Here is a 72,089-nt window from a genome sequence, read left to right on the forward strand (position 1 = left end):
AGAAGATATTGGAGATCTCCTAATAATCTCCTAGAATAAAGCAACTACCAACAATTGAAAATAATCTTCTCCTCAAATAATGATGATACTTATAATAAAAGATATTATATCTTCTAAATACAAGACAATATATCATAATGCATGATTATATCCCAATACGGGTACTCGAATAAATTGAGTCGAGACACGGACCGTACAAATAGGTATCAAATTTTGTCGAGTATTAGCCTTTTTAGGTACCCAAAATGCCGAGTACCCACTATTCAACACCGTTAGTTTTAATTCCTTCTAAGAAAGAGCCTTTTAGAGATATGCATTGGTCGAGAAGGATCCTACAAATTCACCGCCTTCAATTCATTTTTACAATTTTTTCACAAAATGTACTATTTTACCCTTTCACTTTTATTGATTTTTACCTCTCTTTGTACTTGTGTCTATTTCGTTATGAGTTACGACACATAGAATGCTTTAGCCTATAAGGTTATAGCCTTGTTATCGGTACTTGAAGTCTTATATAGTTAATCCACACTATTTTAGTATACAATAGCCTAATAATAACAAATATTTATTAATAATTATACTTAATTGTACTTATCAAATAAAAATACTTACTATATTATTGTAATTTTATACTTCTTCATTTTTCTCCATAAAGTCAATAATTTATACCGGTAATTCACTAATTGTATATACGCTATAATTGAAATTGCTACATTTCTTCTTAAAATCTCTTGCATAATAATATGAAATATAACAATCTCAATAAAGTAAGCTGTCATTTGTGGTGTGCCTAAGCGGGGAGCACGTGATGATGGTATAATAGGATATTGTTTTTTTTTTTTTCTGGATTATTAAGATTATGATTGAAGAACAAACTCACTGTGCAACAAATTCAAGAATTCCTATAATGATTTAAGAAAAAACATAATCACAAAAAAAAAATGCAAGAGGCTAAAAGAACATTCTGGACAAATTCGCCTTCTCTACAAAGAACTACTGGGTTTTCATGCTACCATTTTCCTGGTTGACAGGAGTACTTGAGCCACTCCTTCGGCTGGCAGAATGTCCTGTAATCGTCCTTCCCATGAATCTTCCAGCTTTGCTTAGCCCACTACTCACGGCTCCAAGACCTGAACCCACAAGTCCAACACCAGCAACCGCACCGCTTCCCACCATTCCGACCCCGGATCCAACCAGTGATGCGGCTCCATCAAGTGCATCCACGGTGCTTCCTATCAGACCCGCTTCCTTCATCTTCTTTTTCTCTTCAGCACACCTTTTTTCCTCTTCCATAGCAACTAACTGCTCTTCTTTGTTGAATGCATGATACATCACCTTGCAATCAATCCAACCAATTTTCTCACTAGTTTATAACAATTCCATAATTCATTTACACTACATATGAAGTAGAAAGAAATGATGAATTACTCAACAAAAATAAAACAAAAGATGCTCCTATGTGTGAGGGCGTTACTCTAAAACCATCTCTAACTAAAAATTGTTGATAAAACCACCCTTAGGACTTCACTAACAACCACCCGAGTTGTGCTAAGATTTCTGTAAGGTAGTTAGCAAGTTCATCATCCACACATGCAAGTGGCTTAAAATAATACTCCCTCTATCCCTCTCATTTTCTACCTACAGCAAAATGGGTGGAACTTAGTGCAAGGGAAATTGGGTTGGAAAATAAGACAAAACACGTGGAGAATCGAAATGGCTGGTTAAGATGGAGATATAATATACTGTTGTGGATGAGATTAAACGAATGAGAGTGAGGCCATTGCCAAAAGAGAAAAAAAAAATTAAAATGAAAAGCGGTGCAAAATGAGAGGGACAGATGAAATATAAATTACTAGCTATAGTATAGGAAAGGAAGCATGTGGTTGAACACATAGGAAAAGAAACTTGAATAACATGACACCAGCTATAATATAGAATTCGTCGAGGGGATGGCTCCCTAGGATTCAAATAAGACTGAAAGTGACATGACCACGTACCTATTTTAACCTAGCATAACATAACACTAAACAACTTGTGAACTAGTAACAAGGTCAAGGTTGCATACTTCTAAGCCCTCCTACCCCCCAAAAAAATGCCTAGGGGAAAATTACTTAATAATATTGGGTAATGAAATGTTGTTGTTAATGTATCACCAACATAAAACAACAATGTCATAGTCTACAATAAACTCAAATATATCAAGTCAAACAAGAACAAGACAGAGAAAAGCTTCATCCTATAGAGTTTCACATATCTACAAAGAAACATGAAACACCAAAAGCACATATGAAAAAATTAAATTATTATTAGCTCTCTAAAACAAATAAAGAGAAATTTTAGTGTAAGTTATAGCACCTTGAGTGTTATAGTTCCCCTGTCTTTCTTATCCTTAACCTTAGTCATATCAAGTGACGGTGTCAATCTGAGCTCAACTTCTTTAGGAGTATCAGGTACCAGATCAAGTAGAGGCAGTTTTGTCATGCCAAGTTTCTTGTCCTGCCCAATATCCTTGTCAAAGACCTACAAAAGGGAGAAAAATTCTCTTTCTTATTAAAGCATTAGAGTATTATGTATCCTGAAGCGTTATTCCTTGGATTAAGGAACCTTGTAAGATCTTCTCTAAATGGTCGGAAAAGTACAACTTTTTTCTTAAGATTGATTACAAACAAACATCTATTCCAGCTATTAGACGATAATAATCAATAATCAAAGGTACATAGGTTTACCATTTTACAGAAAACAAGAAATAGAGATCATACATCAGTGGTTCAATTAAGGATTGATTTAAAAAGTTTTGTAACGGCAAAATAAGAAGAATGAATCAAAAGTGGCACAGAAAGCAAGTGGAGATGGAGGAGTAAATCCAAACCTCAATGATAAGCGACTGTGTCTCTTTGTCCTCAGCAATCAATTCAAAAGTTTCATTCCAAACTGGATTAAGATTGTCTTCAACAACTTTTGTCTTCACCTTGAAAAGCGGACGGACATGAATGACTGCATAAGGATCTGACTTTCCAATCAACTCCTTGTTTTTCAAGTCACTTGCTTTCACAACTGTCACTGTCAATTTGCCTTGGGGTTTCAGCTCCAACTCGCTGCAGAATAACCACAAAGAGTAAGATTGCTATAGTAACACAACAGCTGAGGAGAAGATAACAAAATATGTGAAACGAAAATCTTATATAGGCCAGGGGCCTCAAATAACAAATATGCAATAGATAAAGCTTAGACCTGATTATGTATAATCATTGTCGGTCACCAGTAATAAAATGAAGACACATTCAGGCAGTAAAATAGTCTAGTATAACAAACAGAAAAACAAGCCTCTATACTAAAGAGAATACTCCACAAACAAATAATTGTATTTAATGAAATTCTAAATCAAGTAGTACAAGCAGGCAGCAGCTACTACTTAAAAAAAATTTACATTTTAGGATAGATATCACCACATCAAGAAGAATTTTCAGGATTTAAATTATAATCCATCCCAGACGAATGAAAATTTTTGTATACAGTAAGATCCTATATGTGCTCAAAATAATCTTAAAATCATAATGGCACATACAAAAAATATCTCAATATAATTATATAAGGCGACAACTGTTTGATCATTAATAGAGCTCTATAGAATTTTGTGATATTCCCCCAAATACCTTGGTTATATAATCAACAATTATCAAATTGTTCTGACCAGATTCAATAATAGAGAAATCAGGCATCAGGCATGTCTATCAAGAAGCCAGCAGAGCAGCAAATCTTAATAAATTGATTAGTTAAATACTCCCCTATTTGAGAAACAAAAAATGCATTCGCTAAACTACCAGTATCGCCACAAAATACTCACCTAAGGTAGAAAATAGCTTTCTATAAACTATTGCACCACCACAACCCTTCCTCCACCCCCCAATACTACCCTCTATCCCATCCACAATCTCCCTCCACATATCCAGTCAAGAAAGGCTATTACACTTATGACAAGAGTCTTAGAACAAGCTAATGTGTAATGCTTTATAAAGATTAAAAAGTTAACAGGGTATTTTCATTCTTTCATTTATAAGCTGGTCATTCCTTTAATACATCGTATCTATATATAGCCATCAAGCCTAATAGCCTGATGCTAGATTTGTTACAATGATTCCCTTCTAGAATGACCTATTCTGCAACAAACTCTTTTAACAACAAGCAAAACTGAAGAAGTATGACCTTACATTATAAATTGTAAGAAACTCCAATTCAGTGAAATGCATTCATAGCAAAGTCCAATACAAGGACAACTCCAGATGCTAATGGTGAAATGAACTCTAGTGGTTACAATATTGGAGGAAGTTCCAACTGGCTGCAGGAAGCTGGACTTAACCGTCTTCAATTATGAATACCCAAATAGTTGGATAATGAAAGCTGAGAAATACTTTGCATTCTACCAATTGAATGAAGAAGAAAAGGTGGAGGTTGTTGCTGTAAGTAACTAAATATGGATGAAGAGGTTATGTTATAGTATCAATAGGAGAATGGGCATAATCCCATTTAATTATGCCAAAAAAGAGGATACATAGAGTATCTCGCAATTCTTCGTAGATTAGCACCCATATATAGCAGTTATGACTGAATATATTGGAGAGTAAATTACAACAACGAACAAAAAAAAATTATACTTACGTTAGGTCCACTGGAATACCACCAATTGGAACAACAATCCTATGAGGCCATTCAAGTGTATCCTTCACAATTGTGTCCACAGTATCCTGTGAAATGCCAGAAAAAACAGCAAACAACGTTTCAATTTACTAACGAGTTCTTAAAATACTTTGATCAATTATAGATGTAAAATGCTGGAACTTGCTTACATCAATCATGTCAGAAATACCAGGTAGAGCTGTGAGGCTTCCACCTACCGCTTTCAATGTATAATCAATTCGAGGCTTGGGCTGGTCGCAGTGAAGATATACCATTATTCAGTTTGACAACCACAAAAACAGTGTGTTCCATGGAAAATTCAAGGAAAAGGCTGACTTACATTTGAAAGTAGTGCAACAACAACAGCAGAAATGCATGGGATTTCTTCTGCCAATTGGAATATGACACGGACAACTGTGAAGACTTGTAGATCTTTGAACTAAAAAAGCAAACAAATGGCACACAAATCAGACAAAAGTTGGTTTGCAGATGTGCAAAGAACTAAATAGCGACTATGAACCAGAGCATATATCTAAAAGCTATATCAACCACTAAGGAAAGAATAGGGCACTAGAGGAATGGGGAGATACTTATTTGAAAAAGCCATCAAATGACCTGAATGGGAATTGATGCAACCATAGCAGCTTCAACACCAATGATGATATTTGGGTCACCTCCCCATCGGAGATCAATATCCATAATTATTTGACTTTTCTGGAGGCTTTGGACACGAATACCTGCAGTTGTTGAGCAGACATGTATGTATAAGTATTCAAGATACTATACACCAAGAGGATGAATTTCAGCAGAAACTTGGCAAACACAGACAGAATCACAAGGGCTTAATATAATGCCCAAAAGCTTGACAGTGGGTGTTGGGTAATTTACGTCAGCACATGAAAGAATCACTTCATACAGAAATATTGTCTACATCCATCAAAAGTCGCTAAAAAGTACGAAAGTGACAACACCTAAAAGTGCTTCCAGGCACCTTCCTCTTAAATCTTATTCTATACAGATACTACTGGCGCAATTGACAGCTAACATGTATTCCTACAGAAATGAAAAAACCATTGTTTATCCAACAGCATTTAGAGAACAAAAAGTCCCTCACTATGGCTACAAGGTGCATTAGTTTAAAAGTTAGAAGACTGCATCATATCTAGTTCAAGCATTCAGAAATTTTATCATGGTGACTCCAACTATAAGATGTAGAAAATTAATATAATGTCATATGTCAAAGTTCTGCAAACTTTAGAACATCTTATAAATAAACTATTTAGGTTCTAATTTCAATCAAAAATTACATGTGACATGCATAAGTTAAAGCGAACTATAAAAGTTCAAATTTTGATCTCATGTCTCATCAAATCCACAGAAAGTCAGAGATCAGATGAAGGAATAATGTATATATGTAACAAAGTACAACAAACCTTCTATTTTAGGGGCAACTGTGCCAAGAGTGAGTTTAGTGAATTTCATCGAAGTAATTCCAGGAGGCCGATATTCTTCTAAAAGAGGTTCAACAGACTCCCTTATTATCAGCTCTGCTGCCTGAGAAAAATTCAGAAACACGTTTATTGTGAAAAAAATAAAAAGATTTTGTCAAATTAGTGCTCAAAAGAAACAAACATTGTGTAAAAAGCACCGTAAAGCTACTTTACCTGTAGTGATCACTAGTCATCACTAGTGAAGAATAGCTCAATATCTTAGAGTCTAAGTACCATAAATGCAATATAGTGGTTCATCAGACTCCCTTATGGTCTCACTGTGTGATCTAAATTTGGCCAAATTGTCCAACTAAATTAAATAAAACATTCACTTTCATGCTCAAAACACTCACTTTTAGTTGTTTCATGTTTAAAATGCCATTTTAGATGGTAAAATGGACACTTTGGATATCAAAACACTCATTTATTTGAATTTAAGCTCTTCGTATAGACTTGCCTCACCATGAGATAGTCTCAAACTAGATATGCTCAAGATTCATATTTATCGTCCATAGAATCACCAAAAAACAATTTAAAGGAAAATGGCTTCAAGGTTCACAAGAAAGAAGAATAGTAACTCATTCAAATCAACTGACTAAAGCCTTTGGTGAAAGAAGAAGATAGTTTTGTTTCAAGTGCACCAAAATCATGCTAATGGGTAAGAGAAGAGCTTTCTGTTTTATGGTTTTCTTACTTCTGTCTACATAATAGGTTGCACCTAAGAGGCAATACGGAAATAAGAAATGGTGAAAAATGGTTTTCAAAATTCACGAGAAGAAGAATATTAACTCTAATAGATAAAACAACCAAAACCTGTGATCAAAGAAGAAGATGGTCTTGTTTTTAATGCACCAAAATTATGCTAATAGGTGAGAGAACAACATTCTATTTTCTGGTTTTCTTACTTTTGTCTACATAATAGGTTGCACCTAAGAGGCAATATAGAAACAAGATATGATGGAAAATGGTTTTCAAAGTTCACAAGAAAAGGGAATACTAACTCATTCAAATCAACCAACCATAGTCTATGATCTATGAAGAAGATGGTCTTTAATAAATTGAGGAAGAGTTATATTCATGGGCGTAGCCCCATGGGCGGAGCCACATATAGCATAATGAGGTCAATTGACCCCACTTGACTTTTTCAAATCCTAAGAACTTGAGTATTTTTTCAATGTATGATAAGGTAAAAAAAAACGACTATTGCATTGAACCTACTTGCCATATGACTAACTGAGAAAAACCTCTAAAACTGAAAGTACTTTACTATCATAGTGACACCTGTCAACCAATTTGAATAAGTTAATAGCTATGAATTTTTTGTGTCAGATAAATAGTGGGCTAACATAAATTACTACTTTTTAGAAGTAAAAAAATTAAACTAAATTTGAATTTCTTAGTCAAACTACAAATGACAATTAAGCTTTATATACACCCTATTTAGTTAGGAAAAATGCACAATGTAAGTCTATCGTGAAAAAGAAATCTATTGACCTAATTGTAATTGAATTGACAATTCAGCCTTATACATTACCAATTGAAAAGAATTTCAGCTCTACTATATTGACTTTGTTATTAATTTTGACATTGACTTTGACTTTTTTGAACCAACATAATATAAGGTTTGGATCCACAACTAGCATTACAACACTAACATGCTAAAAAACATATTAAAAGGTATTAAAGTTACACTCATCAACTATAAAGCTACAAAAACCACTGGGCCTGCACAGGGTAGCCTCCTACAATTGCAGTCAAAGTGATCAAATATATGCAACATACAATCACCCTGCAATTTCTTAGAAAAGTCCCCCTTAAGAAAAATAGATAAATGCTACTTTTACAATAAGCAAACGACAACTCAGTCAATGCCTTTGATTAGGCTGTTATTAAAATAAAAACTTAGTTAGCGAATTGTAAAAAAAAAACATAGCATACTGATTAAATTGAGCTGGATTCTTTTGCGGAATCTTGTTTTTTAAGAGCAATCAAATAAGATCCTCCATTACATAGAAGCAAAGATGTCGAGAACTTACATCAGCTATATAAGGCCACAACTTGTTCAACTCTTTATTCAACCATTTTACCTAACAAGGATTAGAAAACATCAAGTTAGTGGTTGAAAAACATTAGAATCTGATTTCAACCAAAATAATGTATTTTCAAGCATTTATTCATTAAAGGTTATCGCTTTTTGGCTCGTGAAGCAGGCCCCATATTGCTGGAATTAAGGCTTTAACATTGTTTTTGCTTCCTCCAGTCATCAGTTTTGCGTTTTACAATTTTCTAACTTACATAAATATGACGCAGAGAATGAAAGGAAGAATGTAAACAGAAGCATTGTAAAAATGTGATAAATCGCATCCATATTTCATAATTCAGCTTACAAGGCAAGAAAGGATTATTAATATAGAACCTGCTCAAATACAGGAAAGGATATCCACTCTGGGAAACTGTCACCACAAATTTTCTTCAGCTCATCTCTGCCAAGAGAAGCAAGAACCTTTATATCAGCAGCCTGGATGACAAAGGAAGCAGATATAGAATCACTCATCACTCAAAACGTAAAAAATCAGTAATTATATTTTGTGTATCATTTAAGTTATTTCTAGTTTCTACAATCTACGTCACTTGTCATTGCTTATTAGGGGCTTCAACAAGGCTACTTAAGGAAAAAAAATTATCAAGCAACCAGAGCATCTACTACAGCAATGACGATGATCATTGTACACAGGGGGGACCCACTTTAATTATTTCGTGAGTTTATGATTTTACAACAATTGATTAAATTACAGAAGCATGCACAATAGAAATAAGATGAAGGTTTAGATTAAAATAGAGACTTTAACGTTTTTGGCTTTACCACTTGAGCACAAAAAGATGAAAGTTTAGTTCTTAACTTGCATTTGTTTGATCATGCATTTATTTTACATTAATAGCAAAGCTCATATCATTACAAATGCTTGCAGTCATACATGAACTAAAATGAATACCAGGAAATTTCCATTCAAGCAAGACTTAGGGTGGTCCACAAGTCCAACGTATTTGCCTCTAATGCCAATGACTATTCTATTTCAACAAGTCATTACTCATTAATAATATGAAATAAATCAGGGGTATGGATATGGATCACTCCTTTCACTAAAGAAAGTCTCCCTAATCATCACTTCCTTCTTAATTGCCCCATGAACCTACAGTGTCTTGATAAGGCCATTCACTGCTTATCGACTCCTCTACAGCACTGTTACTTGGCGATCAGCACTTTTTCATCGTAACACAAACTACCCTCTCTAAAAATACCCAATAAGATTAAAGCTTTGTATGTTATTAGAAGCTACACTCTCTACTCTAGTCCCTCAAACAAAAATTGCAAACCTGTATAAATGCATGTTAAGCCATTTTGAGTGGATCAAAAATTCATTCAACAAATCAAAAAGTCAGCCATCAAAATTCAAAAGCAATTGCTAATCCCAAAACGCCTAGAGTTTCCAAAAAGTAGGCATCGTCGGTTCCTCACATTAAAGATTCTTACAATTTCATAACATCAATAAATTATAGAAAAAAAAATAAAATTAGAAATAAAAAAGCCCACTAAATGCAGAGAAACCTGAAATGAGAAACCAACATAAAAGTATAACATTACCCCAAAAAAATTCAATTTCAGTTAAATTCAAGAACCCAAAAATTTATAACTTAATCAAGTAGATGAAACAATAACCTTTGAGGTACGTTTATGTGTTCGATGTTGCATCATACGATGCCAACCAGCCATCAACGCTATCCCAACTATCATACCCAACATCATTCCAGAAATTAACCCCATCTTTTTCCTGTAAATTAATTAATCCTGCAAAAAAAGTAAAAGCCCAGAAGAATTAATAAAGAAAACAACATATATGAAACAATTTGACAAAAAAAGACAATCAAATTGAACAATACCCAGATGATAAAATTGAAAAAGAAGAGGGTGGAATTACAAATCACAAGAGGGGTTTTAAGATTTCAATAACGGATCAAAAAAGGTAACTGAAATGGTGCATTAAATGTGAGGTTTATGAGGGTAATTTGATGGGTAGAAAATTGATTAGATTTTTTGGGTTCTTTCGTTTTCGAGTGGACCTGGGTTTGTCTGATTAAATTATGATTAAGGAGGGATTAACTTGAAAAAAAATCTACTCTACGCTTGGTAATAAGAATTATTTAAGATGATGAAATTTGTGAGTAATTCAAAAATGTCCTTCGTCTTGGAGAAATGTTTTTGACCGGGTTGGCTAACTTGTTCTTTTGACATTGGTATAAATTATCTTTTTCGCATTGGTATAATGATATACATGACATGATTATATATTTATATGTCAACAAGGGGTATCATGTTTTTCAAAATGGGTTAGAATTGGTTTAAGGTTAACATAAATTTTCATTTATCACCAACTTATAGTAAGATAAGACTAAAATGAGTTAAATAATTCAATTAAATTTACATTTTGGATAGTAAAGGTTTAAAATACTCATTTTATGAATTTATGTTCTTTATATGAATATATCATACCGTTAGACAATCTTATATAAGAGTTGCTTTAGTTTAAAGCTAGACTTGGCATAGATTTTGTTCATTCAAGACTAATTTTTTAGAGTTGGTTCAAGATTAATTCAAAGTTGATTTTTTTAGACTCTGTGTTTTCTGCGATTTTTATATTAAAAATATACTTTCAAGGGAATGTTGATGCACATGTCAATTTATAGGTTCATTCAATCACATATGGGGTCATTAGGGTCAAGGTAAATCTAGGGTCATAGGTAATTTTGAGTTTTGAAAACTTAACCTAAGGTGATCTTCTTTATTGGTCGAATAATAGTCGGATTTAGAGTTGAGTTAGACCCACATAGGCGTTGATTATACTCCTTCATATTCACTGTTGTCTCATTACTTTTTGAAAACTTTTCATCAATTACTTTTAATTTGTGTTTTATTATTAATTTATAGGTTAAAAATTTAAATATAGTCAAGTGAGATCTTTTTTTATTCGTCTTAATATATATTTTATTAGTATAATTTATTATAATTTTTACTCAAGCAAAACTAAAAAACTAAAGATATTTATAGTTGAATTAGTGTATAGGCAAATACGTCAAAACTAAATAGAAACAATAATAGTAAATAAGAAGAGTATAAAATATTTTAGATGTATAGTAAAAAAAATAAATATGAGCGTTAATGGGTTTATGTGATAATTATTCATAAGGTATAAGTTGATTTATTGTTTTTTGAGTGATTAGTGTACATATTTGCACATGGATCGGGTCCCTTTATATATAGACAAACATTGTCTTGCAAGTTGAGTGTACATAAATAAATAATTGCACAAATGATGATCTAAGTTGCAATAGAGCACCCCCAACAATTATTATGTTTTTCCAAATCCTTTTTAAGAATAAATATTAAAAGGTACTTGGGTAGATTGAAGAAGGATGAAGCTAATGTAGATTACTTGAAAAATAAATAGATTGAAGAAGAATGATGCTAAGCATCAATAATGGTAATTTTTTTTAAAGTCATATGACCAAATTATGGCAAAAATGATTATAATGGTGACCTAATATTGGGTGGGTTGGGGAAAAGGTTGGACAAATTGGTCAATAAGTGACCCGTTCATGTGAATGGTCACCCCTTTTTTTTTTTTTTTTAAATGCCACGTGTCGCTGTGTGATTGGGAGGGGAAAACAGCCAGCCTGCTGCCTGACACGCTTCCCTTTGCTGACGCCACTTGTCGGCTTTTGATTGGGCAGCGAAAAAATACCTGTTTTTGGCCTTTAACGGCTATTTTCGTATTTAAATAATTATTTTTTTAAAAAAAATTATACCAACGGTCATATTTTTTCGAGATCTATAAAATGAGACCCATATTGATATTTTTTTACATAATTTTATTTGTACATATTTTGTTCTTATTTTCCTACTTTTTTTGTTAAAAAAATATCAAATTAATCATTTCAATTATAAAATAGTAGATCTATTTTAATCAAATAAAAAATTATATTAACTTTGTACATGAAAATATTATTATAAAAAAATAAAGATAAATATTAGATAAATTAAGGGAGAGAAATTATGGTGGGTAGAAAAAAAGTAAGAAAAAGAAGATGATGACCTTTTATAAAAGGTCATTGTTAATAAAATTAGGTTGAAAGATGAAATTTTAGGAGAGAAAAAAAATTGTGAAATAGTAAGATGACCTTTTTTTTGGGTCATGAGTAAGGATGCCGAAATAGTAAGATGACCTTTTTTTTGGGTCATGAGTAAGAATGGGCATCCTTACTCATGACCCAAAAAAAAGTCATCCTACTATTTCACAATTTTTCTCTCTCCTAAAATTTCATCTTTCAACCTAATTTTATTAACAATGACCTCTTTTATCATCATCCTCTCTTTCTTACTTTTTTTCTACCCCACCATAATTTCTCTCCCTTAATTTATCTAACATTTATCTTTATTTTTTTATAATAATATTTTCATGTACAAAGTTAATATAACTTTTTATTTGATTAAAATAGATCTACTATTTTATAATTAAAAAAAATTATTCTTTTAATAATTTGGTATTTTTTTTAACCAAATAAAGTAGGAAAATAAGAACAAAATATGTAAAAATAAAATTATGTCAAAAAATATCAATATGGGTCTCATTTTATAGATCTCGAAAAAATATGACCGTTGGTATAATTTTTTTAAAAAAAAACTAATTAAATACGAAAATAGCCGTTAATTAAAAAAACGGCTATTTTTTGGAACCAATCAGAAAGCAGCAAGTGGCATGCAGGCAGGTGGCGTGTCAGGAAGCACCAGGCTGCCATTTTCCAACAGCCAATCAAAGAGCGACACGTGGCGAAATTTTTTTAAAAAAAAGAGGTGACTGTTCACATGAACGGGTCACATATTGACCCATTTGGCCAACCTCTTTCCTAACCCACCCAATATTAGGTCACCATTATTTGGGTTTTTATCTTAGTTTGGTCATGTGATCTCTTAATAGATCACCAAAATAGATGCTCGTGAGTAACTTCTCGTGTAACTCTCATCCTATTATTGCCTATTAAAAAACCGACAAATAACTTCCTAAATTTCATAAATTAACTCCTAATTACTAGCATAAAAACCGAAAATAACTACTCTATTTTTTTGATTGCTTACATGAGAATAACTACCTAGCTACTTGAACTAAAAGGACTTCAAAGATGATGACCTTCTACATGCCTAGATTGGCTCAAATTTTGCTGAAATTAACTTCTGTACTTTGACTTGATATCCGTCTTTGATTTCTTCTTGGGTTGTACTTCCACAGTTGTTTATTCCATACTTGCTTACAACTTTGAAATACTTAAAATACATGACCTATTTTTTTGTTTTGTTTTATTTTAATTAAAACACTAAAACATAAATGGATCGATCCTAATAAACATAAAATAAAACACAAACTAGAAACTAAACATTAAAACTCAGATTTGAAAGAAACAATGCTTGACTACGAATGATCTTTGAAAGATGGATTAAATGAGTGCTTGTTACATGAGGGTGTGGCGCCAACAATTACAAATAAGATTGAGTGATGGCTTGATATAATCCACACGAAAGCTATCCTTGTACGATGTCTTTGGATAAAACAAGCCATGAATAAAATTTCCTTCCAATTTTAAAATATCGGTAGACTTTGATTTGCAACACACACTCTTGTTCTTTCCTTGAAGAACATTATGAAAATTCCCTAGTTAACAAAAGATAGATATCCCAATGCTCCTAATAAAAAATGCACTTCAACAGAGTGTTTAGATGTAAAACAGAGAAGAAAACTTGTAGGATTAAATATGTTTTTTGTTTTTCAGAAGCTTTTCTACACTCTTCTTCTTCAAAGTTAAGGACTCCATATGTATGAGATTAAACGCCAAAAAGAATCGAGTATAGAGCTTCTCTTCTTAACCTTGATTTAAAATTCATGTCCAAAAATGTATAGGAAGTTGGTAAACATTAAAATTCATGTCCTTGAACATAGGTGATTTAGCCAAGTTACATTTTAAAGTGTTTCAATTTGTTAGATTAAATTTTAAATAATTAAAATGACAAATAAAATTGTATAATAATAAAAATAAGAATTAATACTCCCTTCGTTTTTTTTTGTTTTTCCCATTTACTTTTCATACGGTATTCAAAGCAATTTAAAGTCTTAATATATCTAATTACGCATCATAAAAATTATAAAAAGTATGATAATAAAATATACATTAAGACGAATCTTACGAGATCTCACATAGATATATTATAAAAATTCAATTAAGTTAAAATTTAGTTACAACCCAAAAAAATGTTCGAAAACTACGGTAATTTAACTTTAGAAACGTTCATTTAGTTGTCTTGGTCTTTGGAGGAAAGGAAGAGGGAATAGTAGGTTCATCAGCAACTAGAACTTCCTCAACAACTTCATCGATAACTACTCTTTTTATTTCCTTGCATAAAATCACTGACCATATCCCTTACTATATAAATCTTTTCTTCCAAAGTTAACATAGTGGATTTCAAGTCATAATGTATAGATTCAACAATGTCAAGACGACTATAGAGGGACAGTTCTCTGGTGGGGCCAGATAGTTTGGAAATGAGAGATCTATGAATGTGTTCAAGGTAGGAATGGTCATGGGACGGGTCTGGAGTTCATCCAGTCAGTTTCAGACCCATTTATTTTTAATAGATTTAGATTCGAATTCGAATTCTAAAGGTCTAAAATTTTTAGACTCTCCGAATTTGATAGGTCTAGAATCCTTAATGGATTTAAAAACGAGATTTTTATTTTTTATTTTATTTTTTTTTTAAGAAAAAAGAACAAAGGAAGAATTCTTAAAGCTGGGATTTGAGTTATTACATTATAAAAGTATGCTTCAATGAAAATACATTGCATAAAAAAAAGTATGCTTCAATGAAAATACATTGCATAAAAAATTTCATACTCCTCTAGAGTTGGGTCCGGGTTTATGGCACTACAAAAGAAAAATGAGATGGACATATTTTGTCGCCAAGCTTGGCTACGGGATGGAGACGAGAGTGACCCGTCGCCAAAGTTGACTACGGGCTTTTTCCGTCTCCATCCCCTAGCCATCCAGTCCATAACGTTGGCTACGGAAATTTTCTGTCTCCATCCCGTCGCCATTATCTCCCAAAAGTGGCTAGGGACATTTTCCGTCTCCCTCCCATCGCCATTAAAATTCAAATTCAAAATTAAAAAATGAACGTTGGTCTATGAATTGCGATGCATCCATTTGGTTTTGTATTCGAAGCACATTGTTTGTTCATCGGTTTAGTTTTGGTTCACACATATTTCTATTTCCACAAAAAAAAACTGTTCTTTTTGTTGATTTAAAGAATAATACTTGGACAAATTCCAGGTATATTTTTTTACTACTTAATTACTTTAATTTTTCATGTTTATTATTATTTAAATTTAATTTGTTTTCCTACTTAGATAAATAATATTTATTGATTATCATAGGTTATTTGTTATAATGGCGGATGATGGTGAATATTTTTTATACAATAGAAGTTGGATATATAAAAGACAATTTGATGATGGGGCATATAATATAAAATTCTTGCGAGGGGTTGAAGCTTTTTTGCATTTCGCTATCAATAAAAGTCAAAGTGTTGAAATGAGATGTCCTTGTGTTAAATGTAAAAACTTTAATTTTAAAAAATCGAATGAAGTGAGAGATCATCTTTTGCGAAAGGGATTCGTTGGAGATTATTACGACTGGAGGTACCATTATGATATACTCGCTGGAGAGGGTTGTAGTAATGCGTTTGTTTGTGAGGAAGAGAAAAATACTTCCCTTGTGAGAAACCTTGAGGAAAATCCGTACGCGCTTATGGTGCACAATGCTGCTGTAAGTGCATTCGCAGAAACATACCACAACTTTTTCCCTCAATATGATATCCCTCAAAATGATTTTCCACTTAAGAAACATTCACCTGTAGATTTATTCGAAGAACAGAACCCTCAGGCAAAACAATTTTTCGAAATGTTAAGGGCTGCAATAATCCACTTTATCCCGAATGTGAAACCTATTCTCAAATGTCAATGATTGGGTGAATGTTGAACTTGAATACTGATCATCATTGTCCTGAAAGATTGTACGATGAATTTTGTACTATTCTGCGGGAGGCTTTACTGCAACCAAACTTGATGGCAACCGAGTTTTACGACACAAAGAAGCAGATAGCTGCACTTGGATTACCGGCGGAAAGGATTGGTTGTTGTATTAAAGGTTGCATTATCTATTGGGGTCGTATTGTGAATTAAAAGCGATGTAGGGTATGTGGGACAATAAGGTTTGTTAAGGATGATGAAGGGAATCGACGTATCCTTAGGAAACAATTTTTTTACCTTCCCATAGGTCCAAGGTTATAAAGATTGTACACCTCACAGGTTACTGCTAGTGAAATGAGATGTCACGATGAGCACTACAGAAAAGAGGGGAAGATGTGCCACCCATCAGACTCAGAGGTGTAGATCACTTTTAACGCCAAACATCTAGAATTCGCCGCTAAGACAAGATATGTGAGGGTTGGTCTATGTACAGACGACTTTAACCCATTCATGAACTCGGGACGACAATACGCTTTATGGCCCGTGATTACGACAACTAACAACCTCCCTTCGTGAATGTGCATGAAAACACCTTATATGTTCCTAACAATGATTGCTCCTGGCCCTGAAAATCCAAAGCAAAACATCGACATTTACTTGCAACCCTTGATCGAAGAGCTTAAAATGCTTTAGAGGGATGGAATTGTTACTTATGATGTATCCACAAGGAGTAACTTTTGTCTTAGAGCTTCTTTGATGTGGACAATCAACGACTTTCCTGCATATTCGATGTTATGAGGTTGGAGTACACACGGAAAAAATCGATGTCCTTATCGTGGTATGATTCTAAGTCATTTTATCTGAAAAACAGTAGAAAGATATTTCGGTTCTATTGTCATCAAATTTTTTTGCCTGACCGTCATCCATTTAGGAGAGATAGAGTTAATTTCATACCTGTTGTTCAGGAGGAAAGACATGCCCCACGTACTCGCATCGGTGTTGTGTTACTTGAGGACCTAAATATGTATGGTATGAAGAGGGTGTACGAGAATGGTGCACACAAATACAACAAACAATATGGTCCTTACACGGGCGGGTGGAAAAGTAAAGCATATTCTAGGATTTGCTATACTAGAAAACCAACATGATTAGACATTATCTTGATGTCAAGCATATTGAAAAAAAATCTTTTTTGATAACATTTTCAACACGGTGATGCGTGTGGAAAAGGGAACAAAGAATCATTTTGCAGCTCGTTGTGACTTACGCGACCTTAATATGAGGAGAAGCCTCTACCCTAGAGGAAATGCGATTATGATCGCTACGTACACCCTGGATGATAGACGGGTTTATGCTTTACTTGACTAGATCAAGAGTTTGAGATTTTCATATGGTTATGTTTTCAACTTAGCTAGGATTATTGATATGGGCGAACACTCAATCTTCGGGATAAAGAGCCACAATGGCCATGTTTTCATGCAACGCCTCATTCCTATTTCTTTTCGAGAATTGCTACCTTTGCCGATTTGGGAGGCTCTAACTAAGTTAAGTTTATTCTTCAAGATATAGACTTCCGCGAAACTAAAAAGGCAAAGATGAGTAGATTAGCGGAGGAAATACCAGTAATACTATGCAAAATGGAGAAGATTCCCCCCCCTCCTTCTTCAATTGTATGGAGCACTTGCTTATCCACTTACCTTACGAGGCAAGAATAGCTGGACTAGTCCAATACAGGTTGCCTACCTGATGTGCTCGTTTTTAGAGCACATTTATCTCCTCATTGTAGTGTCGAGTCTCGCGTTTCAGAATAGTTTTTACACACTTTACGCATGATTTTACCTTGTTCTTGTCTCCATTGTGTTTTGAGGTAATTTCAGGTATGTTCGGAGAGTTCAAGGTATTTTTACGTTGCGTACGAGGCTTAGACACTTCGATCGAAGATTAGAGGCGCGTATCGTAGTCGCGACAAGCATTCCATGTCTTCCTCAAGGTCCCCGCAAAGTCCGTTTGTTTGTGCATTTAGTTTAAATGTGATTATAAAATATTGTTTGTATAACTTGGTTCTTAGTATTAACGACGTGCTAGGAACCGGTTATCACTACCCACTTGCGTAAATTATAAGTTAGTTTTTCATTCGTTATTATCGCTAGATATTAATTCATTTGAATATGATAATGTGCAGGTATCTACGACATTTGAAGCTCAATGTGAAGAACAAGGCGCACGTTGAAGCATCAATCTGCAATGCATATCTCACTGAAGAGGCTTCACAATTTGTGTCTCATTACTTCGAGCCTGAGGTACGCTGCAAATCTAGGGACCTACCTATGCATGATGATGGAGGTTATAATAATGACATATCATGTGTTCTTTCAATCTTTACGCACCCGATCAAATTCCATGGAAAGGGAAAAAAGAAACTGTAAACTGTGGGTGATCTTAAAATTGCACATCAGTATGTTTTAATGAATTCTCCCAAGGTTGACCCCTATCTAAGACAATTCACTACAGGGCTACATTCGAAATATCCAACATTTTCAGAGGAAAAAATCAATGCTATCGTCGAAAAGGATTTTCCAAAATATTTTCAATTTTTGGTAATTTAACTTATTTATTAAGAATATATGTGCGCTGTATTTATTAATAATTAACTTAATTATACATTTATTAATCCTCTATGTTTTACAGGGCAGCAAAGGTCGTCTTCAAAACTATCCAAATGGTTATATATTGAAGGATATGGTAGAAGGACCTTTGAGATATGCTCAAAGTTATAACATTTGTCACATGAACGACTATAAATTCCACACTAACAAGCATTCCACGAGAAAAGCAGCGGAAAACAGCGGAGTGAGTGTGAAGGCCGAGGAGGACAATCTAAATGGAGATGATTTCTATGGTCACCTTGACGAGATAATAGAGCTTGAATATCCAGTTATGCCAATCAAGAGAGTGACCATGTTCAAATGCCAATGGTTTGATCCAGCACGTTCAAGACGTGGAGCTGGTACACGTGTTCATGAACGCTACCAAATAGTTGACGTCCACATTGGTCACTTTTGGGGAAAGTATGACCCATTTGTCCTCACTAGTCAAGCTTCTCAAGTGTATTACATGTCGTATCCTAGTTTGAGACAAGACTTACAAGATTGGCGAACTGTCTGCAAAGTTAAACCAAAGAAATATCAAGTCAGTATCGCCCCTAGAAATGACATTGATGATAGTTCGTTTCAAGATGAAGAACACACACAGTTTCATTTGTCTGTTGATGATGTCAACTTGACACCTGAGTCACTTTGTAATCGTTCAGGACAATTTATTGAGTGCCATATTGATGAAATAGAACTAGATCCAACAACTAACCAAGAAGAAGAACCTCTTGATGTAGATCTCGTATTGTCGAGTGATGAGGAAAATGTCGATATTGATTATTATAGTGATTCCGATGAAGCAAATTAAATTTGTAGTTACTTTTGTATTTGTATAATTTGAATCGAAGTATTGTATTTAGATTTAAATTTAATACAAGTGTTGAATTAATTTCCTCAATTCGTATTTTGTAAGTTTAGTATTTTATAATATTATGATATAAGTATTGAATTTCATATTTTATAACTAAAATTTTAATTTTAAAAATAAAAGGCCATAATTAAAAACCGAAACATAAAATAAAAAACCAAGTAAATTTTTCAAAATCAATTCAATTCAATTATAACAAGTAAATTTTTCAAAATTTTAAAATACGCGGTTTAAATGATGGCGACAAGATGGAGACCAACTTACCCCGTAGCCAAAATGGGATGGAGACGGATGTTTCCCATAGCCAAAAGGGGATGGCGACGGGATGAAGACGGGCTATTTTCATAGCCAACGATTCGTGACGGGATGGTGACGGATGTTTCCCGTACCCACCTTCTAGTCCAGTTTCCAAAAATTTAATGTGATCACTTGCCTTTTCAGTTTTTTACATTACTTGAAAATTATTACAATTTTTACTTTTCACTTTCTTCCTCAGTTTTTCACTTTTACTTTCATCCTTATTTTTTCACTGTCATCCTGATTTTGGGTTATCTTCAATATTTGAACTAATCTTCAACTTTCAACTTCTTCAACCGTGAATCTTCAACCATCAACCTTCAAGCTTCAACCTTCAACATTAATAGTTCATATTGGTGTTATTTTCGGTATGTTTTCTTTTATTTTTTAGTTTTTTTATAGTTCATATATTGGTGTTATTTAATAATAGTTCACATGTAGATTTTTTTTAGTTTGTATATTGTTGTTGGTTCATTTCATGTTTTATGTTATTTTTCGTTTTTTTACAGTAATTTGTTAATTTCGAATTTTTTTGATTTTTTAAAATTTTATATTTTTAGTATGTTGTATGTTGTATGTTGTATGTTGTTGTGTTCTTATTTTGATTTTTTTAAATTTTAGATTTTTTGTTTCTTTATGTTGGTCTAGGATTAATTTCTGAATTTTTTTGTTTGTTTGTTAGTAATTAGCTGTTAGTTTTTTATTTATTTGTAAAATAAGTGATGCTATTAAAGAATTTTATTGGAACGAATTCAAGGTATGTATCTATATTTTTAATTATTATTTGAATCGTTTAATGTGTTTTTGAGTTGAGTTTGCTATTTTTGTAGGAATTCTACAAATGGGACTCTCGCATCGATGCCGATGTCAAACGTGCTTGGAACTCGTGTTGCGCCCAAAGATATCGCGATAAAGTGAACAAGTTGTGCTCTAAATATAAAAAATTTAAAGAGCAGCAAAAGAAACAGAGGCAAGAAAGAGAGGAGCAGGAGGAAGACCAGGATGAGCAAGGGGAACCACATGCGGTGGATTTCACTCCCAACATGCCCTCAAATGTCTGGGATACATGGAAAAATGCTTTTGAATCCCAAGACTTTAAAACGTTAAGCAATCAAGCAAAGGTTAACAGACGTCGGGGTAAGCCCGATGCCAGACCACTACCCACTTATCGTGGTGGTGGATTGTTCGCCGCTCGATTGCGCAACCTGATGGTAATAAATTTTTTTTCCTTGTGAATTAATAAGTAATATTTTTATTAATATTTTTTTATTGTTAGGCCAAGGAGTCTGGAGATGTGGATTTAACTCCACATAGCATGTTGGTTCGCACTAAGGGTGTGCGAGGGGATGGTGGTGAGCGGTTACTTACCACGGATTTAAAATTTCAACATAATATTATTGATAGTTAATATAATACTATTTAACATTTCTCTTTTTTGTTTTGGCAGAAAATGTATAACGACCTTAATAATGAGGATCTCAGAAAGGGTAAGATGCCGGATCTCAATAAAAATTACCTAAAGGCGGTTGACTTAGTTGCCAAAACGAAAAAGACATCGTCTAATGTGTATGGTCTAGGGTCTGCCAATGAGGTTTTCTATCTTGAACGCTCCATTTTCCACTCTCCTCGATCTGACCTGAGGAGAGAACTTGATGAGCTCCATTCGGTCACTAATAAGTTTAGAACATACATAAATGTTCAAATGACTTGGGAGTTCATGGTAGAAGTCTTGGTGCATCTGGTGGTTCCCATGGATCTCGTAACACACGTGCTTCAGGCGGCTCGGGCAGATCTCGTATGCGGCGTGGTGGTGGAAATAATAGCGGTAGTAGATGATTTAGGTTGTTGAATATTTTTGTCAAAAACAAGTTCTAAGTAAATTTAGTCATTTTATAACTTTTGTAATATATTTGTTACTATTTACTATATTTATATAATTAGTTTATTGTTATATTTTTATGTCGTATATATATATTTTTTGTTTTAGTTTTAAGTGTTTTTATATATTTATTGTCATTTTAATTAAAATAAAACCTAAAATCTAAATTATAAACTCTTAATTCTTATTAATTAATATTAAAGTACTAATAATAAATTAATTAATAATATTAAAATATCAATAATAAATAATAATATTTGAATGTAAAAGCAAGGTAAGGATATGGCGATGGAAATTAAATCTGACGCAAAACATGGCTACGGGATGGCTACGGAATTTGTGTTTGGCTACGCAAGATATGGTTACGGGTCCATTCCGTAGCCATCCTGTCGCCATATCGGAGATGGCTACGAAATGGACCCGTAGCCATCTAGTGTATTTTTTGTAGTGTGGGGCGGGTCTAGGGTCCGGGTTTGCGTTTGAGGGTCTGGACCCGAACTCGAATCCGTTAATAACTTTTTGGATTTAGATCCGACCCAAATCCAATGGGTCTTAAAAAATAAGACCCAAACCCTTAAAAAGGGGCGGGTCCAACAGGATCTTGGACCGATGACCATTTCTAGTTGAAGGGCTTTTCTTTCAAGAGCATAAACATCTCTAAGGAACTACCACTTTTTTGCGGATTTCGAAAATACAAAAAGAGGGTAGACAAGAGGTTGAAATGTTTAGTTTTCCGAAAAATCTAGTGACATGATAATTATAGAATACTAAATTAGAAATCCGTGCAATGCACGAAGTTTAACATAGAAACATATTCTAAGAATTAATTTCTTAAAGATTCTTATTTTGGTATACAAAGAATTAATGTAATAGATCTTTTAATATTAATCTTATTTAATTTTAAATTTATTTAGGAAAAATAAATTTCCACGAGATTGCAGTCTTACTAAAAAAATTTACCTAATTAACTTTAAATTTATTTAGGAATTATTGTCACACAATCAATTATAATCCTATTAAATTAATACATTTTGCAAAACTCTAAGAAATCACCTTGTGTTATTTCCAGTTCTTTTATTAACATTTATGATTTATGATACTTATCTTATTAGTATTTATTATATGATGATTTCTTTAACTTAAAAAATTCTTTAATCATGAATCATGTCATTTATCAAGTCAAAAATTATATTTTGTTATTTACATGAATAAAATTGAGTTTAAAAAAAGATACTCTGTAATAAATTTTTTAAAATAAATGACTGTTTAGAAGTAATTTTAAATAAGAATCCACCCCAAAATCTGACATCCAATAATTTTGATTCATTTAACAAATGGCTATGAAACTGCCATCTATCATTTTACAACAAAATTATTAAATTGTATGATGCTAAATTGCCCTATTATTTTGATTAGGTTTTAATTATCTTGGAGATTTTAAATGATACTAATTATAAAAGTTCATTTGTTGAGAATCATTCTTCTTATAGGTGGTGAAAAATCCAATAAATTTTATCTTTTGTTCAAACTTTACACATAACTTTTAATAAAAAGTTAATCACATATATTTTTAGCTCTTACATCCTTTACAACTTTAACTTTACTAGGTATTTACCTGTGTTATGCATGGTATCCAAAAATTTTGTTAGAGCATATATAGAATATATTTTTAACCAATCTTGTTAAATTACAAACAAAAGGGTTTTATTAGTTATGAACAGGATTAAAGAATAATGACACTAGTATGTATATTACTATAAAAGTAACAGTACATATTTAAAATATTATATTGTAAAATTTTATTATTCCACCAAAAGTCATATTTATCATTTAATCATTATACTAATAATTTTACAAAGATAATAAAAGTAAATAAACACCATGGTTGTATGTATATATTAACTTAATGTAAAAATAAATGATAACAAAATTCACCTGCACGAAAGATGAAAAAAATTTGTCTCATTTGATTTTTTGAAATTATTTACTAATCACTTTTTTTATATTTTAGTCTTAATCTAGATGTTAAAATATAATTAAGTGACATATTGTTTGATTTGTCTCAATGTAAAATTTATTAATAATTTTTATAATTTTTAGTTATGTGCAATTAAAAATATTTAGAATTAAATTAGTATATTGAAAAGAGTGTAATCTTTACACAAAAAGGCAGACGGGACCTCTATGAATGACGTATAAGTAGTCAATAGCAACATACTATATTATATTACAATCTCATTCAAGCAAGTTTTGAATATTCTCTAAAAAATACTCCTAATACGATCATATTAATAATATAAAATGAAAAGACTGATGTTCAATATTACCTTATAAGTACAAACTATATGTATGAACATATTTTTCTCCAAAAGATAACTTCTTTACAAGACATCCTAACAATAGAGATGACCATAAATAAGGTTGCTTTAAGGACAACTTGATCTTTGTCGTATGAGAGATCATACATCAAGAAGATAATTGACTTAATTAGCTACACATTAATCCAAAGAATAAGAATGTGTTTTATCTTATTTAATTTTATAAAATAAATTCCAATGTTTTAAAAAAATTATGTTTCAGGATATTATTTTAGATGTATTTAATTGCATTACAATTCCTACATCAAGAAAATATTTGAGTGCATTCCAAAAAATTATACCAAACTGCAAATTGATTAATCTCAATCAAACAATTAGTATATTGAAGTAAGAAGAATAATGTAAAAAAAAGTAACACTTAAAAACAAACAAATATAATAACCAAACCCATGATTTCTTTATTTTCTTATAAACACGGCAACCAGATCTAGTAAGCCAAGGGGCTTATTGTTATTTATAATATAACATTGAAAGGCTATTCCCACAAAATTTAAATGACAAGTCCATTCTTAAACTTTAAATAATAACTACATTTGATGAAAATCATATCTTATCAAGTCTAGGAAGTTGATCAAGAGTTACAACAATCATCAAAATAATAAACTTCTATTATAGGAAGATGAAAAGACTTTCATTTATAGATGAAATATAAAATAACTAATTAAATCTGAAAATTCAACATTAATGACAATGACAATGAAATGCGCAAAACATGAAATAAGCGCCAAAAACATTCTTTGATTGTGTGACATATGGACAAATTTTTCCTATATTATAATATGTATATGATATGATAACACATTCACATTTTAATATTTATATTCATATTTTTGTTAATAAATATGTATAAAATAATAGTCCCTCCACACCAATATAATTGTCACATTTCCTTATTTGGCAAAACCATATCAATTGTCACATTTCCTTATTTGGCAAAACCATATCAATTGTCACATTTCTATTTTTGTCAATCTTTTTTTTACCTAAATATTCTTAGTTCACACAAGTAATTACGAATATACCCCCATATACCTTACTTACCCAACTACCCTTCACTACTTACCCTTCACTAATTATCCTTCACTACTTATTTAACTACCACTTTTTTAATGAATTCCACACTACTCTTAATATCCATACTCAAGCAAATGGGATATTTATATTGGTGTGGAGGGAGTAACATGACACCACTAGTAAACTAAAGAAGATGTAAAAGTATACAAGTGTTTCCACTCCAGCCAATAACAAGTCCATGCCGACACAATAAAATAAGTGATATACCAAAAATTATTGACCTTGAAAAATGTGCTCAAAATGTTCTAACTAAATTAATACTCTATAATAATCTTAATTCAAAACATAAAGCCCAAGCCCAAACTAATAAGACCCGCCCAAACCACACCCACATCAAAAACCCCACCACCCAATATCTCCACTCCATTATGAATTCTTTCACCTTGACCACCTTGACTGCCTTGAAAAACTGGAGGAGGCTCAGCCGTTGGCGGTGGAGTATACGCTGGCAACGGTGGCTGATTAAGGCTTGGCGGTAGGCCCGATCCTTTACCAACATTAATATTGAATCGCATACCTTGTAAGCATTGGGCCCCATCCCCTGCATCAGAGAAGAAGTAATTGGGCCCCACTTTGGTCAAAGGAACAGAAATAGTCAATGGCTGGTTGAAGGTGGTGGCGCCGGAGTTGAAGATGAGGGTGTCGTTGTCGGAGGCGAAATCAGCAGTGCAGTTATTGTAGGTGGTGGAGTTGTATGTTTGGATCACTGTTTGATTAGTGTTGGTATTGAAAACTGCCAAAAAAACAAGTGTTCACATCCAAATGATGGTAACGGCTATGTAAAATTTCCCGGGAAAAAGATAACAAGAAATGATGAAAAGATTAGACAATTTGTGACCGTAGATTCAAGATTGTGATGTAAAGATATTGACATATGTAAAAATGAGATACTTTAGGATTTTTCTAATAATTTTGATATTTGAAACTTGGACACAAACAAAATATTTAACTTATGATTTGGCATAGACTATCTCATTCTATAGATGTTAGCAATTAGGAGTACCATAATCATACATTCTATTAATTTTACTTTATAATAGTAAAAAGGAAGTCTGATTATAAGCATGTTATTTGTCTTTTTTTTAATCATTGATTAGTATTAATGAAATTTGACTAATTTGCATTTTTTACACATACCATATTTACATATTAATATTTTCGAAAATACTCATACATTAATAGATGCAATAAATCAAAATTATTTCAATTACACAATTGTATATAAATGCACTGTTTAAAAAATTATAATGGAAAATTTATAATGTACTGTGTAGAACATTATATATTGTCTGATAAAATTCTAAAACTACACCGCGTAGAAAATTATACTACAGAATAAATTACATTTATTCCAATGTAATTGAAATTACACAATTTAGAAAATTATTTGAAGTATGTAATAGCTCCTTTTTCCATCAATTGATATTTAAAACTAAAATGACATATAATTCAATTAATTGATCATTAAAATCAGTCATTTATATTGTTAGACTACCATAATTACCATTTTAAATTTTAGGAAAAATGTGAAGTATGGTTTGCAATCTAAAATTTCATAAAAAAAATTAACGTATTTAACAATCCGTGCATTGCACGAATTTTATCCTAGTATCTATTAAAAAGATTGTTAAATGCTAAATGTCACAATTCTAAAGCTATTTTCAAGTGGAATTTTTTGATTGGAGAATTAAGATTGACTGATTGAAGTTGGTTGAACTATCTAATGTAGTAGTTATTGCTATTTACCTTACCCTTTTAATTATAGAATTAATTACAATTTTATTAAGAAACAAACAGTTTAATATATATTGTCAATATTTAAATTATGTTTGATAATAATTATATTTTTTATCAAATGTAAATCAATTACCTTTACTCAAGAATATTATGTTTCATTTCAAACGAAATAAAGTAAAAATCATTTACATGACATTTATAAATTTTAAATCAGAAATTAGAGAAAAAACCTAACAATAACATCTTTTAATGAAGTTACTTACACAAATCTTGAAAACGAAATATAATAAAAATCTTTTATATGATATTCAGCAAATATACAAGAAATTAGGGAACAACATATTTATAACGTCTTTTGATTTGATTTGATATATGATTCGGACCATTAACCCGGAAAAAGTATATTGTTTTTCATTTATCCCAATTGTATGTTAAACTACATTATATATATTATATGCCCGCCATTGACTAACCCATAATGCATATTTGTTTTCCAAAGTTACTAATCTCTTATATACCTGCCATTATTTGTTTTCTAAAGTTACTAATCTCTCTTATTACTCAGTTTAGTTTTTAGCAATAACTAATTTAATTAATAATGATTGTAATATTATTATAGTGATAACTATATTTAAATGAAAATATTTGAATAAGATAAAGATAATACATAGCTAAATCAATAATCATTAATTAAGATTTGTGCATTGCACGAGGTTATATACTAGTTATATCATCATCATCATCCTACCTAGTATATCCCGCTTATAGAAAAACTAAAGTCAGGGTTTTGGAAGGAAAAGACGGCGACAACTCATAACCATAAAGGAGAGCGCGGCCAAAGTAAATTGTATAATTACTTTATAATTTAGTTAGATGTTTGGATTGAGAATTAGCTGATTTAGTTATGTTTTAAAACTAAAGACTCATTTGCACAAGTTTTGGAATTGAGATTTGAGTTTCTTGAGAAGTAAATCCCGTGATGACCCTATTTACTCAGTCAACGGTAAATCGGGTTCTTACAGGCTTATCTTAAAGTTTTACCAATGTCTTCTCTTGAAGCTTCAAAACTATTAATCTTTCTCCTCTTTCCCTCCCACTTGAAGCCATTGTTAAAGATTTTGAAGATTTGTTAATTTGTTTTGTTGTCTAAAATAAGAACAATGTTGTTGGAAAAAATAACTATCTGTGATCCCACATCGAAGAATTAAAGAGAGGTTGACTAACTTATATACTTGATAGACTACTCATTCTAATAGCAATTGATTTTAGGATGAAACCTCATTGGATTTGTGTGCAGTCATTTGCCCCTTTATACGGATTTTATGTATAAGCCCAATAACAAATTTATCATGATATCAGAGTTGTAGTTTTTGGTCAACTGGAAACAAAAAAAAACAATCTTTCATAAAAAAAACTTGCGGGTTCGAATCACTCCATTCCCAGCTCATTTACACTATGTTTTAGGCCTGCCAAAGCAGATTAGGTTGGATTGGATTGAGTTTCGGGTCATATATAAACAGGGCAGAAAACCCTTGACCTAAACTCTTAGTTAATTGAGTCGAAAATCACAACTCTGACTTGATCGGGTTGGATTGGGTTTGGAATCGTGTCATATATAAACATAACATATTTGGATAGAGAGAAATGAAAGGAAAAAAAGGGCAAATATTTGCATAACAAAAGGACACGGCTCCGGGCTGGAATTTGGAAGGGAGGGGTTTGAAGAGAAAATAAAGACAATTTTTGTTAATAATATAATATCTCCTAAAGTGAAAAGTTTTGGAGGGATCGGATTCATTCTTTCATTTTCCTTCCACGAAAAACATTCATTTTCCTTTATTTTTCGTTCCCTTCCCTTCCCTTCTGAATAAACAAGGCGTACTCTCACTCCTTTTCATTTTTTTCCTTCCCTTTTATTCCTTTTCAATCTCTCCTAATTTGTTATTCAAATATAGTGTTAAAGTTTCTTACACCGCATACATGGTGATCTTAGGGTACAAGAAGCATTTATAATGTAAATTGAATATGAAATTTTTTTCAAATAGAATTGATGGCAATTTGACAAGAAAATGAGAATTTATAAGCGTGAAAATTAGATTCTTCATTTTGTTGCATAGTGCAATTAATGTATCTATATAAGTATAATTTTAATCATTGTTCTCTTTACAACGAACAATTGGTATATATTTTTAAAAATAAAAACGATTTTAACTCTATATCAAATGCATCCCTTACCAATTATCTACATTTTCTTCATCTTCAACAAGTGAAAATGCTAGTTTGACTTTGGTCAAGTTTGACTCTAGCCAAAATTGGTGTTCTAAGCAACGTCTAGCTAAGTCAAACTCACTTTCTTTGACAGTGTTTATAGCCTTCTTACCCAAAAATTTAACTTCTCAGCCCATATAAATTTAAAATCACTGTCAAAAGACTATGATTTTGCAAAAACTTATTTTTTATTTTTATTTGAATCTTATTTCTCATTTTTTGAAAAAAGGCTCAATAAGAAATTTAAAACAAGGTTATTTTTTTCTAAAACTCACGATGAAGGAGTATAACTTCTAGGGTGACACTTTAAGCCCATTTCAAAATTTCAAATTATAACAGTACCACAAGTATTGCAATAGAAAAAACTTTGTTTACCCTCAACTACCCGCATAAGTACTAAGAATACAAAGATTAAATTCATTTATTATTCACCAAAATTATACATCAAAAACATATTTAATCATATATTAAACTAATTATTAATTGACAACTCATATGTGTAGACTACTGGTGAGTAAATGTAATTAATTTTGTATTGCAAACATTTATTAGCGGCCGCCTCCCCTAATGTCTAACTACCAAAAAATCATTCATAGTCTTAGATACATCCAAGTCTATGTCGATTGTGAAAGATAATTTAGAACATAAATGTTAAAAACGATGCAAACTTATATGAAATTTCAAACCAATTTATTCAAATTCAAAGTCAATTAATTCACATTCAATCTTACTAGAAATGATGACATAATCAAATCCGAAAATCTCTTAATTCCTGAACTTAAACCAAAAATAAAATCAAATAGAAAGCCATCAAATTAATATATTTGTATGAAACTTCAATAAAAACAAATAAAGATTTAGGACATAATTGAAAACCACAAACAGAGTATTTCATTAACAACCGACAACTAATTGAAATTGCAATTAATTTGTTGATTTTAAATTTGCTGTTAAAAGTAATTTATTTTAAAAAATCTTATTCATCATGATACCTTACTCTAATAACTAATTTATAAAATATTAGTATTAGATGGTTTTAGCAAACTTCCCGATTATTTATAATTGGAAGATGCAAAAATGAGTATAAAGAGGAAAGAAAAGAAAAGAAAGCAGTAGATAGAAAACATACTAAGAAAATCTCCAAGATTGAAAGATTTTTGAGAAGCAGCCCAAAGAGAGTAATTAGTAGATGGAGAATTAGTTTTAGCATTGAACAACCATCCATCTGCATCTCCAACCGTATGATTTGTATACGCAGCAGCAGCAGCAGATAATTTTGTAGACGTTCCAAATATCAGGATGAGGATAATCACCCTTAATTGAGTTTGATAAGCCTCCATTAAGGGAGTGTTTGGCATGTGCAAATTGGGGATGAGAATGGGAATTTAAATCTCAAATATCACAAACTACCATGTTTGATAGGTGGGATTTGGGATTGAAATTCCCAATCCTTAAACTTCATCGTCCTTTTTATTTTATCGCCACCATTTCAAATGAAATTACAAATTTGCCTTTGATTTTTAAAAAATTACAACTTAGCCACTCCCTATAAATTTCTTATTTATAATAACAACAACAACAACAACAACAACAATAATAATAATAATAATAATAATAATAATAATAATAATAATAACAATAATAATAATAATAATTAACTTTTTTATATTCTTCAAAAAGAATATAAATAAAATTAATAATAATAACAGTAATAATAATAATAATAACAACAATAATAAAATTAAAAATAATAATAATTATTCAAAAAGAAAAAAAAAGTAATAAATTGAATCGCCCGGTTCTGGACCCCGGTTCTGGGCGATTCAATTTATTTTTTTTTCTTTTTGGAAAATTTATATTAATAATAATAATAATAATAATAATAATAATAATAATAATAATAATTAGGGGTGCATTTATCTTACATCATTTCCAACATTGAAAAGTTTGAACATATTATTTTGTGAGTAGTACTTTCCAAGAAGTGTGAACATAGTAATGCACCCCTAATTATTAGATCTTAATTAATTAGTATTTTGCTAGCAGTTTCAACTTTCAATGTATATAATTTCTGTTTCTCAAATTCCATTATAATTAATATAAATTTTCCAAAAAGAAAAGAAAAAAAAAATGAATCACCCAGAATCGGGCGATTGGACCCCGGTTCAATCGCCACTTTTTTGGCGATTGAACCGGGGTCCAATCGCCCGGTTCTGGGCGATTCATTTTTTTTTTCTTTTTGAATAATTATTATTATTTTTAATTTTATTATTGTTGTTGTTATTATTATTATTACTGTTATTATTATTAATTTTATTTATATTTATTTTGAAGAATATAAAAAGTTAATCATTATTATTATTGTTGTTATTGATATTATTATTATTATTATTATTATTATTATTATTATTATTATTATTTTAATTTTTTTTTTGAGAAATAAGAAAAGTTTTATTTCATCAAGAAACAAACCAGTTACAAAAACATGGAACAAAATGATACAAAACCATCATGAGCATAAACTATGGCCACCTTCTAGGAAGGGTTCCAAAGCAATGCTAAATCATTTGTAGCATCATTCTAGAAAAGAAATTACAAAGCTTTGAGCCAATCTATATGTCTATTGTTATCATTACACAATTGGAGCATTCTATTCTTCACAATCCACTTAATATGATCAACCATCTGCGTTGTGGCTGCTGCATATTTGTGCCTCCAGATTATATCATTCCTAAGCTTCCAAACTGCATACACCGTGGCTGCAATAGCCACCAACACCGTAAGCTTCTTCAATCTGGCTCCCTTTATGTTCCACCCTTTTTGCAGAAGGTGTTGCAACGAGAGGGTCTGAAAATTACAGCCGAGCCACTGCATAACCTGTTTCAGAATCACGGCACTACAAAAGCAATTAAAGAACAAGTGATCATGAATTTCTATATCAGTTTTGCAAAGGACACAAGTAGCATCATCCACCAAGTTGAAATTAAGAAGTCTTTCTCTCGTGAACAGCCTACTTCTCACAGTTAACTAAGTGATGAACCGATGTTTAGGCACAAAATACCTGCACCAAATAGGTCTGCTCCAGGGGACGCTGATTCCAGCAGGTTGTAGCTGATTATACACACCCTTGATGCTATAATGCGTGCTGGGCTGCTGGTGGACAATGGAGATGATTTCTTCACGTAATCTACATAAATCTTTCCACACCCAACTCGCAGTGATGGGAGGCCTGTGATCCTCCCATTGTTGCTCTTTAATATACACCGCATGAACCCATTTAACCCATAAATTATCCTTCTTTTGGCAAATGGATCAAATTTGTTTACCTATGGCTGCATTGTTCCATAACCAAAGATTCCTAATATTCAAATCCCCCTCTTTTTTAGAAGGACACAGATTATTCCAAGAAATATTCCCATATTTAGTACTATCACTAACTCCATGCCAAAGAAAATGTTGACACACACTATTTATTTTTGTGATGACTGTTTTAGGTAGTATAAAAATCTGAGTCCAATATGTACAGATTGATGTAAGAACAAAATTTACCAATTGTAATCTACCACTGTAAGAAAGATTCCGAGAGCTCCATAGCTTGATCCTCTTACACATTTTGTTGTTATTATTATTATTATTATTATTATTATTATTATTATTATTATAAATAAGAAATTTGTAGGGAGTGGCAAAATTGTAATTTTTTAAAAATCAGGGGTAAATTCGTAATTTCATTTGGAGGAGGTGGCGATAAAATAAAAATGGGTGGCGATAAAATAAAAATGGGTGGCGATATTTAATAACTCCCTTGCAATTAGGGATTGGAAAGGGAAATTTTGACCATCAATTCCCAAGGTTTTAATACCTAGGGGACGGGCAAGTATTTAGGGATGGGAATTGAATTTTATTTTGAAAAGATATTTATATTCTTATTTATAAAAAATTCACAAGTTTTTTTATTTTTATTTTTAATGTAGATAAAATTGTCAATTTATATTTTAATTTCAATATATATTCACAATTTTCAACTTATTCCTTCTAAAATACCAAACAAGAGATTCTTATCCTTAATTTCTCATTCTTATATACCAAACGCCTCCTAACGGTACAGTATTTTCGGGTTCCTTTTTTTAAGGGTTCGAATCATGGCGGAAATTATGGGTTCACAAATTGTAATTTAAATATTCTTATTAAAGTATTATTAGTATATGCCTAGAAATTAATGTAAAAGGGTGGAACGTTGGAGAGAAGACCATTGACATTTCACATGTGACTTGGGAATTGGGAGGATGTGCTCAACTGCATCATCCAATTGGTACTAACTACTGTACACATGGCAAAGACACTACTCCGTAAGAAAATACTTATTTTTATAAATGGCTCCCTATTACTGATGCTGTTGAAATGTGATCTAATCCGATAGTTCGAACCGAAACCAAAAGTTATCTAACCTCAAACTTTGTTACTTTTTAGATTTATTGAACCTACATTATTCGAAATGAAGTTGCACTCGAACAGGTTTATACTCAAAAAATGAAAATTTAAAATACGACTGAAATTTATAACTGATATGGCGACATATAACTATAACCGAGATTACATGAACCTAATAGTAACTAAACCGAGTCATATCCGGCCTGAATTATGCACAAAAGAAAACTCTATCCGACTAAAACTGACTTAATCCGAAACGATTTTTAGTCGAACTTTTGTAACCCAAACCGATTTTTAAACGAACTATTATAAAGCTAAACTGATTTTTAATTGAAAACAAGTCGAAATATCTAGGATTTTTGTGATTAATTTTAGTATCAAATTATTATTAATTTATCGAATAATTTCAGAAAATTTATAATTAAATTAATTTATCAATTTTTAGAAAGGGAACTTCACCATTTTATTCACTTTTCTCATTTCACCATTTTACATTTCACATCACAACTGACACTTCCTCTTCTTTCACCTACAACCTTCTTCAATCTTCAACCTTAAACCTGTAACACTTCCTCTTGCACGGTCGACTAGACTCCGGTTACTTTACTCCGACAAAAACTTATCTTTTTCAATAGGTATTCTTTCACCAAAGGCTATCGACTGCCCCGTTAGAAGGATAGAAAAAATCATAGTGGAGGGTAAGAGAAGTTGAGGAAGACCTAAGAAAACGTGGGTTGAGCAAATAAAGAGCGACCTAAGTAAGATGCGCCTCTCCGTGGACCTTATTAGGGATAAGAATAGTTGGACACGTTAGATCCATATTAGATTATTGATAGTTTCTTTAGTTGTCTTCTTGTTGCTTCTTACCTTTTTTCTTTTTCAAGCAGTTGTTTCTTTATGAAAATGTCGTCACCCATATCCTATTTATGTAGGGCTTTTACATATTTGGGGGGTAAATCGACCCCTTTTATCTAATCCTCCCTGTAAAGGGAGTACGAGTATGGATTGTCCGTCATCTCTCCTCATCTAGACCCTACGTCTAAGCGGGATATTGGGTACAATGACGATGATGATGATGAAATTTTTTTTTTTCTACTTTTTTCTATTTTTTTGGTTTTTTTTTTTTGGATAGTTTATACTTATGATAAGGTTGTTGTTTGTTGTTAATTTTCAGTTTGTGATCGTTGATAATTTATATGTAAAAATTTTTGATAGTTTATGGTTGATATATAGTTTTTATGTAGAAAATTTGGGTAGAAAATTTCAGGTTATGATAGAAAATTTCAATTTATGGTAGAAAATTTTTGATGAATTATCTGTTAACAACCCATTTTTGTAAAATAAGAAAGGTTTGCGGAAATAACCATTAAGATGATTATCACTCCTCTTAATAAATATGAACAACAATATAAACCTCATAAACTTTCGGTCGTTTGGTAAGCGGTATTAAATGATTGAATGAAAATGATTTGTAGTGTAAATTTTCATGATATGTATCATGTCATTCTTATGGTAATGAAAGTTTAATCCTAAAAAAGTTTTTTTCTTCACAATTTTTCATTACTATCTAATACCACATGTTCAAATGTTAATGCATTGGAATATATTTTGTAAAAAAGTTAGATTGTTAAAGTAGTATAACCATAACCACTAAACTTGTTAAGAGATAAAATTACTCGAATTTTCCATTACCATTCCCACCATTAAACCGATTACCAAACGGACCGTTAAAATATTAAAGGTGCTAAAACTTATTACATCTTATTAGATTTGTTCAAAATAGACTCGATGACTCGATATTCACCCGAACTTATGACCGAATCTAATTTGACCAAACTTCAAAATAAATTTTAAAATATATAAAATTCAATTTGGACACAAGACTCGATTTGAACCGACCCAAAATACTTGTCTAGAAATTGACTCAATGCCCCGAACAAACACGTCAATTTTATAGTGTAAAACTCCTTTAAAAGAAATGAAATAAAACTCTTGAGGTTTAAATGTAAGAAACAAGATGAGATTAAAAGTCCTAGTTTCACTCTCACACTTCCTGACTGTATGGTAGTAATCATGCTATCATCCACCATTTGTATTAAAATATATCCATAATCAATAAGGGATAATTAGATGTCCTTTATAATCATAAAACACATACAATATTATTTCTAATTACAAAGAAATTTAAACGTTCAGCTATTAGTTAAATGTATACATAAGTTCAACTTAAAAGCAAACCCACGTGTGAAAAATAAATTGAAATCAACTAGAACTTTCATACAATATAAATTTTATAAATTAATTAAATAACTTAGTAAATCCGACAAAGTTTTACGAATTTCGAAACATCATCAACAAGTGGTAAAGAAAAGAACGCTAGTGTTAGATTCCCACAAGATGACCTTATATTACACTAACATTTTCTAAGGCTTGTCGGGCAAATCCCTATCTAATAAAACAGACATATCTAAAATTATAAAATTTATGAAACCATTGACCATATAATTATAAAGTTCTATCAATTTTCATATAATTCGATTAAAAGTAGTGAAATAAACATTGACCATTGATTATTAACTCTAAATATAAGAAACCATGTATTTATAAAATTTATTTTATTAAAATATTTATGACTTTATTAGAATAACTAATAAGATGATTGAATATGAGTCAATCATACTTCAATGTAAAAAATTGGTTCAGGTTTACAATAGTTCGATCTAAACTTCGTTCGGGTTAAGTTGGTTTTAGCCGGATCGAGTTCGGTTTTGAGCATGGCTCGGGTCGGTCATTATTAAGTTCGGGTAATCTCGATAAACAGTTACGTGTCGGTTAGAAAAATTGGTTATAGCTCGGGTTCAGTTTTCCCATTTTCGGTTGTCAACCGGTTCAGGTATAGCTTCGGGTCAGGTAATGTCGGTTCGATAAACCTAAAAAAGAACACATTTTCGGGTCGGTTTACTTTCAGTTTCGGATCGGATTTTCGGGTTGGGTCACTTTTGAACAGCTCTAAAGATAACAATTTGAGCATCCTGCACAACACAAACCTCCTCCTTTAGTACCATGTCCAATAATTTTCCCAGTTTGAGCATCCCAGCACAACACAATTAGTGAAAGACATAATAATAGTGCAATTAAACTCTTTAGTCAATTGACTAACAAATAACAATTTGAGATATGCTAGTAACTAGAAGATAATTTTTTAAATAAATAGAGGAAATATCAACAATTCCAGCCCAATCTACACTAACACATTCACCATTTTATAGTTTGTATGTGGGTGCGAGAAGTAGAAACATTGAATAAAAGGTCAAATGGATCAAAAGTCATGGTGTTTCGTTGCCCCACAAGCAAAAATCCAACAAAGAGGTTGAGGTTTACATAATAATTCCAAGCTGGACTTATTATTTTGTGGGTTATGGGTTATTTGTGGGTTTTGGGTTTGTAGGAATTTGGTGGGGTAGGTAGGTGGGCTTATTTTTTTTTTATTTTTTTTTTTGTGAGTTTATTTGGCATTTGGGTTGGCACGAAGGAAGTTTTGGTGGGGTAGGTAGATGGGTTTATTTTCTTATTTGCTTCCATATAAAAAATTACGATTATTCATGGTTAATTGATAGGTGAGTTTATTATAGGAAAATTATGAAAAAGTTAAATTGTTTTAGGTAATTTTTCCTTATTTTTATACTTTTATTTGATATAGATTTCATAAATTTATAATTCTTTAACAAAATTTCAATTTACTAAAAGAATGATGTTCATACTTTTTATTGATGTAGATATTCTAAAATTATAACTCGTTAACAAAAACTCAAATTTTTAAAAGAATTGTGTGTATACCTTTGTTGATATAGATGTCATAATTTATGATTCTTTAACAATTTTTCAATTTGCTAAGAGAATTATATGCGTACTTTTATTTGATATGCATAGACAAAAAATGGATGTGTTGTATGTTATATTAAAAAATGTTTATATTTTTCTTTCATGGTTGTGTATGATGATAGAATTTTATATATGTAAATATGAATATTTTGTTTTATGCAATTATTTATAATTATGATAGATTGATTATTGTTTTAATTAAAGGGCGATAATGTGTATCGTTGTGTTACGGTTTATGCGTTGTGATTGAAAATCGTGGAATTATGAAAAGAGATTAAAATAATTTAATGATTTAAAAAAAATCAGGACAAAAACTTTCTGCCTTGGGACTTGCACCTCAAGCCTTCGGGGTTTGGGTGCGTTTCGTTCATCGTTTCGCTTCCAATTGTATTAAAAGTCGCTTAAACGCTAAAATTAACTAAAAATAGTAAATATGCGTTAAAAACTATGAAACTCAGCACCCAATATAATTGATGCCTTCCGGCAGTGACGAAGTTGGATTTTCTATTTGAAATTTCTAAATTGTCAAAAATTAAATGAAAGTTACTGGTTGTTTTTAAAATTAAAAAACATTGAGTTATTATGGATTAATCATGTAATATTATTGATAACCGACTTTTAGTGTCGTTTGCTAAAGGCTAATTAAACAAATAATATTTATAACACCCTAATATGACTACAACTAGTGCAATGATAATTCAGGAATTGCACCACAAGGAAAAGGGATGAACGACTGTAGACTTGATCTAGGGAGGTTATATGATGGGAAAGTTGTTAAGCTAAACTAATGACAAGAAAGTAAAGTAGACTAAAAGTAATATAAATCAATATAAGACAAATGGGATAGATTAGGTCCACCCAAGAAAGGTTGATACAACCAAAAGATAAGCTAGATCAAAGGAGACTAAACAATAATCAATCAAGACACTCAAGATGATGAGAGCAACTTAGTGACCCACAAGTCACACGAACGACCTATAGTCGCCCTATGTCTCCTAAGGCGTGACTAGACAAGATTCGTATCGAATGTCAATCAAACAATCATCATCGACCTCAAACCATAATCCTACATAATGAAGAACAAGACCAATCCGAGGGTTTCACTAATCAAACCCCTAAGAAAACTACTCACGCATATTAACATTAACTAGGGCAAAAGTAAATAACTCTTTGTCAATAAAACGTTGTCGGTCCTAGAATCCGGTTTAATTTAGGTGTCCGACGTGTAACCCGAAATTTATATTTTTATGTAAATATCCGATTCACTTTAACTCGGATTATTACACGTTCACTGTGAACGTTTTAACTTCACGATTTTGACTTGATGTTAGCCACCCTATAAGTTCATGTCGTTTGTTTATAAAATGTTGAGGGTTTGCACAGAAACATTTTACGTAATCACACTATGTGGCTAATGGAGAAGAATAATTCAAAATTCAATTGTTACAAATCATAAGAAAGCCCATAAAAGGATAACTAGATTTGTTCAAACAATTAAATTAGATTTCTTTATTTCAGGAAATAAATGTTTTTCACATACTTTAGAAGAAGTGCTTTGAAGGATGAAGACACTGCAACTTAATGCCCATTACATTTTAAGTATTATGCTACTCAAATTCTAATACAAGCTCATGCCCTACTAGCTAATACTTATTAAAGTCAGGTTTCTTAGAATCGAGATTCTATGTTGAATCGTTAAGAGGTAGGATTGAAATCGGTAGGATGACATTATAGGATCGTATGTTCCTACAAATATGCATTAACATGCTTTTGATAACTAATTATTAATTATATTTGTTCTCTTTTTAAGCATTAAGGTGTAAATGAAAATTTATATGACTTTATCTATTAAATTTTAAAAAGAATACTTTTAATAATCATTGTGAAGCTGAGAATAAAAAAAATTGAATTTCATAGTCGTATTGATATAATTATTTAGATATATACATATTTATACATAAGTGAAATCAGGTTTATTAGTTTTTTTACTATTGAATCTATCCTTGTAATATTGGATTATTGGATCGTAGGATCATTGAATCCTTTAATTGTAGAATCATTGGATCCTTGGATCGTAGAATCGTGTTATTATCTTACCTCCTAATTTCTTGAGCTAAATAGGATCACATCGTTGTATCAACATTAAGATTCTACCTATGATCAGATCGGTCACCTATTTTTGGATCATGAGATTGTAGAATCGTAGATCAGAATCTGAATTCTAATAACCATGCGTATTGGAGACTCAAATAATCCATCCGCCTTTCAATGACAAGTCAATTCGTTTAAATTAGGATTGAATTTTCTTTAAGGTTTGAACTTATTTTTTGGCCATTTGAAATTCAGCTTAATTAAGTCTCAATTATATTTTCATCCTTTGTGGCTTGTCTAGACTGTTTTTCATCTTTAGAATAGTTGATCTTTTTATTAGTTGATGTTGTAATAGTTCTCTTTGAGTTTGGGAAGTTATACTTGTTCCTAGTTTTTAACTAACTCTATGATACCTAAGCTATCATCTCACAGGTGCGACTGATCTTTAAGAGAAACTTCTACATGGAAGTTGGAAGCTATAAGGAAGTTACAACTTACAAATACATGGGATGATAACTTTTCCCTCCAAATGTACTGTATTTAACTCCAAGAAGTTATACAGCCACCTAAAGAGAGTTATAAATCATTTACACTATGTTTGGATATAAATTTTGGAGAGAAAAGAAAGAAAAGGAAAGGGAAGGGAGGGAAGGTAAGGGAAAAGAAGGGAAGAAAAATTGATGAAAAATAACACTTGTTTGTTTAGGAGGAAAGAAAAGGGAAAGGAGGAGAAATAGAGTTTGTCTTCAAATCTTTTTAACTTTGGAAAGATTGATACCTTAACAAAAACCCCTCTATCCATTGTAGGCATTAAAGATCGTATTTGGAAAAAGCTTCAGGGTTGGAAGGACAAATCAGCGGGTAAAGTGTTGATAATGGCAATCACCCAATCCATCCCCACCTTTGGTATGAGTTGTTTCAAACGCCCCATTTATTTTTGCATGGATATCAAAAAAATTGTTATTAACTTTTGGTGGGGAGCCTCAAATGAGAAAAAAGGGATACCTTGGTAAGATTGGGATATGCTCTGTCGCTTAAAGGGAGATGGGGGCTTAGGTTTTAGAGACATGGAGAAATTCAACATGACCCCCCTTGCAAAACAATTTTGGTGCATTCACTATACACCATCCTCATTGTTAGCTCAAATACTAAAAGCGAGATATTAGTCTATGACTTCTTTGTGGCAGATTAGTGTCGGTTATCAACCAAGTTATGCTTGGAAAAGCATCTGGAGTGCTAGAGACCTTATAGAAAAAGGGATTAGATGGAAAGTGCGTGATGGAAAGAATATCTTGATCTGGAAATATGCATGGCTCAACGAAAATGGAACAAGCAAAGTCATCACTCCCAGTAGATGTTTGCACCCTGATTCAAAAGTGGAAGCCTTGATAAATGCTGATACAGGAGGTTGGAAAAAAGAACTGATCGATGAGGTTTTTTTCCCATTTGATGTGGATCGCATAAATAAAGTTCTTTTTTGCTTTAGTGGGAATGAAGATGAGAGGTGTTGGGTCATGATTATGAACCTTGAAGATCATGCTACAAGTTTAAATGGAGAATACAAAGTTCGGGATGCCTACGATATGATTATGAACCTTGAAGATCATGCTACAAGTTCAAATGGCAAAAATCTAATGTGGAAAAAAATGTGGAAACTCAACATTCCCCTTATGGTGAAGTACTTCATGTGGAGGGCTTGTTGGGACATATAGACTCAATTAGGAACGGGAACAGCAACAAGAGGGGGGGGGGGGGTGAATTGTTGTTGTTACTAGTTTAAGCGTTTTTGCCCTGTTTTTGCGGAATTGAATAAAATAAATAAAGCTTAAACTTAGAGCGAAATAATTAAAAGAGACAAACGATTTTTATGTGGAAACCTTCTGGGCCTAAACAAAAGGAAAAACCACGACCCCTCGGGATTTCTAAATTCTCCACTATGTTTAAGGCAACTCGTTACAATTACATCAAACATCTTACTTCACTCGAAGCGCATCAACTAGGCCAACTTCTCTCTCAAATTGCTTCAATCAAAGCAACAACCTTAGCTTCACTAAAAGCTAAACTCCACACTAGCTTCACTCAAAGCTATTCTCTTCTCTAGCTTCACTAGAAGCTTTCTAATTCCCCCTAGACTCACCCAAGTCTAGTTACAAAGATTCTCTCAAAAACCCTTACAAAAGAATAAAAATTCTCTAAAAATAAAATCAATAAGTTGCACAAGAATAACCGATTACGTATGATTTAAAACAAAATTTTCTTGTAAAAATTCTCCCAAAATTACGTATGATTTAATGGCTCATACTAAGGCGAGTTTTGAAGAATAACCGAGTCCACTATTTATAGAGCTAAAATAGCTAAGAAAATGGAATAATCCAATCCATTATTCCTTTATCAAAAAGATCATGGGAGTAATGTGGATTAAACTACCAAACGGTTATTTCCACAATGACTTGAATAAATCAATCATACGTTTAAAACAACAATAACCGCTGTTCCCATTTTCTAAAAATAGGTTCTGTTCCTTTTAAGCAGCAGTTTCACAAACAGCAGTTCCTGTTCCAGTACTAAGTGCTGGAACGTTTTTGCTATTTATAGATTCGGTTATACTTAATAAAAATAGACATGATAACCTATTATCTAAGATAAAGACCGGTTAAAAATAATAGCTAAGACCTATTCAACAACAGGTATTTCTATTTTTAGCAAATTCATTATTTACTAAATATAGATCCTAAAATAAAGGATCTTTATTTAGAGACTCACACGTAAAGTAATTTTTAGAAAACTTTTTGCCAATTAACTATAATAAATAAATGCAACAAATTAATTTCAGTACATTAACTAAAAATAACAATTATAAATAAATAACCAGAATTTCCAGTTAACGTAGGCTGACTCCAGTTCAGGAACATTGCGCTGTCTCCAATTTCCAGTTTTGTTAGAACATCCAACTTAGGAACAGTAGACCTGCTGTCTCCATTTTACATCCCAAGCGATATACTTCTTCTAACATCTTTCGGATCCTTTTGACACGTACATTTCCATGAACTAAGCCATAGGTACTATCAACGATCATAATTACGACCGAATATCGACCTGCACACAATCTCTAAAAACATATTTGTTTAAATAAAGTGTAGTCATCATCAAAACTCAAGAGGTCCAACAGGACATTCTCACCACCTTCCATAACTTGACGAAAAAAGCCATACCATCTCTCTCATGCTGCCCAAGATGTGAGTGCCCTGAGACCACAACTCACCCCCTACAAAATTGTTATCGTGTGCAAAAAACTTGGAAAGAAGCGGGTTTTGATCTGCATATGGAGGAACAACAACATTTCCATCAATGGTTCACTTGGGCTTTATAAAACTTACAAGGATCTTGTAACATTAGGATTCTTGTTAGTCATATTAGTAGTTTGTTAGCTTTCTGTTTTAGTTAGTTAGCTTTCAGTTTTTCTATTTTTTTAGTTAGTTAGCTTCCATTATAATCCTTTTATGTTTTAGGGGGAAAGTTAGTTTATGGTTGCTTAGGCTATATAAGAGACCTTGTAATTAGTTGAAGGCATATATTGAATAATAACAAACTTTCCTCGTATCTGTATTTTTCTCTTTTGTCTTCTTCTCCTCTCCTCTCCTTCTATCTTTCCTTCCCTTTTCTTTTGTGGCACTATCTATTGTCTTTTCCCTTAGTAGGTACTCCCTCATTATTCTTCCTGCTACATTGGTATTAGAGCTCTCCTGGGCCTGACGCTTTCTCTTTCATCTTGGAACCCAAGAAGGTTACAAAACTCAGGGTAATGGAAGAAGTTGTAAGATCTTTGGAGGAGCGTTATTCTCATTTGGAAGGTATTCTCATGAAAATGAATGAGGTTAATGATTCTTTATTAAAGAAAATGGATGAAATTATAGTTCAAGCCTCAAAAGCTACAAGAAATGATCAAGAATCTGATATCTTGGGACATTCCCCACATGACCAAGACCCTATAATCAATCCACAGGTTAACAATCCTACTCCAATTCGCCCATTTGGGTATGTACCTAAACATGAGTTTCCCCAATTTTATGGAACTAATCCTAGATTGTGGATTAAGAAGGCTAAAAAATATTTCAAGCTTTGTAAAATAAGTGATGAGTAGAGATTAGACCTTGTTTCAATCCACCTAGTTAGCGAGGCAGAACTCGACTTCCATTTATACATTGCTACCAGACAAAATGTGGACTGGAGTACTTTTATTGTGATTTGTGTGCAAGATTTGGTGAAGAGTTGGGCATGAATGTAGTAGAAGAATTTAATAAGCTTGAGCAAAAAGGAGCAATTGATGATTATCTTGATGCCTTTGAAAACCTACGGTCATTAATGGTCCAAAGAAATCCTCAACTACCTGATTCTTTTTTCTTAGATAGTTTTATTGGGGGACTTAAGCCAACCATTAAACCCTTTGTGAAAGATTTCAATTTAATCCTATGAAGTTGGTTGCTACTGTTGAATTTGCAAGATTAAAGGAGCAAAATGATGAGGCAATGAAGGCAGTGATGAAACCCTCCCTCTCCTTCAACAGGATACCTTTCTTCCTGACAAAGATTCTGCCTCCCCCTAGAGATCTAATCAACTTTCCAATATGTACCAGAAAACAACCCCATCTTTCAATCTATCAGTGTCTAAACTTATAAGGCTAACCCCAGAAGAAAGAAGAATGAAACATGAGAAAAGGATATGCTACTTTTGTGACCAACATTATGGAAGAGGACATGTTTGTCCAATCAAGCAGACTCAGTTGTTCACTGTAGAAATTCCAAGATTGGATGAGGTTGAAAATGTTGATGAGGCAGAACTAGGAGATCTAGATCAGGGCTGGACATGTAACGCAGGGTCTCTAGTGGAGTTGAATGCTCTTGAACCTTGCATTTCTGTGAATACTCTAAGTGGACATCATGGATACCAGATCATAAGGATTATTGGATTTCATGGTAAAACGCCCTTACACATTTTGATTGATACTGGGAGCATTCATAACTTTGTGAACATTGCAATTGCTAAAAAGATTGGGCTAAAGAAGGAAACTATTTCAACACAATCAGTCACTGTAGCTGATGGTAACAATCTGATTTGCACAGCAATATGCAAAGGATTTACTTGGAGAATTATGGAAACTAAGTTCTAATATGATGTTTGGTTGATTCCACTAGGAGGTTGTGACATGGTACTTAGTATTCAATGGTTGAAATAACTTGGAGTGGTTCAATGGAATTTCAATAATCTAGTGATGGAGTTTGATTACGGTTCTAAGCACCACCTTTTGAAGGGTGTCCCTCCTAACAAAGTGAAAACAGTCAAGGGCTCTGACTCATTGCTCACTTCTGCAAATCAGTTGTATATGCTATAGTTGGTGATGAATTGATTGATGATTTGGCTAAGTAGGATATTTAGCAAGATTGACTTGAGAGTTGGATATCATCAATTAAGAGTGGCTCCTGCAGATGTTCACAAAACAACTTTTAAAACATACCATGGCCACTTTGAATTTTTAGTTATGCCTTTTGGCCTAACTAATGCACCTGCTTCTTTCCAATCTTGGATGAATTTCATCTTCAAGCCCCTATTAAGGAAGGGAGTCCTAGTGTTCTTTGATGACATCCTAGTCGACAACCCTACTGAGGATCTTCTCTAACAACTCTTGTACAAGGTTTTCCAACTAATGAGAATCCTTTGCTTATTTGCTAAAAGCAGTAAGTGTCACTTTGGTATGGAAAGAATTGAGTATTTGGGCTACTTCATCTCTGGTAAAGGAGTTGAAACTAATCCTGCTAAGATGTCCTCAGTTGTTCAATGGCCTATTCCCCACACCATCAGAGACTTGAGGAGCTTCTTAGGGCTGGTAGGCTATTATAGAAAGTTTATTGCTAGATATGCTTGGTTAAGAAAACCCCTTACTCAACTCCTTAAAAAGAGGAGTTCTTCTTTTTTCTGATAAAGCCGAGGAGGCATTTGACAGCTTGAAACATGCCCTTAGCACAACTCCTGTGCTTGCTTTGCTTGATTTCTTAAAGGTCTTTACTGTGGAGACTGATGCATCACAAAAGGAGATTGGGGCAGTCTTATGCAAGATGGACAACCCACTTGCTTATTTGAGTAGGTCCTTGGGGCCTAAGTGGCAAAAACTTTCTATCTATGAAAAGGAATTACTGGCCGTAGTGACTATAGTACAAACGTGGGAACAATATCTTTGTGAGCAAGAGTTCATCATCAAAACTGATCAAAAAAGCCTAAAATGGTTGCTCCAACAAAAAATATCTACTTTTCAGTAGTTCTGCTTCTCAAAGCTCATGGGTTTCTCTTATACCATCCAATATAAGAGTGGCATTGAAAACTTGGCCGCTGATGCATTATCTAGAATATCTGGCACTGAAATACTACTCATGGCCATCTCTCTGATTAACTTTGACTTACAGGAGAAGATCCAACAAAGTTATGAGCATGATCTCAACTTACAACGCATAGTAGCTTCTTTTCAGCACGGAGACCACCTAAGCTCTTTTACTCTAACTGTAGGATTATTGAGGATGAAGGGAAAACTTGTGTAGGATCTAATGAGGAACTCAAAAAGGAAATCCTTACTTGGCTCCACTCTTCTCCCTAAGGGGGTCACTCTGGTAGAGATGCCACACTCAAGAGAATCAAAGCCATTTTTACTTGGAAGGGCGTGAACCCTTACACACCCAATTTGTCAGAAGCTGTGTCACTTGTCAAGTTGCTAAACATGAAAATGTTGAAACTCCTGGCCTTCTACAACCTCAGCCTATTCCCTCTCAGTTTTGGATTGATATTTCTATGGATTTTATTACTAGTCTTCCTAAGTCTGCAGGGAAGGATGTTATTTTTGTGGTGGTGGACAGATTAAGCAAATATAGTCACTTTATGGATATTTCTCACCCCTATACAACAGCTTCTGTGGCCAAAACATACCTCTATAATGTGTTTTAAGTTACATGGGTGGCTAAGGTCCATAGTATGTGATAGGGATACAGTCTTTATTAGCAAATTTTGGCAGTCTTTGTTTACTATCCAAGGCACAGATATGCAACTTTCTTCTGCTTACCGCCCACAAACTGATGGGCAGACAGAAGTGATTAATAGATGCCTTGAAAACTATCTTAGATGCATGGTTTTGGACTCCCCTTGGAATTGGAGCTGTTGGCTTCCTCTTGCGGAATGGTGGTACAACACCAACTTTCATAGTTCAGCTCAACTTACTCCTTTTGAGATAGTATATAATCAACCACCACCTGTTCACATGCCCTATCTACCAGGAGAAACTAATGTAGTAGTTGATAGATCACTTAAAAAAAGGGAAGAAATGATAAGAATCCTCAAGCTTAACTTAGCAAATGCTCAAAATAGGATGAAACAATATGCTGACCATCACAGATCTGATAGATCATTCTCTATTGGTGATTGGGTTTAGTTAAAGCTTCAACCCTACAGACAGATTATTACAAAGGGGCCCCCATCAAATGAGAAGTTATCTTCTAAGTTCTATGGACCTTTTCAAGTGCGAGAGGTCATTGGCACAGTAGCTTACAGATTTAAGCTCCCAGCTGAAGCTCAGATTCATCCTGTTTTCCATGTTTCCCAGCTCAAGCCATTTAGGGGAACTCTCCCAATGGTAGCTCACATTCCCCCTTGGTTTCAGGGTAAAGTTCCTAATGAAAATCCCCAGCCAGCTGCTATCTTAGATAAACAAATTGTTAAGCATCACAATGCTGCTCAGGTTCAATATTTGGTCCAATAGAAGGGTTTTTCAGCTGATGAGGCTACATGGGAATCAACTAATCACTTTACAGCTCAATGTCCTACATTTTCTTCTACTAGAAGTTTAGGGGCAACCTCATGTTCCTCTTGAGGACAAGAGTCTTTTATTGGGGAAGGAATGTAACAGTAGGATTTTTGTTAGTCATATTAGTAGTTAGTTAGGTTTCTATTTTTCTGTTTTGTTAGTTAGTTAGCTTCTATTTTAAACCTTTATGTTTAAGGTGGGAAAGTTAGTTTATGGTTGCTTAGTCTATATAAGAGACCTTGTAATTAGTTGAAAGCATATATTGAATAATAACAAAGTTTCCTCTCATCTGTATTTTCTCTCTTCTGTCTCCCTCTCCTCTACTCTCCTTCTGTCTTCTCCTTCCCTTCCCTTCTGTGGCACTATAAACTGTCTTTTCTCTTATCAGGTGCTCTCTCATTATTCTACTTGCTACAGATCCATGGTAGAAGAAATGACAAATCTTGCTTAGTAACTATGGAAATCCAGAAGCACTCTAGTCTATGAGAGATTGGAGCTCAACAAGCCAAAGAATGGCTATCAGAATATCATAGATTCCAGCTATTGAACAAAAAGGAGATCACGTGCCGACGTAGTACATCAAAATAGACTCCTCCATCTATAGAGAGTTATAAATCATTTAAGGGAGACAACTATCAAATTCAGTAATTAAAGAGCCAAAAAGAGATTGCATACTTGCTTGTATAGAAGTTATGGAAGTTACATTAAACGAAGTTATGTCCCAGAGATTGAAAGTTACGTCCAAGCAAGAAAGGTCATGGGAAGTTACTAATCCATATTTCATTTTCCCTTTTAACAAGTTGCAAAACTGCCATTTTATGCTGCATTCCTTTTAATAAGTTACATGTAGTAACTTCCATAATACATATCTCTTCTCTTATCCACCCATCATGCCATGTTCTTCAAAACATTGAAACATACAAATACAGGTGTTCAAAACAAACCCGATAACTCGATATTTACTCGATCTTGAAATTGAACCCGACTTAACAAGACTGTAAATGAATTTAAAAAAAATTAAAAAATTAACGTGGACACAATACTTGATTTTGAACCGACCCAAAAAAACTTGACACGAGTACAAACAAAATATTAGAATAAGAACACAACATTTATAGTCCTTTATTCCATCATTAATTATCTCCGTTCAATGACCCTAGTGTGTTTCGGTTGGTCTCATTCGCACATACTAACAATAAATTTCTCATCATTTACACACTGTTATCACTATTAAATATGAATAAATTTATTCATTACAACTGAAATGACTGCCTAACCAAGCCCCTTGTTTTCTATTTTTAGGTTCTTTTTTTTTTGTATCACAATAGTTGTTTTGTCTTTATTTATTTTGTTCATTATTACATTTTAATTTTCTTGATTTTCTTATCCCATAAATAGAGTAATCAATGACTCCTCTTTAAACTGTCCATATAAGTAGGCATTAGCATTCAAAAGATAGTGCTCAGTGCTCACCATGGAGTTTTAACTTACAATCAGTTTTCAGAAACAAAATGTAATACACACTTTCGTTCATCTGAAATCACAAAAAATTGTAAAATCAAATTATTCGACAAACCTTGATTAAAAAAGAAGTTTCTGTCTAAGTCTACAATTAGTATCAGAGCCCTGTTTCCATTTGATCAGGAAACCCTGAGGGCAGAATCCTAGTGTTCCCAATATGTCAATTATGAACGAGCGAATGGAAGAAGGGTACTCTACTCAAAGACCACCCATGTTTGATGGAAAATTCTACACATATTGGAGGAATAGGATGGAGATCTTCATCAAGGCGGAAAATTATCAAGTTTGGAGAATCATTGAAATTGGAGACTTTGAGGTAACCACTACTAACTCCAACAATGAAATTGTTCCCAAACCCATAACCAAATTTGAAAAAGAAGATTTTCAGAAGATGGAAATAAATGCTCTAGCCATAAAATTACTTCACTGTGGTCTTGGACCAAATGAACACAATCGAATAATGGGGTGCAAATCTGCCAAGCAGATTTGGGACCTGCTGGTTGTTACCCATGAGGGAACAAGTGAAGTTAAACGTTCCAGGATTGATTTGCTGATGTCTAAATATAAAAGATTTGTTATGGAACTAAGAGAAAGCATCCAAGAGAGATATTCACAAGGTTCACCAACATTACAAATGAACTTGTCTCTCTTGGAAGAATAATTCCCACCGATGAACAAGTAAGGAAGATCCTTAGGAGCCTTCCTCAAGATGAGCGTTGGAGGGCCAAGGCTACAGCCATACAGGTTTCCAAAGGTTTTACAAAGTTTAATCTAGAGGAGCTGGCTGGTTCCTAATGACGCATGAATTACATTTGGGAACAGCAGACAGTTCCAGGAACATCGGACTGGCCCTGGCAGCAGCGGAATAGGACGAATCAGAATGTGATGAGGAAGAGGCTGCCTTACTGGTATGAAAATTCAAGAAGTTCTTCAGGAACAGTAGGTATTCAAATCAAAGAAACAACAAGGAAAGAAGAACAAAATCCAATCTTGAATGCCACAAATGTGAAAGTAACGAGCACTTCATCAATGATTGCCCAATGTGGAAAAATAAAAAGGGCAAGGGAAATGCTAGGGATTCAAGAAAACTGTTAAACAAAGAAAACTTTAACAAGACCGAATTTTGCAAGGCCATGATCGCTGGATGGGGAGAAACTGAAAGTGATGATGAAACTGTAGTTCCCGAAGAGGAAGAGACAGCAAACCTATGTCTCATGGCCACGCATGAAAGCAAGGAGGAGAAAACCAAAGGAAAGCAGGTAAATACTTCTTACACATTTTTTGACCATCCATCCAAAATGAGTAAAAATAAATTAATAGAGTTGCTAAAGGAGACACAAATTAAACTTGAAAATTATAATAATAAGTGTCTCCAATTGGAAAAGGAGCTCAAAGTAAGTAAAGACTATGTCTCCTATATAAACACCTTTAGATTCGATGTCCAAAACAGATTTTTCGGTTTGTTGGACCAAAATATAATTCTAAAGGAAAATATGGAGAGAATTAAAAAGGAAAATGTTATTCTTAATATTGAGTTATCGCAATACAAATTACTAGGCTTGAATAAAGAATTTAATGATGCATCTACTAAAGATTTGTGCAATGATTTTCAAAATTTAAAATTGAATTTATAATACAACCGTATCAACAATGATAAGCTTGAATTAAATTAAAGAGAAAAAGGGAAAATCAAAATTACTCCCAAATGGATTCAAGATGCCAAAAGTAAAAATTCAAAAGGCCTAAATTACTTTAAGAATAACAAGAAGAAGAAGACTTACGTTGATCTCCTTAGTGACAGAATCTGTTCCTTCTGTGGAAGAACTGGCCATCTGAAGGACCAGTGCACCAAAAGGGAACAGTACACTGTCTCCAACAGAAACTATGTCGATAACATATGGATTAAGAAAACTGATTCATGCATAATCGACCAGGAACCCAAAAAAGTCTGGGGTCCTGTTACTAACAATTAATTCTTTTTCAGGTCCAAGTGAGGGGGAACAACTCATGGTATCTCGACAGTGTGTGTTCCAAGCACATGACGGGTGACAAATCTAAATTTCTCTCACTTGAAGCCTATGATGGGGTAACTGTAACCTTCGGTGACAATATGAAGGGTGAGATAATCGCCAAAGGAAAAGTTGGAAGGTCCAGTTCCCATGCAATCGATAATGTATTTTTAGTCGAGAATTTGAAACATAACTTACTTAGCATTTCTCAATTCTGCGATAAAGGTAACTCTATAAACTTTACTTCTGAAAGGTGCATAATTTCTAGGAATGATACAGGAGACACTTGTAGACTCAATTAGGAACGGGAACAGCAACAAGAGGGGGGGGGGGGTGAATTGTTGTTGTTACTAATTCAAGCGTTCTTGCCCTGTTTTTGCGGAATTGAATTAAGATAAATAAAGCTTGAACTTAGAGCAAAATAATAAAAGAGACAAACGATTTTTACGTGGAAACCTTCTGGGCCTAAATAGAAGGAAAAACCACGACCCCTCGGGATTTCTAAATACTCCACTATGTTTAAGGCAATTAGTTACAATTACAATAAACACCTTACTTCACTCGAAGCAAATCAACTAGGCTAACTCTTCTCTCTCAAATTGCTTTACTCAAAGCAACAAACTTAGCTTCACTAAAAGCTAAACTCCTCAATAGCTTCACTCAAAGCTATCTAATTCCCCCTTAGACTCACCCGAGTCTAATTACAAATATTACTCAAAATCCCTTACAAAAAGAATAAACTCTTAAAAATAAAATCAATGAGTTGCTCAAGAAAATATTATGAGTTAATTGGCAATTTTCAAAATAAAATATTTCTTGTGGATTTCCAAAAATAATCACATGAAAATAACAAAGTTCATGCTTTAGATGCTTGGGAACAATCGAATTCACTAGCTATTTATAAAAAATAAAATCTCTAAGAAAATGAAATAATCCAATCCATTATTCCTTTATCAAAAAGATCATGGGAGTAATGTGGATTAATCAAACAGACGGTTATTTCCGCAAGACTTGATTAAATCAAGCATCCGGTTAAAACTACAATAACCGCTGTTCCCATTTACTAAAAATAGGTTCTGTTCCCTTTAAGCAGCAGTTTCTTCGACAGCAGTTCCTGTTCCAGTAATAACTGCTGGAACTTTTATGCTATTTATAGAAATAGTTTTAGTTACTAAAATTAGGAATAGTTACATGCTAACTCATTATAGGAACGATAACCTATTTTCTAAGATAAAGACTGGTTAATAAAACAGTAATAATAACAAAGACTTTTTCAACAACAGCTATTCCTATATTTAGCAAATCCAACATTTACTAAATATAGATCCTAAAATAATGTTAAGAAAAAAATGAAAAATCATTTTGGAAAATCTTTTGGCAATTAACTTTAATAAATTATAATTGCAACACATTAATTTTATTTTCTACATCAACTAAAAAATTATAATCAAATAGTAATCAGATTTTTTAGCGGACGTAAGCTGACTTCAGTTGGGAATAATGCGCTGTCTCTGAATTCCAGTTTAGTTAGAACATCCAACTTGGAACCAGTAGACTTCCTGTCTCCATTTTACATCCCAAGTGATATACTCTTCTAACATCTCTTGAATTCTTTTGACACGTACTTTTCCATGAACTAAGCCATAGGCACTATCAATGATCATAATTACAATCGGATATCGACCTGCACACAATCTCTAAACACATATTTGCTAAGTGTAGTCATCATCAAAACTCAAGAGGTCCAACAACACTGTTTTAGAAGGAATCAGAAAAGGGAACACTTATGTTGTGGACCTGGACATTGTTCCCAAAACCAGTCTAATGTGTCTAAGTGTTATAGAAGACGACCCATTTCTTTGGCATAAGCGTCTAGGTCATGTTAGGTATACATTGATTAATACTTTAAGATCAAAAGACCTAGTAAGAGGACTACCAACTATAAAATTCCTAAAGGATGAAATTTGTGATCCTTGTACCAAAGGAAAACAAGTAAGGTCATCTTTCAAATCAAAGAATATTGTGACCACCTCTAAACCGCTTGAATTAATACATATGGATTTGTGTGGACCTATGAGAATACAAAGCCGAAGTGGCAAAACATATATGTTTGTTATTGTTGATGATTATAGTAGATTTACATGGACTTTTTTTTAGTTAGTAAAGATAAAGCTTTTAATGAGTTTGTTTCTTTCGCTAATAATATACAAAAATCTACCAATAATCAAATTATTCACATAAGGTCAGATTATGGTAAAGAATTCAAAAATTCAAGCTTTATGAGTTACTGTAATGAACATGGAATAAGTCATAATTTCTCTGCACCAAGAACTCCACAACAAAATGGTGTGGTGGAAAGGAAAAATAGAACTAGAGGAAATGGCAAGGACCATGTTAATTGCTAGTGCTCTACCTAGAAACTTTTGGGCTGAGGCTGTGAATACTACATTTTATATTTTGAATCGTGTACTGTTTAGACCCATCACCTCAAAGACACCCTATGAATTCCTTAAAGGTGTTAAACCAAATATTTCCTATTTTCGTGTGTTTGGATGTAAATGCTTTGTTCATATTAATGGAAAACAAAATATAAGAAAGTTTAATGAAAGGAGTGATGAAGCAGTGTTTCTTGGCTATTCATCAAATAGTAAAGCCTACAAAGTTTATAATAAAAGAACAATGAGCGTGGAAGAATCCGTTCACATAATGTTTGATGAAACTAACTTTTTGACTAGTGAACAGGATATAAATAATTTTAAAATATCACTACTACAAAAAAGGGAAAAGAGAACGCCTCAAATATGCCTAAGAGAACTCCTCAGGAGCGTTCTCCATGTCACAGTTCTCTTAGCCTAAGAGAACGCCCCTTTTTTTAGTGTTTTCTTAAGTAAAATAAAAGAGAAAATGTGGAACAAATAGGCGTTCTCTTTTCTTCACATTAAAGAAAACTTGCACCTTATGGAAGTGTTCTCTTTGCTACTTGTAAAAAAATCTACAACCCCACCAAAGAGAACACCTGCTTTAGGGAGGTATTCTCTTTTCTCTTACCAAAGAAAACTAGCAATTACTGGAGGTGTTCTCTTTGCCCCTGCCAATAACTACTAATAAAAAAGCCATACAATTACAATTTCCTTTTATTTTTAAACCACCATTTATATGACAAAAGACCTATATTAATAAATAAAAATACCAATACGATATAATTTGTACTAATCCATATATACCATTAAATATACGCGTTCATACATGCTATACCAACAGCAAAAATTATAAACCATTTCATCATATAATTAGACTAGAATTCAACTATACAATTATCTTATTACAAAAGTCAAATGTCATCAAAATTCTTCATGAATTCAGATCTTTAATAATTTCCATCGATATGATCTTATAACACATCATCCAAATCTTCTACTTCCTTCTCCAATTTTTGTTGCCTATGTTTGACAACGTAAGAAATCTATAAATCTCGAACTTGATCAATGCTCTACTGAGAATAAGTTGAAGGAGCCCCGGGGAAAACTGCAAGACATCAATAATACATTAAAATTTTACTAACCCAACTTATTGCAACAATATGTGTCAAATAACAAAAATTTGAGCGAAAATTTCGGCAGAGTCTCCTTTGTATATAGGACCACCCCCAAATTGGAAAACAATGAAATACATCATAGCCTGTCTCAATAACTAATCAAATAATATATTCCCAAAAAAATCAACTGCCCATAAATAAAATATGTCATTCAAATGTCAACTTTGAATCACACTCTCCCAATCTATAATACTTCTATCAGGGGTGATTTAGAGGCTTGTATGCAGTCAACTAACTCTACTTTTGGTAACCATCTTGCTGCTAGAAACATCACAACAACATGTAATCATAAGACCTATAAATTGCAGCCAAGAAAGAGAAGGTGAACATTGATGCCGAAAATCCAATCCATCAATATTATATCCAAATGTCATTATGTTTCAATACCAATATCATAATGTTTGATATAAATTTTTGACGAATACTTACCTCCTCCAAAATCAATTGTTGCCTACTTTCAATAGTCTCAAGCATATAACGGCATACATAGTATCCACAGTATTTGGCGTCTTGAGGTTGACGAGGACACTATTACAAGAAATCAAAACAAACAAACGATGAAAAAATAATTAGAACATAGAATTTGTCATAAGTTTAGAACATGTCTAAAAAATAAAAAAAAATTACTATAAAAGAACCTTACTTTTAGTTTGTTCCAACCAACTATAGGATTATTTTTAATTTTTTTGAGATCCTTTCGATGGACCATGCTAAACTTCACAAGCCCCCGAGTCATTTACATATAAAATGATTATATAGATAGAACCTAAATAATATATCAAAGTAAAATCATTTGCGATGCAATAGTATAGTACTTACTCATAAATAATTTTACGAGCATTTTCACATACTTTATTTTCCACACCAGCAGGATCTAACCAATAAACCAATCCCTTCCATGGACTAATAATTGCTAACATCCAATGCCGACTACACAAAGATAGCATTCATACTTGCAAATCAATATCACTAAAGGGGATTCTTTTGATGAAAAAAAACATTATTATAATAATATAAGACAACCACAAAACAAATTTTGTCACTTACTTTTCGTAATAAGGTGCCATAAATAATTCGTTTTTGTTCTTAGCATTATTACATGCGAAAATGTTAGCCAAGTAGTTAGATCGATCCTCTACTTTCTCTATTGGTGATAATGGAGAAAGCATATTAGCATCACAAAAACCATACATTTCGAAGATACCTTCTTCTTGACAAGATTCACTCAAACACCTTGCAAATCATAAGAAAAATAAATTAATAAATAAATTATAACTTATAAATAAAAGGAATTTTAAGTTACTGACTTCACAAAAATTGAAAGGTGCCCTACTCCTACTTCTCGTTGATAACACCAATCAAGCATGTCTATGTAATCAATGTCAACAGTATGCTGATTGCGGAACACAAAGTCTGGTATTTCTATAGTGATTTGTTCTTCACTTTTTCTCATTGCTAAAGCTTCAAATTTAAAACTCTTTACCAAGTTTGTGGTCAGCTTGGCACGATCTTTATCAGTGATTTGGTACTTCCAATTTGATGATGAAATTGATGAATGTGATTTCGGAGATGGTGAGATGAGTTTGTTTGCATCATCTTGTTGTGCAGCTGTGTCCTTAGTTTGAAAATAGGATGAATGTGAATTTTGAGATGCTGAGATGGAATTGTTTGCATCTTGCTTTTGTGCATCCTTAATTTGAAAACAAGGAGATAATAACAATTAGTTTTCAAAACATAATATGAATTATGTCTACAAACTTATACCATGCTACTACGGAGTACTTACACTGGAAATGGGAAAATGAAGTGACACGGCCATGGAATAAAAGATTTCTTAGCTTGACAAACTAGAGTCATTTCCTCATTAGGACATGGCAAAAGTGCACTAGGCTTGATATCCGTTTGAATATTGACTCGATAATGACCACTTGGCATAGGGGCCCCATGATTCTTCACAATTTCTGTTGCTTTCGGTATATAAACCTGTGCCATGGCAACAATATCTATCCCTTCATCTCCCTCTAGCCCCAAGTAACAATCATTCCATCCCTATTCATCATGAAACATTTATAATCATATAAAGTTAGTAGTTTAAAATTATTATAAATTTAAGAAGGACATTATCATCAAGAAGTAACTCTTTCAAAAATTCAAGCAGTTGAGTAAAACTCTTATCACTCCAACCATTTCCTGCTTTCATATTATATAACCTAAGTAAACTAGACAGTTTTGAATGCTTACTGCCAGCATACAGGGGTGTTTCAGAATCATGAACCAAACTCTCAAATATTTCTGGTTTTTCAGGAGCACTACTAGCAGCTTCACGTAACAGGTCATCTAGTCTATCACCCTCATCCATATAATCTTCTGGCACATCATGTCTAGTACTACTACTTGTTGAAGATATTTCCTTTAGTTCACCATGCCATATCCAACGGGTATATGTTCTATCAAATGCCCATTTATTTAAGTGTTTGAGAATTTCATCAACTCTATGATGCATTACGTTATGACACATATAACACGGACAAGGTAATTTAGAACCCAACTGACTATTCTTAACAGCAAAGTTTACAAATTGTCTAACACCCGCTAGATATTTACGGTCACCCGGCTTTTTGTTGATATCCAACTACGATCCATTTCTATGCACCAAAAAATTGAACACAATGTAAAGGAAAAGAAAAATATTCCATGATTATCTCATGCATTCACATAAACTAATCTTAAATCAAATTTTGTTTTAAGAAATATATTGCAACAACTATTACAAGGACACCTAATAGTAGTACTCTCTCAATCATCTTCTCTTACTTTGGAAAGAGCAAAATTTAGAAACTCATCAACACCATTTACATAATCAATAGATGAACGATCCTTTACTTTGACCCATGCCTTATTCAAAATCATTTCCTATATTTAAAGTTTATAATAATTAGGTTATATAGCATTCAATGATATCACCCCAAAACTTTTTATAATGTTGTTAACGATTAGTACAAGAACAAGAACAATTTAACAACTTGTAGAACAATTTAACTTCAAGTTGTTTGAAGAACAATTTAACAAGAACAAGAACATTTAAAATTTTGAAACAAACACAAGAACAATTTAGCAACTTGAATAACAATTTAAAAACATGTGGCATTTTAACTTTGTTGTTTGAAGAACAATTTAACAATACGAACAAGAACAAAGATTACCATTTTTTCAATTTATGCGTGACAAATCAACTTAGAAAATATTTTCAATAAGTGACGATACCATCCACTTGAGAAAGTAGAACTTCTACTATTCTTTTGACAGTGTTGAGAAAAGTATCCAACTGTTGGATTTTAAAATGAACAAACATTTAAGTACTGAAGTTGATTAGACCATTGGCATCATGTATAGGCAAAAACTAGAATAATAGTGGCACAGATTATATATCATGAAATACAAAAACTATAACATTTAAGTTGTTGGATTTTAAAATGAACAAACATTTAAGTACAGATTATATATCATGAACTACAAACACAATATACAATTTTATAATTGTGGCACAGCATAAATTTAGGAAGTCCAACATGGAAGATGGAAAGGAAATGAAACGAGGTAGAAGATGGTACACGTTTATCATTATGTGATATTTTGTCCCTCTCAAAATAGTCGTAAGCTATATAAGACTCAAAGTGAATCAAAAAATTCATAATTTGCTATATTACTAAATATTCTAAGCCATATAATGATCAGAGAACTGTGAATTCTTTAAATGGATGCACTTCATGTGCAAGTTTACTTACTTGATTAGGGACTACATAAAGTGTCACTGACTGTCTTAGAAAATTCCCACCAAGAAGAGCACACCTAATACTCCCACCACCATCCACTACCAACACCTTCCATTCATAATCCTTATACTCTAATAAGGCCAGACTAAAAACGTTATCTTCGAAGACCTTAACGATGACGACGGGCCCGTGAAAGGCCCTAAACAAATAAAATCTCATTTGAGTTAAACACAGACCCTCATAGATTTTCACTTTGTTTGAGAGGGAATGGGATTTTGGGCTGATTTGAGAGGGAAATGAAAAGAAAAATGCGCGTTTTGAGACAATGGGATCGGAGTCATTGCTAGAAATTATTAGTAAAAGATTTGCAACGACTTTGTTATATCTGTATATTAATTATTTTTTGCAATGATATATATAGTTACGAATTATTTATTTAATTTTAACAATTAAATTTTTCGATGCAAAAAAAAGGTTATATCGAAAAATTATTTTAAGTGGTGGGAAAGTTAATTTTTTTTATTGCAACGATTATTAAGCAATAACAACAAATTTCGCAACAACTTGTATTTTTCGCAACGGAAAGAATATAGTCGTTACTAAAACTTATTGCTAAAAATGATTTTTCTTGTAGTGATCGCCGATTTGAGAATGATTATAGCGCTTACAACGAACCCTAGATTGAGAAGTCAATGGCGTTGGTGAGTATAATCACGTCGAACTATTGACAATTGTTGATGATAGTAGCGATTATTGATAATTTGAAGAATTTTTGAAGATTAATTTTGGGGGAAAAAAGGTTGTCAAAGAGAGCTAGGGACAGTGGTATGAATGGTGGTTCAATTGCATATTCTTTCGGACAAAATAAATTTTCATATTATTTTCAATTTGGCGGTTTTTTGGTGTGAAATTTTTAAGAAAAATTAAGAGAACTTACTGCTAGGAAATTAAAGAGTTCTCTTTGGTCAAGTTGTGGGTCAAAGAGATTAACAAAGAGAATTGCTATGTTAAAACATTGTTTTCTTTGGTCTAAGAGATCTCTTTTCTATTTAGGAGTTCTCTTTATGCATGTTCCCTTTTCCCTTTTTTGTAGTAGTGATAGGTCTTGCAAATCTTGAGGACAATGATGAAGAAATGAAAGAGCAAGATCAAGGAACAGTAGGTGAACAACTGATTCCAGAAGAGGCAGAAAGGTCTGATCAGAATCAGGAACTGCCAATACATCAGGACCAGCAGACTGTTCCCAATCTAGCTGTTCCCACAGATGAGCGAGATGATCCAGTAGCTGAACAGAATGAAAATCAAGCGAATTCCAGAGCATGCTACTGTTCCCACAAGAGAATTTGTGCCCAAGCCTTGGAAATATCAAAGATGTCATCCTCTTGACTTGATTGTGAGTGATTTGAATAAAGGAACAAAAATCAGATCCCAAATGAGAAACTTTTGTGCACACTTTGCATTCCTATCATCACTTGAACCCAAAAATCACGAAGAAGCTCTAAAGGATTCCGAATTGATCGTTCCCATGCAAGATGAATTGAATGAATTTGAAAGAAATAAAGTATGGCATTTAGAACCCAAACCAAAGCACAAAAAGGTGACTGGTTTAAAATGGGTATTTCGGAACAAATTAGATGAGCATGGAATTATTGTAAGAAACAAAGCAAGGCTCGTGGTCAAAGGGTACAATCAACAAGAAGGAATTGATTATACCGAGACATTTGCTCCGGTAGCAAGGTTAGAGGCTATTAGAATTTTAATTTCATTTGCTGCATTCATGAACTTTAAATTATATCAAATGGATGTGAAATGTGCTTTCTTAAATGGTTTTCTTGATGAAGAAGTTTTTGTTGAACAACGCCCAGGCTTTGAAAATACCTCTTGTCTTGATCATGTCTACAAGCTTGATAAAGCTCTTTATGGCTTGAAACAAGCTCCTAGGCAATGGTATGAAAGACTATCAAAGTTCTTGATTCAAAATGACTTTGTTAGAGGTAAAATTGACAAAACCTTATTCTTTAAGAATAAAGCAACTGATATTTTAGTTGTTCAAATATATGTTGATGATATTATTTTTGGAGCCACTAATGAATTTCTGTGTAAAGAATTTGCTAACCTAATAAGTAATGAATTTGAAATGAGTATGATGGGAGAACTAAACTTCTTCCTTGGGTTGCAAATTAAACAAACAGCTAATGGTATCTTTATTCACCAACAAAAATATATAAAAGAACTTATTAAGAAATATGGCTTGAATAATGCTAAAATTAACCATACACCTATGGCTACTGATGTTAGATTAGATGAAGACCCAAATGGAACAAATATTGATCAAACTATGTATCGAGGCATGATTGGCTCTTTATTATATCTAACTGCAAGTAGACTCAATATTGCATTTAGTGTTGGTTTATGTGCTAGATTTCAGTCTAATCCTAAAGAATCATATCTCACAGCAGTAAAACGAATCTTAAAATTTTAAGGGAACAGATGACTTGTCCCTATTTTACCCAAAAAGTGATGTCTATGACTTGAAAGGTTTTAGTGATGTAGATTATGCAGAAGATCTTGTGAACAGAAAAAGTACTTCAGGTATGGTACAATTTCTTGGCTCATGTTTAGTATCATGGTGTTCTAAGAAACAAAACACTGTTGCATTATCCACTGCCGAAGCTGAGTATGTAGCAGCAGCAGCTTGCTGTTCCCAAATGCTTTGGATAAAACAGCAGCTAAGAGCTTTTGGTATTAAGTTTGAATGCGTTCCTATTTATTGTGATAATACCAGTGTCATATGCATATCAAAAGATCCAATGCATCATTCTAGGGTTAAACACATACATATTAGACATCATTTTCTTAAGGACAACGTTGAAAATAAAAATATTATCGTCAAGCATGTAAACACTAACGAGCAAATAGCTGATATCATGATAAAACCACTTCCAAGGGAACAACACGAAAAAATGAGATTAGAACTTGGCATGATTAAGCTACATTGAAGTATGTGACAAGCATGATCCTTTGAAGCAAAATGAAAATTGAAAAGGTCAATCAACCACAAAAATCTTGATTGAAAAATCAATTATCGAAAGGATCAGGTACGCATTATTTAAAAGTAAATACTGTGAATGCTCTTATATTTGCATGTTTAAATTGATCAGACTAAAGTAGCATAAAATTTCTACTTATTTCATTTTCATAAAATTATTTCATATTCTTCAAATTATATTTTTTTCTATATCCCAACATTTTTTTGTTAATGCAATTTAATTAAAAAGTGGGAGTCAGATCCTTTCTTCACTAAATCCGTCAATTTCCTTTTCATACACTGTGTCCACATGCATAAAATAAATGAAGCATAATGAAATACCTAAGTACACATCCCCTCACATTCAATATAAACACGCTTTCATGTCAAACCCTAAATTACAAAATCAGAAAACCCAAATTGCAGTAACCAGAAAACCCTTTCATTTGCTACTGATTCTTCTTTCCCAACTCACAAAATCAAAATGACTATCACAAAATCATCATCTGGTAAAAGATCCAACCGCACACCCAAAATGAAACAGCCTAAACCACTAAAAATAGTTCATTCCTCACCTCAAATTACTGCACCAGAGTCATCTTCACGAGAACAGCAGAGAACCCCTATTGCCTCTAGAATGCATGCAAGCAACAAGAGACAGAGAGACTCTACTTTGAACAAATTGTCTTCAACTTCCGCCAAAAAGGCAAAATTGTTGTTCCCATCAACGCTGAAGAATTATCCAAAGAAATGATAGTTGGATTTGGTCGTGATAAGCAATGGTATGAATCCACCTTTTTTCCTCAATTACACGCAATCATACAAAATCAATTCTGGGAATCTTTGATGGCAGAATACTGTTGCAATCCAACGTACCCAGAATTGATACGCGAGTTCGTTTCAAACTTTTCTATTGATAATGGTGTCTGTACGAGTATTGTTAAGGAGGTCAAAATTGAGTTTAATAGTCTGATGTTAGGAGAATGGCTAGGAGTGCCTGCCACTGGATTTGATGTATATTATGTTGGGTCAAAAATAGTTTTTTCTGGGATTGATGAGAAGAATGTCTGGAAGTTTTTGGGCATAAATGAAAAACGAGGAAAGGTTAGCCACAATGTACTGTCTCCTATACATAAACTGTTATATAACATAGCACGTAGATTCATTTTATCGCGAAATTGCAAACGCAGTGAAGTTAATCTGCGAGATGCAACTCTAATTTACTGTATGGCTAATAACATCAAAATTAAATTTTCTTCATTAATGATTTCTCACTTGAGTGACTGTATTTCAAAAAGATATGTGATAGGATATGGTGGTTTGTTGACTTGGGTCTTTAGGAAGCTAGGTGTTCCTCTTGAAGGTCAAAACTTTCCCATGGGTCCAAATAACAAAATAGGTGCTTAGTGTTTGAGTAAATTGCACCTTAAATTGAATGAAAATGGGACTCTTGAGAATGTTTGTGAACAATCTGATGTGATTTATGACAACAAGGAGGGCACCAATAAAGTAGAAAAAGAAGAAAAGTTGAGGAGGAGGAATTAAATAATAAGGAGGGACAGGAGCCTATTCCCTGCCACTGAGAAGGCAGAAGGGCATTCTGATAGGGAACAGGAGGAAATTTCATGTAAGGGGGAAGCTGAGAAGGAAACTATGAAGGAAGCTGTGGAGGAAGAACAAGAGGAAAATGAGGAGGTTTCTATGCCTAACATGCAACAATCTGGTTCAACCTTTAGGAAGAGTCACAGGCTAGCTTCCAAAGGAAAAAGACCTGTTGTTATTCTTGACGATGACTCAATCTCATACACAACAGCTGAACCGAGCCATCCTTCCTCACCTAAGCCAAACACACCTTCATCCCATCACTTTCCTTCACCACCACAGTCACCTATGCCACCTTCACCACCACCAGTACACACCTCACCAAACCAAGGCTTAGGTGACACTACAGTTCCTACAGCCCCTCTATTCTCCATTCTCCTGAAACTTAACGAATTGCAGTCCAGCTTTCTTGTTTTTAAAGATGAAATTCGTGTCTATCTAGCCTCGCTGTCTGCTCAAATGGACCAGACGGAAGCACGTCTGGGGGCCAAACTTGACACAGTAGAGGTGGAGACAGAATATGTGGATGATGAAGCTCCTGCATCTTAATTCCTCCTGCTGCTTTTTAATATCTTTTCAATTGTTGCAACCATCTCTTTTATCAAACAATCTTTATATGTTTTTCATTGTACCAGCTGGGGTACAGTTCCTGTAATTCATACTTTGTTGAACTACAGTTTCTTTATGCTACTAACTGTTTGTGAAGTTTAATCCCTGCTCATCATGCTTGCATTTATTAGTACTTGCTTTTGATCATTGCATCTTGATTCTCTCTTTGACTATGTCTATATGATTAGTGCTGTGGCTTGCTTATCCTACTTCTTTTTGAATGATGTCAAAAGGGGGAATATTTGGCACAAACTTAAATGATGCTTGAGTATGTTTGGTTTTTATCAGTATCTATTTCGTTGTTGCACATCAGGATTGTGGCTATGTTCTATGATCAGAATGCTATGCTCTATTAATTCATACATGCTCTGATTCTTTGCTATATAATATAATTGAGATGAATTGGATTATATGCTCTGCTATATGTGTTGATTTATATGAATTAAACTCTGATCAGTAATAAGTTTAGCTCTGATTAATTGCAACTACTCTAATCTATATGATCTATATGCTCTGATATAATTTCAGCTCTGATTAATTGTAACCAAACTGATTGTTTTTAGCTCTGATAATCAAATCAGTAAAGTATTTGTTATTTGCTCTGATATTACTGTGATTACTTATGCTCTATGCTCTAAATTATTATATGAATGCTGTGATAAAAATGCTGATATTGTTTAGAATTTTGGTAAGTTTTGTTATGTTTATTTTAAATAATTCTTATTATTAGAGTAATTTTTTTTAAGATATGCTTGGTAAATTATATTGTAATGAATTGATTTACTAAGTTATGTAGGGTTGTCTTAATCTTTGGCATGCTCTACAATATTGATTTTACTCTATTTTATTTAAGTTTGTTTAAAAGTTTGTTATCATCAAAAAGAGGGAATTTGTTGGACCTCTTGAGTTTTGATGACGACAACACTTTATATAAACGAATATGTTTTAGAGATTGTGTGCAGGTCGATATCCGGTCGTGATTATGATCGTTGATGGTACCTATGACTTGGTTCATAGAAATGTACGTGTCAAAAGGATCCAAAAAATGTTAGAAGAAGTATATCGCTTAGGATGTAAAATGGAGACAGAAAGTCTACTGTTCCCAAGTTGGATGTTCTAACAAAACTGAAAATTGGAGACAACGCAATGTTCCTGAACTGGAGTCAGCTTACGTCCACTGAAAATTCTGATTATTATTTTTTAATTATTATTTTTAGTTGATGTGTTAATTAAAGTTAATTTGTTGCAATAATAAATTATTAAAGTTAATTGGCAATATATTTTCTAAAATATCTAACGTGTGATTTTCTAAATATAAGCCTTTATTTTAGGATCTATGTTTAGTAAATGACTAAATTTAGCTAAGAAGGAACAATAACTGATTTTAAGGGATCCTTAGCTATTATTAGCTAAAGCTAACCATCCCTAATATTAGTAATAGGTATCCGTCCCTATTATTAGCTAAAGGCAACCGTATCTAAATTTAGCTAAAGGAAACCGTATCTAAATTTAGCTAAAGTATACCATGGTTATTATTAGAAAAGGGAACTACAGCTAATTTTAGTATATGGGAATTGGTGCTAAAGGGAATAGTATCTATTATTAGTATCTGGGAACAGCAGTTATTATTAAATAACTATGGGCTTGATTTTTTCAAGATTAATACCTAGTTTTTAGAGACTAACCGTAGGATGACTTGGATTTTAAGATCCAAATCACTCTCCTTATTATTTGGGATAAGGGAGTAGTGGTTGGTTTATTCCTTTTTATTAGGGATTTTAGTTCTATAAATGAGAGGTCCTTTCGGCTGTTCCTAAGTGTGAAAAACGTATGAGCTTATTCTTGCATACGGTTATTTTTGGAATTTTTATAAGAAATATTTTGTTTTAAAATTTCCAATCAACTTACAATATTTTCTTGTCCAACTTTTTGATTTTATTTTAGAGAATTTTTATTCCTTTTTATAAGGGATTTTGAGTGATATTTGTAATTAGACTTGGGTAAGTCTAAGGGGGATTAGATAGCTTTGAGTGAAGCTAGTGAAGTATTTAGCTTTTAGTGAAGCTAAGTTTGTTGCTTTGAGTGAAGCAATAGTAAAGAGAGTTTGGCCTAGTTGATGCGCTTCGAGTGAAGCAAGGTGTTTCATGTAATTGTAACGAGTTGTCTTAAACATAGTGGAGAATTTAGAAATCCCGTGGGGTCGTGATTTTTCCTTCTAATTAGGCCTAGAAGGTTTCTACGTAAAAATCGTGTTGTCTCTTTCATTATTTCGCTCTAAGTTTAAGCTTTATCTACTTTATTTAATTCCGTAAAAACAGGGTAACAACGCTGAAACTTGTAACAACAATAATTCACCCCCCCTCTTGTTGCTGTTCCCGTTTCTGTCTAAGTCTACAGATATGACGCCTCCAACTACCCCTATCTTTAGTCAGGCGCTCGGAGAGGTTTAATTCACGCAAATCAACTTTTATCTGCTCATCCCAAGTTCTCCTAGGTCTTCCTCGACTTCTCTTACCCTCTACTATAATGCTTTCTACTCTCCTCATAGGGGCGGCGAGAGTCTTTCTCTGCACATGTCCAAACCATCTCAATCTATGTTGGCGCATTTTTCCAGAAATAGGGGCTACCCCTAGTTTGTCTCTAAACTCTTGGTTCCTAATTCTATCCAACAATGTCTGCCCACACATCCACCTCAACATACGCATTTATGCAACTTCCATCTTATATATGATTAGGAAAAATCTAATTTGAAAGCATCTTAATACAAACATTCCGAGGATTAACTTCAAAAGCAAAAATACATATTAACATGATTTGATGGATTCAAATTAAAAGCAATCGAAATTTAATCCTTTTACACAACCAAGTTGATGATTTTGGGTGTATTGATCCACTTGGTAGAGTAATGAGTATCAAATATCCACATCAAATTCATCCCGATTGTTCTTTATTTTTATGCCATTTAATTTCTTTGTGAAAACAAACCACTAGTAGAAAAAACGTATTTGCTACGTATCATTTGCTGCAGTTTTTGTATATACGCAGCAATAAATAGGAAAAAGAATTAGAAAAAAAAATAATTAATTGCTGCGGTTTTGTACTGCCCGCAGCAAATAACCGTTACAAGTTTAGTTTAATTGCTGCGGTTTTAGTGTTTGCCCGCAACAAATACACATTTGGAAATAATAATTGCTGCAGTTATTTAGTGCTCGCAGCAAATAACCGTTTCACAAAATTAAAACCCGCCATTTCAACGTTTTGTTTTTCACAAACTCGACTACACACTTTGCTGTTACGTTGTATTCTCTCAAACCCATTGAAAAAACTGCTTCATCTTCATCTTCATCTGCTTCCTCTTCTTCATCTTCACCAACGTAACAACAGTTTCTTCAAAGTTCTTCATCTTCATCTGCAAACTCGATAAACGCTGTGTTAACAGTTTCTTCAAAGTTCTTCATCTTCTTGGTTCATAAACCCACAAAATTTAATACTTTGGTCTTGTTCATCTTCAAAACCCACGACATTAAGGTATTTTTTCTCTTTTTAATTTGTTAAGCATTTAAGTTTTGCAAGATATTCATGTAAAAACTTGAAAATTAGGGCGACCGTTTGTATACTAATTTTGTTTCTCTATTTTTCGTTGTAGATAACATAACCTACGAAATCAAGGTAATTATATTTATTTTACTAATTTGCAAGTTCATATCTTTATTGTTTAACATGTAATTTAGTAATTTAGTGCTAAAGATATCAATTTATTTGTGAATTTCACATTATTCAAGTTTATGTTATTAGTTTGTTAAATATTTGTGTAATTTGTTAAAATTGTGGTTTGTTTTTATAGTTATGTCTTTAACTGTTAGAATTAGAACATGATTTTATTTACAATGTAGTGCTTAATATTGAAGTATTAAGTATATAGAATAAGAATATGAAGTATGTATATTTAGGGTTAAATAGATTTGGTATAAAAAAGTATATATTTTCAGGGTTAAATATGTTTGTTATAAATAATTATATATGTTTAAAAGTTGTGTATTAATTATGTTTTGAATTAATTAATCACACTAATTAGGATGACAAAAGATCGTTCTTGGATGTATGGAAGCATTGAATCGTCGGAATTTATTGATGGCGTATTAGAATTTTGTAGTATTGCGGTTGAACATCAAGTTAGGACGGGGGGAGTTGGTTTTTATTGCCCATGTGTCACTTGTGGCAATGAATCAAAGGTAGATAGTGTTGATATCCTTAGGGAGCACATACTTCGACGTGGATTTTGGCCTCAATATCATGTTTGGGTTTGGCATGGTGAGGAGGGAGTTTACAAAGAGAAAAGTGTTGTTGAGGACATCAATAATGTGGTCGATGTCAATGAGGATATAGTAGATCATGTTGATGGGTATGAGACAGATGAGGAGAATGTCGATGAGGATGTGCATCGTGTTGATGAGATGATGGAGGGAGTCGAGGATGAGTTAGGAAAACGTCCTCGTGCTTTTGACTTGTTGACAGAGGCTTCTCAAAAAGCCTTTATACCCTGGATGTACAAAGTTAGCCAAACTAACAGTAGTGTTGACAATTTTCAACATTAAATCAAAGTTCAATTGGAGTGACGCTAGTTTCACAATGTTATTTGAAGCGTTAGCTGAGATGCTTCCTGAGGGAAATGAACTTCCAAAGTCGAAATATTATGCCATAAAGCTCATGTGTCCTTTCGGCTTAGAGTACCAGAAGATTCATGCGTGTCAGAATGATTGTGTGTTGTATCAAAATGAAAACGAGAACTTAGAAGAGTGTCCTAGGTGTGGGTTATCGCGCTACAAGCGTAAAGGGGCTCGGGATGCTAAAGGGCCCCCGGCTAAGGTATTGTGGTATCTTCCAATAATACCTAGATTCAAGCGCTTGTTTTCTATAAAGAGAGATGCGTTAAATTTGAGGTGGCATGCAAATAGGGTGAAGAAAGGTCACTTGCTCACACATCCATCTGATGCATAAGACTTTTGAGGATGAGGTTCGTAATTTAAGGCTTGGACTGTGTATGGATGGAATGAACCCATTCGGCAATCTTAGTTCTCAACATAGTACTTGGCCGATACTATTAATGATCTATAATTTGCTACCTTGGTTGTGTATGAAGTGTAAGTACATTATGCTTTCGCTTCCTTGGGTCCTAAACAACCTGGCAATGACATAGATGTATATCTTGCACCTCTCATTGAGGATTTGAGAAAGATGCGGGATGAAGGCGTTTCAGTGTTTGATATGCTAATGAGGAGTTCACCTTGCGTGCAATGCTTTTATGCACGGTTAATGATTTTCCGGCATATTGCAACTTATCGGGGTATAAGAACAAATGGAAGAAAGCATTCCCAATATCTATCGATGATATGGAATCCACGTGGATTCCTAAGTGCAAAAATGTATTCATGCACCATCGAAAGTTCCTCCCACGAGATCACCAATATCGTAAGAAGAAGATGTTCAAGGGGGAGGTTGAGGACCGTGTAGCTCGTCGACCGTTGACCGGTTATGAGGTTTATGAACAGGTTAAGGGAGTTGAGACTGTATGTGGTAAAACAGGGCAAGTGCAAGGGAGTGAAGACCGATTATAGAAAAAAGAATCAATCTTTTGGAAGCTTCCATATTGGAGAGATCTACAGGTTAGGCATTGTCTTGATGTTATGTATATAGAGAAAAATGTATGTGATGCCATACTTGGGACTCTCATGAACATTCCGGGTAAGACAAAGGATGTTAGGGCCGTGCGAGATTGGTTTGAAGGTAAGGTTCTTCGTCCGGAGTTGTGGGCACATGTTAAGGTGAGTAAGAAAAGAAATAGAGCTAATGAAGTTGGTGGCAGTAACTAGGGAAAGGGCGGTAAGAAGAAGATGAGTAATGATAAAGTTTATTTGCCTCCAGCTTGCTACACAGTGTCCAACGCAGAGAAGCGGGCATTTTGTGAGTCTTTGTTGGCATTAAGGTTCCGTCTGGGTACTCATCCAACATGAAGAGATTTGTGAGCCTAAATGGTGAGCTGAAGTTGGGAAGCATGAAATCTCACGATTGTCATGTAATGATGCAAGTGTTCTTACCAATTGCAATCCGTGGAATACTGCCAAAACATGTGAGATATGCTATTACCGAGCTATGTTCGTTTTTCAACACAATTTGTAGTAAAGTTCTTGATCCCTTTAAACTTGATACTTTTCAACTCGACGTGATTGTAACTTTATGCAAGTTTGAGATGTATTTTCCACCTTCTTTATTTGACATAGTGGTTCATCTTATTGTCCATCTCGTTCGTGAGATCAAGTTTTTGGGTCTAGTTTTTTTAAGGTGGTGTTATCCTTTTGAAAGACACATGAGTGTTTTACAAAACAAGGTGAGGAATCCTGCACAACCGAGGGGAGTATGATTCAAGGCACTGTGAGCGAAGAGATTAGTAACTTTATAGCCAAGTATTTGGCCATGGCAAAACCTATTGGACTTCCCACCTCTAGACATGAAGGAAGGCTTGAGGGAAAAGAAACAATTGGCTCCAAATCATAGTCATATGACGTGTTAAGTTGCAATTTTATGGGTTTTTAAGCGTTTTTGGCACTTTTGCGCATAAAGTTGCTCAAACTTGGTTTGATTTGAACGAAACTTGGTACACAACATTATTTGGTATATATTATTGTGTTGAAGTAGTTAGAATTGAAAATCATTGTCATATGCTAGAAATTACGTCTTAAGTTGCAATTTTATAGGTTTTTAAGCATTTTTGGCACTTTTGCGCATAAAGTAGCTCAAACTTGGTTTGTTTAGCACGAAACTTGGCACACAACACTATTTAGTATATATTATTGTGTTGAAGTAGTTCGAACTGAAAATCATAGTCATATGCTATAAATTACGTGTTAAGTTGCGATTTTAAGGGTTTTTAAGCGATTTTGACACTTTTGCGCATAAAGTACCTCAAACTTGGTTTGTTTTGCATGAAACTTGCCACGCAACACTATTTGGTATATATTATTGTGTTGAAGTGGTTAGAATTGAAAATCATAGTCATATGCTAGAAATTACGTGTTAAGTTGCGATTTTTTGGGTTTTTAAGCGTTTTTGCCACTTTTGCGCATAAAGTAGCTCAAACTTGGTTTGATTTGCACAAAACTTGGTATAATACATTATTTGGTATATATTATTGTGTTAAAGTGGTTAGAATTGAAAATCATAGTCATATGCTAGAAATTACGTGTTAAGTAGCGATTTTAAGGGTTTTTTTAAGCGTTTTTGGCACTTTTGCGCATAAATTAGCTCAAACTTGGTTTGATTTGCACGAAACTTGGCATACAACATTATTTGGTATATATTATTGTGTGGAAGTGGTTAGAATTGAAAATCATAGTCATATGCTAGAAATTACGTGTTAAGTTGCGATTCTAAGGGTTTTTAAGCGTTTTTGGCACTTTTGCGCATAAAATAGCTCAAACTTGGTTTGTTTTGCACGAAACTTGGCACACAACACTCTTTGGTATATATTATTGTGTTGAAGTGGTTAAAATTGAAAATCATAGTCATATGCTAGAAATTACGTCGTAAGTATTTGTTTCGTTCTTAAATTATTATATATATATATATATATATATATATATATATATATATATATATATATATATATATATATATATATATATATATATATATATATATATCACTAGTGGAAAAAAATGTATTTGCTGCTCATTATTTGCTGTGGTTTTTGTGTATTAGCAGCAAAAAATAGGAAAACGTATTAAAAAAAAATACTCTAATTGCTGCGGTTAACCCTATGACCGCAGCAAATACCCTAGCATCATGCATTAATTGCTGTGGTTTTGCCACAACCGCAGCAAATAACCCTTCAAAATTAGATTATTTGTTCCGGTTTTGTTGTGAATCGCAGCAAATGACCGTTGGACAAAAACCCGCCAGTTTCTTTTTATTTCGCATATTTTCTCAAATACGTTATACAGTACAGTTGTTCATTGAAAAAACGCTTCATCTTCATTTGCTTTTCGTTCCTCTTCTACATCTTCACAAACGTATAAGATTAATTTGCTTCATCTTGTGTTCATCTTCATTTTCACAAACGCTGTTTTATTCATTTGTTGTTATTCAACTTCATTTGTGTTCGTTGCTGTTCATCTTCACAAACTTGTCGTTGTTCATCTTCACAAACTTGTTGCTATTCATCTTCACAAACTTGTTGCTGTTCTTGGTGCTTCTGTTCATCTACTGTAC

General features: G+C 33.0%; 2 protein-coding genes across 3 annotated transcripts; both read right to left on the reverse strand.

Annotated features, from left to right (window-relative positions):
- Positions 1-809: 809 nt before the first annotated feature.
- On the reverse strand, positions 810-10,480 carry LOC130810246 (calcium-dependent lipid-binding protein). Of its 2 annotated transcripts, none has more exons than XM_057676228.1 (12): positions 10,104-10,480; positions 9,883-10,011; positions 8,581-8,682; positions 8,201-8,251; positions 6,108-6,228; positions 5,290-5,411; positions 5,015-5,113; positions 4,845-4,925; positions 4,657-4,742; positions 2,870-3,095; positions 2,356-2,520; positions 810-1,335 (listed from the first exon to the last, which is right to left on the reverse strand). In XM_057676228.1, exons 2-12 carry the CDS (start codon positions 9,985-9,987, stop codon positions 994-996), a joined length of 1,500 nt encoding a protein of 499 aa, XP_057532211.1. In that variant the 5' UTR covers positions 9,988-10,011; positions 10,104-10,480; the 3' UTR covers positions 810-993. The 2 variants fall into 2 exon arrangements, with proteins under 2 accessions (XP_057532211.1, XP_057532212.1); XM_057676229.1 differs by having other exon boundaries at positions 10,142-10,465.
- Positions 10,481-25,128: 14,648 nt separating this feature from the next.
- LOC130810610 (early nodulin-like protein 18) lies at positions 25,129-30,884 on the reverse strand. The gene is made up of 2 exons (XM_057676738.1): positions 30,573-30,884; positions 25,129-26,171 (listed from the first exon to the last, which is right to left on the reverse strand). The coding sequence occupies exons 1-2, from the start codon at positions 30,799-30,801 to the stop codon at positions 25,717-25,719; spliced, it is 684 nt and encodes a 227-aa protein (XP_057532721.1). The 5' UTR covers positions 30,802-30,884; the 3' UTR covers positions 25,129-25,716.
- Positions 30,885-72,089: the final 41,205 nt, after the last annotated feature.

The sequence above is a fragment of the Amaranthus tricolor genome, chromosome 4, assembly GCF_026212465.1.
Source record: "Amaranthus tricolor cultivar Red isolate AtriRed21 chromosome 4, ASM2621246v1, whole genome shotgun sequence".
Lineage (NCBI taxonomy): Eukaryota > Viridiplantae > Streptophyta > Magnoliopsida > Caryophyllales > Amaranthaceae > Amaranthus > Amaranthus tricolor.

What these genes read in the sequence shown, in the direction of transcription:
- LOC130810246 (XM_057676228.1), bottom strand. Translation starts at nt 9,987, where the DNA reads ATGGGGTTAATTTCTGGAATGATGTTGGGTATGATAGTTGGGATAGCG. An exon ending in GGTATTCCAGTGGACCTAAC is followed by an intron (nt 3,096 to 4,656) that starts GTAAGTATAATT and finishes GTTATTCTGCAG; the next exon opens with CGAGTTGGAGCTGAAACCCC. An exon ending in CACAGTCGCTTATCATTGAG is followed by an intron (nt 2,521 to 2,869) that starts GTTTGGATTTAC and finishes TCCCTTTTGTAG; the next exon opens with GTCTTTGACAAGGATATTGG.
- LOC130810610 (XM_057676738.1), bottom strand. Translation starts at nt 30,801, where the DNA reads ATGCCAAACACTCCCTTAATGGAGGCTTATCAAACTCAATTAAGGGTG. An exon ending in CAATCTTGGAGATTTTCTTA is followed by an intron (nt 26,172 to 30,572) that starts GTATGTTTTCTA and finishes TTTTTTTGGCAG; the next exon opens with TTTTCAATACCAACACTAAT.